Source organism: Myxocyprinus asiaticus, chromosome 34 (genome assembly GCF_019703515.2).
Source record: "Myxocyprinus asiaticus isolate MX2 ecotype Aquarium Trade chromosome 34, UBuf_Myxa_2, whole genome shotgun sequence".
Lineage (NCBI taxonomy): Eukaryota > Metazoa > Chordata > Actinopteri > Cypriniformes > Catostomidae > Myxocyprinus > Myxocyprinus asiaticus.
This window is the reverse complement of record NC_059377.1, coordinates 21108993-21181081: the sequence shown is the minus strand read 5'-3', so window position 1 is coordinate 21181081 and position 72089 is coordinate 21108993.

The window sequence follows — 72089 nt, the reverse complement described above, 5'->3', positions numbered from 1 at the left end:
CATCCCGATACTGACCGAAGGGTAAACAGGAGAGAAACATATATGTATATGGTCCAATTTCGTTCACTGAATAGTTTGCTCATCCTTCGTTATACAGCAAGCTCGTCAGGCTCGTGTGTAGACCTATTTTTATCGTACATTGAGTTATATTACGCGTGCCCCGAGACCCTTGAACATGGAGGCAGAGGCAAAATTCAAGTTGAAAATATTCAATGCTCATTCACCAGCGTAAATTACGGGGGAGACTGAGCTAAACTGGTGTACTGAAAAAACGGATAGAACAAAACTGGTCCCAACATATAATGGGAAACAGGTGAAATTGTAAACAGAGCCGATATTTCAGAGCCATTAAGTAATTCCTTAAAGCTGACTGCAACAGCTGACTGAAAAGAGCAACATCCATGCCGCCACTGAAAAATCGAGCAGAGACAGCAGTGTGCATCTCTTGTCTCGTCAGAACGCCTGCAAGGTCCACGAATGGGCAAAAGACCAAAAAAAAAAAAAAAAGAGTTAAAATACCTCGCTTCTCTTGATAGCATCCCGAAAGAAATAATGGAACAGGTTAAGCGCCCACGCATTGGTTCACCATCACTCCATTGGAGAATATTCTCTTATTCCAGCCCCCTCATTTTGCGACCGGGCTCATGCATGATCCCCTCCGCCGCGAGCAAGACTCATAAATGATCCCCTCCGCCACGAGCAGTTCACTTTGAACGGGGAGGGGAGAGAGAGAAAAGCAGCTCGTCAGGCTCATGTGTAGACCTATTTTTATCGTACATTGAGTTATATTACGCGTGCCCCGAGACCCTTGAACATGGAGGCAGAGGCAAAACTCAAGTTGAAAATATTCAATGCTCATTCACCAGCGTAACTTATGCATCCATATTTATCAATTATGAATGATTGGTTGTATAGAGTGACACAGGACACTTGCATGAAAGAAGATATGACCCAGTTATTGGTACCAAAGAGGTGGTTTGCAACATGCTGTGAATGTCAGCTGGTGAATCTGCCAGCCGTTCCAAAATTGGGCCATTATAACGGACCGCATGCAGGCATCACTTTGTGCTAGTTCTGGTGGATTACACAACACAATATCCAGAAGCAGTGCCTCTGCGCAACATCTCAGCATGTAGTGTTGTGGAGGAACACTTCAGAATTATCTCCTGAGTGTGATTTCTGAAAGAAATCCTCACTTATCAGGGCACTGCTTTTATGTGGGTATTAAATCGATTCAGACAAGCGTGTACCATTCACAAACGGATGGCTTGGTTGAACGATTTAATAATACCTTAAAGAATATGATTCCTAAGTTCGTGCACGAAGATGCTCAGAACTGGGATAAGTGGCTCGAACCCCTTCTATTTGCAGTGTGAGGGGTCTCGCAAGCCTCCATGGGGTTTTCCCCATTTGGGTGTAAGCCTCATGGTGTGTTAGTCGTCATGAAGTAAAATTGGGAGGAAAATTGGGAACTTCACAGAGCAAAAATGAAATTCAATACGTTCTTGACCTGAGAGCAAAACCCCACACACTGGGGCGACTATCACAGGAGAATTTGCTGCAGGCGCAAGAACGTCAGTCCCAGCTGTTTAACAGGGGAGCTTGGCTACAAGTGTTTGCACAGGAAGATAAAGTACTTGTATTGCTGCCCACATTGAGCTCAAAATTACTCGTGAAGTGGAAAGTGCCCTTTGAGGTCTCACGTTGAATTGGGGAAGTCGACTATGAGGTAGTGCATACGGATAGGGGTGGGGCATGTCAGATTTACCACCTCAACCTACTAAAACCATGGAGAGAGGCGGTCCCTGCATCCTTGGTGACGGTAATTCTGGAGATGGAGGAGCTTGGACTGGAGGTGAATCTAAAGCCAATCAGTTCATTGTGGAGACCACCTCTCACTGTCATAATGTACAGAGGTTGCCAGGTTGCAAAATAATTTCACTGACATGTTCTCACCTCTCCCCGGCTGCACTAATCTCAGAAAACACCACACTGAGACAAACCCAGGGGTACTGGTACGTTGTCGTCCCTGCCGCTTACACAAACACAAGAAATTAAAGGCCATGCTTGATATGGGGGTAATAGAAGAATCCCACAGTGATTGGGCCAGCCTGGTGGTTCTGGTACCTAAGAGCAATGGCTCGGTCCGGTTCTGTGTGGATTATAGGAAAGTTAACGTGGTGTCGAAATTTGATGCTTATCCAGTGCCTCGTGTTGACGAACTGTTCGATTGGTTGGGCACGGCTCGCTTTTATTCGACACTGGATTTAACAAATGGATATTGGCAGATCCCCTTAACGCAGATGTCTGGTTAACATCAATTTGTGACCCTTCCATTCGGTTTGTTTGGGGCCCCAGCTATGTTTCAGCACCTTATGGACAGGGTCCTCAGACCGCACGCTGTGTATGTCTATTTTAATGACATCATTATTTATAGTAATGATTGGCAGTGGCACATGCAGCATCTGGATGTCATTCTGAGGTCGCTGCGACGAGCGGGGCTCACAGCAAACCCGAAGAAGTGCGCAATTGGGCGGGTGGAGGTACGTTATCTGGGGTTCCACTTGCGTCATGGTCATGTGCTGCTCCAAATTGATAAAACTGCAGCAACTGCAACCTGCCCAAGACCCAAGACCAAAAAGGAGGTGAGACAGTTCCTGGGGCTGGCTGGCTATTATCGAAGGTTTGTGCCTAATTATTCAGACATTACCAGCCTGCTGACTGATCTCACTAAAAAGGGAGCTCCAGATCTGGTCCAGTGGACGGAGCCCTGCCAACAAGCAGTCATGTAGGTAAAAGCTGCACTTTGTGGTGGGCCGCTTCTGCATTCCCCTGACTTCTCTCTCCATTTTGTTTTGCAGACGGACGCATCGGACAGGGGGCTTGGTGCTGTACTGTCCCAGGTGGTGGAAGGGGAGGAGCGCCCGGTGCTGTAAATTAGTCGGAAGCTCTCTATTAGAGAGACGAAGTACAGCACCATAGAGAAGGAGTGCTTGGCCATTAAGTTGGTGGTCCTTACTCTCTGCTACTATTTGTTGGAATGAGCATTCACCCTCTGTTCGGACCATGCCCCACTCCAATGGCTCCACCGCATGAAGGATGCCAACATCCGGATCACCTGTTGGTATCTGGCACTCCAGCCGTTTAAGTTTGAGGTGGTCCACAGGCCGGGGGCGCAGATGGCTGTCGCGGACTTCCTCTCCAGAAAGGAAGGTAGTAGGAAGTCCGGACGGTTCCCCCGGCCTGAGTCGGGTGGTGGGGGTATGTGGAGGCGAAGGCATGGTCGAGCATTCGTCTGGAGAGAGAGGAAGCGGTAAGGGTTTTTACCTGACATGAATTGTTGGTAATTTCTGTTTCTATGTTCACAGTGAGAGACGGAAATAAAAAGGGGCCAGACATCAGAGTGAGAGAGAGAGCCCAGCTGACAAGCTACCTGTGTGCTGGCCACTGCCATTTCCATTAAAGAACTTTTGAGTGATTTATCAAATATGTTTGTGTTAATAATATGTGTTTTGAGTTGGATTAGCTGACTCCTGCTTCCTTATTCCTTGAACTTGTTACAAGGCACTTAAGAGGATTTGAGTAGATCTGATTCCTCATGTAGACTAATAAAAAAAAATAAAAATGCATGACATGTTCTTGGAAAATGTCTCTACGCAAATGATCATAAAGATATATGTACATTTGCACCAGCTCGCTAAAAACCGCACGCCGGTGTGTTCATGTTGACTGGCCTTAACTGACTGAATGCCATGAACAGAAATTAACTTTTGGCCTCAAGTTAGGTTGAGTTCCAAGTTACACCTACCGATGACGTGGACCAATGGCAGTAATAAGGTATTTACCAGCCGAGGTGAGCTGTTATGAACCACTGATAAAACTCTAAAACACCTACTATTTGGACAGATTTAGTTCAAAATGACGGCACACACATTCATTCTTCGATTTAGAATGAACTATATCGGGGCCTTAAACCATAGAGTGTATTGTTTAAAGGCAGAAAATGTCAAATGTTTGGCATATACAATGAGATAAATCAGTAAACCAGATTTACCCAAGTGAAGAAAGATGAGTTGTCTTGCCTTGAATACTTGTATCTGAATGAAGGCCAGAGCTTTAAAAACCGCTTGAGGTTGTAGTGTGTTTACATGAGAGGAAATGAGGATACATCCAATGCAATATCTGTGAGAAAAGCTTGTTCACAGTGGCTTACCTTGGATTTGCATTGTTTTTAGCACAAAATAATGCAAGTTCTTACGTGAACATGCAACTGTGAACAAGCTTATATGCCTTATAGTGCTCATGAATGTGCATCAGATGTCAGTATTTTCATTGGAAAATTACTTACATTTTAGGTTGTTTCACACAAAAACCTATTTCATGCCTCGAGAAGACTTGGTGTATGAACATGAGTCACATGGAGTACCTTTATGATACTTTTGTGTCCTTTTTTAAGCTTTAAAGTGAGGCACTATTCACTGCAAATGTATTGTAAAGACTGCCAATGATATACATTAAAACATCTCCTTCTGTGTTCCAGATAAAAAATAAAGTCATAAAGGGTGACTATATTATGACACAATGTCTATTTTCCGGGAACTATTCTTTTACCGCTTGCTTAGACACTATTATCAATTCCATGAGCCAAATACCCTAAACCATAATGTCATTTTTCAAAAGAAAACTAAATTCATAAAACTATTCCTGTGTTTCACACAAATTTCAAATCTGTGGATAAGTTATATCAGGGGATACTTTCCCAGCTGGCCACTGCCTGGCCAGGGCTAACATTTCATGTGATGTTGAGGTTTTTTGGCCTGACCCAGTCTCCTAGCTCTTACTGTACAAAAATAAATAAAATAAATAAAAATACTGTTACTGTACATTCTGTAATCAGGAATGTTTTGAAGTTTTCTCAAAATGTATTACAATAAATTATTTACAGCAATTTACTGAAGATGTTGTTTTTGTATTGTTTTTAAATTATCTCAGAGTGCAATGAATGTTCAGTGTATCTATGCATTTGATGGTTTTGTGAGCTATTTCTAAGGAAAGGTTTGAATTAGATCAAAGAAAATACACTTCTGAATAGAGTTTAGTTTTTTATTCATAAAATGTAAAGGTTTCAACAACTATTTTGTAGTTACAGTTTTGAGAAGTTTTTTTTACATTTCAGGAAATGGAAGCACAAGCTGTAGTTCTGTCAGGGAGAAACACACAGTACACATCATCGGTTCCTTCAAAATTTCCTTTAACCAATCACTGTTTACGTCTTCCTTTAAAGCTCCACCGGCAGCTAAACACTCTTCTGCCTTCAGATGTCTATGTGGCAATTCTTTCTACAATTTGCTATGTCCGACGTCAAGCCAGCTTCGCTGCCCGATGAGCTAATATGGTTCTGTTTCATTCCTACTGACTGCCAGAGGCAGTGTAAACACTACTGGATTATCGCAGCGCCAGCCAGATAGGTCGAGAGAATATACCAACAAAGTCACGTAGTGACGTATGCTGAGCCCTGGGGGTTATAAGCCACAGTAGCTCAGGACTCTGCCTCTTTCGCTTTCTCACCTAGTTGAGATAGGTTGTTTTTGGTTAAGTGATATCTTTGCACTGTCAAGTGCAATTTTTGTGAGTTTTCATTGCTTTATGTCGGTAACAATCTGTGACTCTCAGTGCAATCCGGTGGCTGGTGTTTTTCACGCCTATAAGTTAACGGTCTCCCGTTGACATAATCATTATCTATTCAGTTGTTCTGAGTGTTTTTCCTCGAATTTATGTTATACTCTGTGCCCCTCGGTTCAATCCATTGCCATTTTAGATATATTTTCTCTTTTTCATGAGATATTTGTTGGGATTACCTGTCGGTTCACCCAGAGGAATTATATTTTTATTATTGTTATTGCCTGTCTTGTTGCTTCATTGCCATCATTCCACTTTACTTTAAACCTTACGGTGCTATCCGAAGGTGTTATTAGTGAGAAACTATGGCTCACAGCTCGATTGCCACTGGTTTCCCACTGACTTGTAAGCTGTGCCCTAATAATCTCCTCCCAGACGACGGTCATGACATCTGCCCGTCGTGTTTGGGTGTTCAACATTTAAGGAGGCTCTCACGGACCCGTGTCTGCACTGCAGTCTTTTACCTATGTTGGAACGATGGCTCCATCTTGCAGAGTTAGACCCTAATTCAACGGTGAAACTCGGGCAGTTGGATGTAGATCCTTCGCGCACTCAGAAGCGCAGGGCGTCTGCGGCAGCCAGCGCTCCTCTCCCATCTAAGAAGAGGGCCACATCGCGAAGTGATGAACATTCGCGTGTTGAGGAAAATTCACTTTCTAAGATGGTTTCTGTGCTTTCTTCAGAGATGGCTGAGCTGAAACACCTGCTTCACTCATTTCAGTCCATCACATCTGCTACACCTGTGAAGACGACACAGGAGGATGAGAATGTTCAGAATCAGGGAGCTGGGGAAGAGTCTCTTGATTCTGCTTGTTCTTCACATCATTCTGACTTGGATGTGCTTTCTACGAGTGCTTCGGATTCTTTTTTCGTGATCATGGGATGCTGAGAATGTTGCTGCACAACCATCACCTCAGGATGTTTTCACTGGTTATCCAGCAGCGGAAGGGTCTAGTGAGGGGTCAGTTCAGTCATTTGGACAGACCCAGTCTTCTTCTGATGATACTTTGGCCATGCTTCGAATGGCAGTTTCTCATCTAGGACTTGATGAGTCACCTGTCCAATCTACCCAAACCAATGTTTTTTTTTTTGTTTTTTTTTTCAGGCAGGCCACAGCTGCGACTTATTTGCCATGCCACAATGTAAAGATTTTGTGGCTGAATTTTCAAATGCCCTCACAGGTTCTGGTCCACCTAAGCGGCGTTCAAAGATTGCTCAGACGCTAGCATCTATGGCTGAAGCAGATTCTGGAAATCTGGAATCTGGAGAGTCGTGCTCTGGAAATAGAGCAGCCCGTTTCAGCTTTGGTGGTGTCTTCTGACGAGGCTGAATGAGGGAATGTGCAATGCCCAGTGTGCAATGTGGTCACACAGATTCATTGCTAAAAAAGGCATATGAGTCTGTTGCCTACATAACTCCTGCAGAAAACACAATCTGTCAGTTATTTCTTGCTGCAACCAGTATGCTGGAACCAGCAAATGTTGATCACTCGATTTCACAGTTTCTGCAAACGGCTCTTTTGGCAATGGACCATGTGATCTGCGAGCTGGGTAGTCTTACAGCCACGCTTCTGGCAGCCCACCGCCAAGTGTGGCTTGCCCAAGCATGGCTACCTGAGGACTGTAAGAAAACCTTGAGAGATCTTCCATTTGTTCCCGGGCATCGTTTTGGTTCTAATGTTCCGGAACTGTTGGAAAAGAGGGTAAAGCTGTCTGAGGCCACTTGTCAACTGCCTACCTTTAGGATGCCAGAAGTTCAGACCTGACATCGTTATGCCACACCGGAGCAATGTTTCCGCCAGCATGCTACACCTCAGTCACAGCCCCCTCAAAGGCTTCGTGTTACTGAGAATGCTAGAGTTTTTCAGCCACCTCATCGACAGTTGCCAGGAGGACCCCGTCAGCATCCCCCCGCGACCACTAAAAGTCGCACACATAAAGCCTGAGACATGTTTTTTAATAGAACAGCTGGAGTACTGGAGGACCAACACAGCAGACCCCTGGGTTTTGACGACTCTGAGCAGGGGATATACTCTACAGTTTCAACGCCAGCCTCCCAGATTTTCAAGAATTGTTCCTACGGTTGACAGAGACGCAGTTCGTTCAATGGCTCTCTCTCGGGAAATTTGTTCACTGTTAGAGAAGGGAGCCATAGAAAAAGTTCATCCCCTCGTTCAGAGAGACGGGTTCTATTCAACATATTTTCTTGTTCCGAAGAAGGACGGTGGTTTCCGCCCAATTCTCGATTTGAGGCATCTGAATTTTGTTCCTGAAGGTCCTTCCTTTTCAGATGCTGCGCACAGCCGACGTTCTTCAGTCTGTGGCAGCAGACGATTGGTTTGTAAGTGTCGACCTGAAAGATGCATACTTTCACATCCCAACTGCTGTTCATCACAGAAAGTTTCTGCATTTCAGTTTCCTGAATCAAGCCTACCAGTTCAAAGTTCTACCTTTCGGTCTTTCCCTTGCTCCTCGCGTCTTCACAAGGTGTGTGAGCGCAGCTCTGTCTCCTCTTTGGATGAGAGGTATGTGTATTATGCCTTATCTGGAGGACTGGCTTCTTTGTGCCCCCATAAAACGGCAGGCTGTGCAAGTCTCCAGACTGCTTTTGAGACTTTGCAGAAGTTGGGTTTTTCTGTGAATGAGAAAAAGAGCTGTCTGATCCCAACACAGACCACTACGTTCATAGGAATGACCCTGAATTCCCGCCTAATGTCTGCCTCCCTGTCTCAGACATTCTGCAACTCTTGGCTCACTTTCGTCCGGTGTGTCTTTGCAGTACTGGGTGGTCCTACAACTAATAAGGATGTTAACGGCTGCTACAATGGTGATTCCCCTGGGTTTACTCCACCTCAGACCACTCCAGTTATGGAACAACAGTTTGCAGCTAGATCTCACCAGACATCGCCATCAACTGATTGTAATTTCTCACTGTTGCATATGTGCGTTGAGGCGGTGGAGACAGGTAGAGTTGCTGAAGGCAGGAGTGCCCCTGGGTGTTGTTCCCTCTCGTCGGGAGTTGGTCACGACCGACGTTTCCCTCACAGTGTGGGTGTCAACATGGAATCAGAGGGATATTTGCGGGCGCTGGACACTGACCCAGGCCATAGAACATATCAACCTGCTGGAACTACGTGCAGTGTTCATGGCTCTAAAGTATTTCCTTCCAGTCCTGGCAGGCCGCCATGTTCCCGTTCTGTCCGACAATACCTCAACAGTATTCCATCTGAAATCCTCACGAAATCCCACAGGGACAGCTTACTCACGAGATCCTGACATGGTGTCAGCTGTGAATCGCTTCACTGAGGGCAGCTCATATTTCGGGAGCATGCAACCAGACAGTGGATGCTCTTTCCAGGGATCGAGTACATCCAGGAGAATGGAGACTTCATCCAGATTTAGTGCAGGAGATTTGGCTATGATTTGGAAGTGCAGAGGTGGATCTTTTTGCTTCAGAGATGACCATTCACTGTCACTTATGGTTCGCAAAGACAGAAGTGTTCAGTCCCTTGGGCCAGGATGCACTGTCTCATGAATGGCCGAACTGCCTACTATATGCGTTCCCACCTATCCCTCTGTTATGGGAGATGTTACATGGGATCTCCCTGTGCAAGCACAGAGTGCTACTAGTGGTACCACGATGGCCAGCCAGACCATGGTTTCCTTTGTTGCGGAGACTTCTGACAGGCAATCCATGGAAGATTCCCCCCAGAAAGGACCTCCTCTCCCAGCTGGAGGCCAGTGTCTGGCACCTGGATCCAGCTCGTCTGCAGCTTTGGGTCTGGCCATTGGGTTAAATCCTTCTCTGGAGAATTGTGACCCTGAGGTTATTCATACCATCTCCAATGCTAGGGCTTCTTCCACATGACAGATTTATGCTTCCCATTGGAAGCTTTTTTCTGCATGGTGTGAGGAGCAGGGGCTTGATCCTGCAACATGTGACATTCCGAGCATCTTAAGCTTTCTTCAACATTTACTGGAGGAGGGCAAAGCGGCTTCCACTTTGAAAGTGTACGTTGCTGTGATTTCTGCATATCTTGTTCCAGTTGATGGATCTTCTCTTGGATCTCACGGTCTTGTCTGCAGTTTTCTGAAGGGTGCACGCCGTCTGAAGCCTGCTCTGAATCCTCACTTTCCTGTGTGGGATTTGACACTTGTGCTCGGATTCCTTTGCTCATCCCAGTTTGAGCCCTTGCAAAGCATTTACATTAAATGTTTATCCTTGAAGACTGCTTTTTTGTTAGCTATTGCTTCTGCGAAACGAGTCAGTGAGTTGTATGCGCTGTCTGTTAGCGAATTGTGTTTGCGTTGGTTGCCTGATGACTCTGGGGTGGTCCTATGACCCAATCCTTATTTTCTTCCAAAAATCCTTCTTTCTCAGTTCATAAACCAGCACACTGAACTGGCCTCTTTTCAGACTTCTTCAGGGTCTGATTCAAGTGCTCTTCAACTTTCAACTTTTGTGTCCTGTTCATGCCTTGGAGTGTTATGTGGACACTACTGCTCAATTTAGACAGTCAGACCAGTTATTTGTATGCTATGGTTGTGTGAAGAAGGGTGCTCCAGTGTTGAAACAGAGGTTGCCGAACTGGATAGTGGAAACTATTACACTGGCGTACAAGGCAGCTGGGAAACCATTGCCCTGGGGTCTAACTTGCCATTCCACTAGGGCTATCTCATCTTCATGGGCTGTTTTTAGAGGATTTTCCTAGGCGGACATCTGCACTGCCGCAACCTGGGCTTCTCCATGCATGTTTGCCAGGTTTTATAAGGTCAACGTTGCTGCTCATCATGCTGTGAGTTCTGCAGTTCTTCAGGAGCGGCCTTAATTTTTCATCAGGTGGGTGGCATTCCTCATATGTTGGTATGTGTCATCAAGTAGTGTTTACACTGCCTCTGGCGGTCAGTAGGAATGAAACAGAACGCTAGTTACACATGTGACTGTGGTTCTGTGAATTCCGGATGACCACCAGGGTTCTTAGTCACTCGGAATGCACGAGAAAGGCGTACCGAGGCAGAGTGCTGAGCTACTGTGGCTTATAACCCCCAGGGCTCAACATACGTCACTATGTGACTTTGTTGGTATATTCTCTCGACCTATCTGGCTGGTGCTGCGATAATCAAATAGTGTTTACACTGCCTCTGGCGGTCATCCGGAATTCACAGAACCACAGTTACATGTGTAACTAGCGATTTAATCACTGCACCTTACCTCTTATCCAGGATCAGCAGCTCCTCTCCTCGTGAAGCACAAGTACATATCGTACGGGGTCTATTACTCCATTCAGCTAAGATTATGGATTGTTTTGTTGGTTGCTCCTATCGCATGTAAATTACGAAGTGTTTCTTACTTCATACGTCTACATCTGCATTCTCCAAATAAGGAAGCACCACTGTTTGTGCACCTCTGACACCTAGCAGCAGGCTCCACTCATTACATTTCCGTTTTTCAACAGCTCATTTCATTACCAGCATAATGCATTTGGATGCCTTATATGATCAGTCAAAAAGGGGTGTAATCCTATTCCACAGCAGGGATGGGCGGATTGATACTAAAGTATCGATACTCCGATACTGATGTGGTTTCTAGAATATCGATCCTCACCCAAACAATATCGATTCTGAAGATGTTATTATTTAGACAACATGAATATGAATGCATTTCATAATCTTAATCATAATCAAAGTGGAAATAAAATAATTATATTAGTTATAGTTGCATGGCACCGGAACTATTTTTCTTCCGCTCATCTTACATGCATAATGCTAAAATACACTAGCAGTCACAGACAGCACTCACCCTTTCAGTCACAGCGCTCGTTCAAATAGAGAACAGTGCTTTCCTGAGATAATGACAGAAAAACAGCATCTGGAGTTATTTCACTAAGTAATGACAAACCTAGACGTGACATTTATTATAATGGGCTTGTGTGACAATTTTTACAGGTTATTTAAATTCATAGTTGTTAAAACTTTGATAACGATCTTTAATCCTCGTTAATAAATGATACCCTTACGAAATCATTCCTATTACTATAGTAATATTGTATTATCATAGTAACCACGACTGTAGTAAACATGTTTTTTCTCTTTTTGGCAGTAACCAAGGTTTTGAGATAATTACCATGGTTTTACTACAGGAGTCCTGTAGTATCCATATGGTAACTTGGTTTAGTAATAGTAACCATATAATAATATATGTGGTTAATTTTGAGGATTTATATGTAGCAGGTAAGTAAGGTTTGTTTACTCATTGGATAAACCTGTGCCGGATTAGTTTTTCACAGGTTCGAAATTTCAAAAACTCATTATTTCAGTTCTGCTACAGTTAATTTTCCATATCGGCTGGTAAGACAAACTTCCTCCAAATGCATTCTACATTATTTCTACAAACATGTTTGCCAAAACACATATTTTTATTTTATTTTTTAAGTTACAATGCATTTTGCTTTCCGATCCTTTCACTGTTAATTTATTTGCAGTCAGGGCAGCTTCCATTTAGCAGCAGGTGAGTAAGATTTGTTCCCTCTTGATAAACCATGCCGGATTAGCGTTCTTGCAAAGCAGATACCGAATATTCAGTCGACTGAAGCTTTACATGTCTTGGACAATGCGTTGTGCTCTGGTTTTATGGGCTTTATCAGAGCTTTGACTTCAAACATCACATCTTTCGCTTCACATACTTTAATCCCATTCAAGGCTGTTCATGGTGCCCTCCTCACCAAAACAAACATCAAGATGCTCCAAAATTATACCCACTCACCCTGCTGACAGAACCATTTTGGCATCATGTGAAAATAAAATTAAAAATAAATCAAATAAATTATTCTCTGTCCGGCGCACAACTGAGTGAAGAAGTAGTCCTCACATTTAACTCTCTGTCGGCAGGCTTATCTGGATCCTTCCAATATTTCAAGCTTCTGTCTGTACGCACCCGCTCTGATTCTCTGCTCCTCTATTCATGTCCTCTCACAGCTCCACACTGTATGTTTAAACCATTTTGCCCCTGCTGTTCCTATAAAGATCTAATAAGGCGATTCTACTTGGTCTCAATATTCTTCATTTTGCAACTCTCACAAGACCCCGTTATTCCCATTGTTATTTTCAACAGTCTGTGCTTTCATTGCTTTCTGTTTTAACATCCGATTATTGAAACCTCTCCATTAATTAAATGGTGGTGGGCATTCAGTTTCACACTAGATGTCATTCACCCGAATTTCCCAGTCTTTTCTCCTTCCATCCAGCTATTTCTAAGAGGTATCAGAAAAAAAAAAATTCTCCTACCATTCCCTATAAACAGCTTCTTATCACTTTAGACATTCTACACCTCCTAATTTCCACTCTCAGAGCAGGCTGTTTTTCTAAATTTGATGACATTCTTTTAGAAGCAGTTTTTTTTCTAATGCCATTTTATGGTTTTTTGAGGTGTGGGTAATTCAATTCATATTTTCTAGTTTTCCTGCCTCTTGACATTTAACCTTTTCTGATATTTCTGATAGTTTAGATCATGGTCGCTCCATATCAATATCTTAAATTCCCGATAATTCCTTTTGCCCATACGCCTCTATGATAAGTAATCTAAAGTCACAGCCTCACATTTCAGTTGCCTCCCCCTTATTTATTAATTCTTCGGAGGACTCATGACTCGCCACTTGTTCGCATCTCATCTTTCCAACATTCTAATATGCTGTGGTCTCTCCCCTCAAGTGTATTCCAGCCATTCCTTCAAGATAGGAGCCGCTACAGCAGCTGCTTCATAAGGACTTCCTGAGTCTTCCATTAAGATGTTGGAATGATGGTCTTTTTCATGATACAAGACATACATATGTCCCAACCTGCATTCAATCAACCAAGCTCAGCTCATAGTAAGCAACGCATCAAAGGTACCATCAAAGGTACCATTTTCTTACAACTCTGGTGGTGGTAGAATCACACAAACACACACACACAAAAAATAAAATAAAAAATAAAATAAAAAAACCTGCATTCAATCCATATCATGCAAAGTATCAAATGTACCATTTTCATACAACTCCTAAAAAGGCTATGCAACCCCTTTATCATACTCCTCCAAGCATTGTTATCTTTTTCAAGGGTATTGCACAACCAAATGCTAACCCAATCAGGGCTCATGCATTGCAAGCATTTGCTACTCTTTTCAAGGGTATTGCACAACCAATGCCCCCTTCCCTTCATGTGTCATAAGCTTTTTGAACATTTGTTACAGTGTGAAGAATTTACATGTTTCTCTTGATCATGGTATAAACACACCCCCCCCCCCACCCCACCCGGAATCTACACCCCTGCTTTCAGGAGTATTGCACAACCAATGCCCCCCCCCCTTCATGTGTCATATATATGATTACTCTTTTCAAGGGTATTGCACAACCATGCTGCCCAATTATATATATATATATATATATATAATATTATATGTTCTAATGGCTCTGTTGTCTTTTGCAAATTGTTTCCTGCCAACTTGAAGACACGGTCAGTATTCCTTAATTTATTTTCCCTCTCTTTTGGGGGTCCTAGTAACCTAGTAACCTAGCAACCACCTCCTCCCCACCACCACCAGCAAGTCTCAGTCTGAGGGGGTAGGGTTCCCCGGCAGGATTTAATGGTTAACCAAAAATTTACCTGGACTGTCAGACGGGGGCTTACGCCAAAGAGACTTTTATGTATTATTATTTTATGTTCATCAATAAATTGTTATTCCCTTCATGCTATGCTGTTCCGAGTCTTTCTGATAGAAATGTGTTTTTACAATTGAGACAATTGAGTAATTTCCTCTGTAACATTGAGGAAATTACATGTACAATAGTTGTTCACTTGAATAATCTCTGTGAATGAAAACCTGCTAAGAGATCATACAGATTGCACTCATCTCTTACCATCACAGAGTGGTTATCAGACGAGAATATTTTGAAAACACTCTGGAGACATTTAAAAGTGACTGTAGCTTTGCTAAACACTACCTGCTGTTGAAATTGTTCCCTACAGCCATACAACTTTACTCTGTGGCCATCAATAACTGTCTTGTCAGAAGGAGCTTACTACGAAAACACACACACACACACACACACACACACACACACACACACACACACACACCCCTACATCAAAAATAAAACAGGCAGATAGAAAACCCTACAGCAGTTGTGATTAGTATACACAAGAACTAATGGATCAAATGAAGTACAGCAGCATAAAACAGAATGTAATCCATCAGACGGGGGTTTACGCCAAAGAGACTTTTATTCATTATTATTTTATGTTCATCAATAAATTGTTATTCCCTTCATGCGATGCTGTTCCGAGTCTTTCTGACAGAAATGTGTTTTTACAATTGAGACAATTTAGTAATTTCCTCTGTAACATTGAGGAAATTACATGTACAATAGTTGTCCACTTGAATCATCTCTATGAATGAAAAACTGCTAAGAGATCCTGCAGACTGCACTCATCTCTTACCATCACAGAGTGGTTATCAGACAGGAATAGTTTGAAAACACTCTGGAGACATTTAAAAGTGACTGTAGCTATGCTCAACACTACCTAATGTTGAAGTTGTTCCCTACAGCCATACAACTTTGCTCTGTGGCCAACAATAACTGTCTTGTCAGAAGGAGCTTACTACGAAAACACACACACACACACACACACACACACACACACACACACACACACACACACACACACACACATCAAAAATAAAATGGGCAGATAGAAAACCCTACAGCAGTTGTGATTAGTGTACACAAGAACTAATGGATCAAATGAAGTACAGCAGCATAAAACAGAATGTAATCCTGAGGGCAACAGCTTCTGTAAGATTGCCTGATCAAAGAGACGATTAAGGCCTCTCTATTTTATTGCTGGTGTGCTTAAAAAAAAACAAGTGTATGGGGAAAGTTTTAAGGGGAAAGTGAGATATTTAGAGTGATTTTAGCGAAGCTGACATCAAGAAATTAGATGAGTGCTCATGGTCATTGCCGATTTGCTGTTCTTGGCATTTTAAAGCCTCCAACCTTCAAAATACAATTTTTATTTTTATTTGACATTTTTATGTTATTTGTTTTAATCCTCAAGGAAGTTATTTTTACAGGATACCTGTCCTTTGAATGGGAGTCTGTTCATTGATAAATATGATTTGGTAACACTTTACAATAAGGTTCCATTTGTTAACATTAGTTAATGCATTAGGCATCATGAACAAACAATTAACAATATATGTTTAACAGCATTTATTAATCTTTGTTAATGTTAGTTAATAAAAATACAGTTGTTCATTGTCAGTTCATGTTAGTTCATAGTGCATTAACTAATGTTAACAAATACAACTTTTGATTTTAAAAATGTATTACTAAAAAAGGGGGGAAAAAAATAAATTATTTTTGCTCTTTAATCTGTTTTGAATGCTATTCTGATGCTAGTAAAACTTTGTAATACGGCACTTTTCGTACCACTGTCTCCTTAAGATGATTCGCTTATTTGTTCCTCTTTTGTACGTCGCTTTGAATAAAAGCATCTGCCAAATGAATAAATGTAAATGTAAATATGCTGAAATTAACATTAACTAAGATTAATAAATGCTTACTGTGATAAGTTTTGTACATTGTTAGTTCATGCTAACTAATGTTGTTAACTAATTTTAACAATTTGAACCTTATTGTAAAGTATTACCTATGATTTTTTTTTTTTTTTTTGAAAAATGCAAGACTAGACAAATGCTTTGTGAAATAGTAACAGACAACAACATAATCTTAGAGCTTGAGATGTCTCTTTCAACTTGCTAGTGAAAAATGCTTCTCATCAGGGCCTTATTCCCTTCCAAGGTTTGTCTTTACTTAGTATGGATGGGCCACATAACCAAATAAGGCTACATAACAACTGTCCGACCTCTCTTTGATGGTTCAGGAATTATCAGGATCAGGATGTGATTGCCCTGCTGAAAAGACTTTTCTGGTTTAGGCCAGCACATATTTGGTTTGTTGCTGGTCTAGCTGGTGAACCAACACTCAGCTATTTGTGGTCATGACAAAATGATTTAGTTTACATATTTCTATTGATTTCATCAGTACTTGACATATATGTACAGCTCAACAGGTTGCCAAAAGAATGGTCACCTCTTCAAACCTGTAGTGTAGTATTACACCAGTGTGTGCATTCATGTGTGCATGTTTCTCATGTGCGCATGTTTAGAGTTAAAGGGACAGGTTAGACACCCTGATCAATAAAACTTGTACTCTCAGGTGGAACAAACCATTACTGCAGCATCACTCTAAAATGTCATGGAAGGACCAGAGGCACTGTAAAACGGGCACACTACCTCTATGAAGTCCCTTATAGTCCCTCTACACTCAGTTATCCCATGATTTTGTGCTTATTTGAAAGGCTACATAATAACAGTGGAACAAACAGAGATTTTTCTCCAATGCCACTGCTGGTGATATTTAGAAGTACTGGAGTGTTTGACAGAGGTCTCTGTAGAACCAGCAGCTTCATTAATATGTACTGAATCTGAAGCTTTTTAAATTGGTCAATAAGCTATTTGCTGGTATATATTGATACAAGAATTTCTTCCAGTGGGCTGATGCTGACCTTTAGAATGTCAATGCCACTGGCAAATACTGAACAGTGTGAAAGAGTTTGTGAAATTGTGTAGATAAATAGCTAATGTTATAACCTGGCATGCAAACCCATTTAACCTGAGTACATAGCTCAAAATGCATATCTATATTTAAACAAAATGTAATTAAAGAACATTTATCAGTAAATTATCGCTAAAATTTAACAAGTGTCGACATAATATTTTTCCTTTTAACTGCCAATGTTGAAAAACTAGTCAGCTTTTTGTCGATAAAACTGGCATTAATGCAAAAATGTAGTGTCACATGACAGAGTTTACCCCAATCCTTAACCTGTCATCATTATGAAGATAAGGTATACATCTTTGAAAGCCAATTTATTGTACATGATTACAGATTGATCTTAATGGTTTAAACTTAAAAGTTTGTGATTAATTTAATTGCAGTAGCCATCCCTTTATTTATTAATGTTGCTTTTCCACACCATTCAAAATAATAGACGGCAGTCACGGAATTAGCCCACAATACAAAAAAACATATCATTTCTGTGCACAAAGATGTTTTAAATTCAAAATAAATACACAATAGGCCTACTAGGAGAAAAACATCAGTGTGCTTTTTTAGAACACAAACATATAACCCAATTCTATTAAATTATTGTTTAGCTTACTTTTGAAAAAATGCCGGCAAAATTCCCTGTATTAAATTAAATAAATTACCAAAGAATGAAGCATTAAATAATAAAAAAATAATAATAAAAAAAATTACCAAACGAAAAAAAAAAAAAAAAAAATATATATATATATATATATATATATATATATATATATATATATATAGACCTTTTCTTTACACAAACTTAAGCTTTACCCTGTTCTGTAGACGAAAAAAGTCAGCTGAATTACATTATCAGATTGTTCTACACTTTTTTCAAGACTATAAACTATCATTTGTCCAGCTGAGTTCATTTTCAGAAAACGAGATTTTGAATATTTTAAAACGTTTAAATCTAACCCTGTTTACCTTGGATCGCATTTGCTGAGCTTCTTCAGAAAATGTAAATTGCATTATGACACTAAAATAAATTTTAGATGACAATCAAGTTCAGTTGGTTGTTAAAAGTTGCTGGACAAATATGCAGGACATAACGCTGTTGCGATGGCAATGCTTTAGATTAGATGATTGTTCAAAATAGCCTATTGAATATCAGGAATGCATCATATGTAAAACCTGATATTACACCGCATAATTTTTTCTTTAATAGCTGTGCACACAGCATATACACATCGATGGATGATCCTTATACTAAGTTCGAAAGCTTCCCCCACTACTTGGTGCAGGTTGCCAGCTTGAACAGGGTCATGACAATTCGCTTACAGGTCGGAACCGGTGGCAACCTGCGATAGGCACAACATCAGGACCAATATTACAGTCCTATCAGAAGGAAACTGCTCCCTTTTGATTGCAATTCCTCATCTTCTGATTGCATTTATTTGTGAAATTAAAATGACAGTAAGCTGACTAATTTCAATGAATAGTCTCAATACTCTCCCCATTTTACCAAAACTTCGGAGGAAAACAATTAGGGACATCTGGGAGGCGAATTAGCGATAAACACACATTTCTGTATGGAAACAGCCTAAGGGCAGATTTCTTTTGCGATAAACAAAAACTTATGCGACAAAGTGTTTTTTTAGGCATGACGTCATCACGCACACCATTTTTATAGATAAAAAGGAATTTCGCAAAATTTGTTTTACGCATTTTCATTTTGTCGATAACAAAATAGTGCAAAAAGTGGATGGAAAATAGGCTAGTGTCATTTAGCTATTCAGTTTTGTCGGAATTAGACAAATGAACAGAACCATCTTCAACATCTATAAGTGGGTAAAATTTGGGCCATGTAAAATGCCAACGTGACCTTATTAGTATCCGTATACATATGTGTAACTAAATAGTTGTCCATCATTTACTGATTAAGGAAAGCCTCGCTTGTAGCCGTACCCTCGCAAAAGTTAGAAAATTCCAGTTTCAACCAGTCTTCAGATGATTTGTGAATAATTGAACATCTCTTAAGATGTATGGTCAACGGTGTGACACTATTTTATTTTATTTTTTTTATAATTTCTTTTCAAAACAATTATTTGTTTATTTATTTTTTTAAAGTGGTGTAACTGTCTGGAGACAGTAAATCAATAAATAAATATACATTTCTCATTTAAAGCTGAAATTCTTGAAAAAAAAAAAGAAATGTTGGCATAAGTATTTTGGAATAATATTTTATTATTATTTCTTAAAAAATTACAGAAAGCAGCATATATATATATATATATATATATATATATATATATATATAATATGATTAATATTTGAAAAAGCTTAGATGGTGGATGTTTTATTGTCATGTGACAAGAAAACCATAAAACTTTGAGATCCCCTTTAGACCCTGAAGACTAAAATTTTCATGTTTATCAGTATTATTGATTATCATCAGTATTTGTATTGATTTTGTAATATGATTGATCATTTGCATTACATTATTCTACTTAAGCTTTTACATCATGTGTCTTATATGCATTCTTACAGCCACATGTAAGTTAAATTTATATAAGTTATTGTGTAAGTATTACATAAGTTCTTTGCATTACCTCCTGGTAAACTTGGGACTTTCCATAGACATGTGGATCAAATTAAGGGTGATCTACTTTAGGGGGTCTGCTTTAGACAAAGGAGGCCTATGTTGTTGTTTTTTTTTATCATATGGATGGACTTAAATATGCCCTGTTTGAGTATGCTCTTCAGAGGAAGACTGCTTTTCAGAGAAAGATGAGAAAAAGGAAGAGAAAGATGGGAAAGAAAACGAAGACCATTGAATAACACCATTATAATTAAAATTTCACTTTTTCTCCTATGTCTGATAACTAAAATTATTAATAAATATACTATTTCATGGCAAAGTAACTGATGTTTGGCTCCGTGATTTCACAACAGGGAAAAATACTTTTAAGTCTTCAATTTGGCATCACAATTTGGCAGTGGGTGTTGCCAAGATTTAGTAAATGTGAGACATAGCTAAATTTAAGTTCCTAAATTTAAGATTAATTTAAGTTGATTGATTAATTTAAGTTTGATTTGGCTAATTTGAGTTGATTTGGCTAAGTAAGGTTGATCTGGTTGGTTGAGTTGATCTGATCAGTAAAACTCCAAAATATTTGAACTTAACTGGGAAACTGACCTAGGAAAAGAGGCAATTTAAGCATTAAAGGATTTCTTGATTATAGCAGTTCAGTTGGTTTTAATGTATGTAGTAATCACTGTTTAGAGAAACAAGAGGAAAGGGTAAAGAAAATATAAAGGAAAGAGATCAAATATAGGGAAGAAATTGTTAAAAAGTAGTCATAAAAGGTACAAAATTGATGATAAAGTTTTAAGGAATATGTAGAATCCTTGTTTCGTTAAGTTATCCAAGCAGGAAAGAGAGTTGTAAGGGAGGGAGAAACCTCCAGAGAGTCCCCTCTCCTCACTCTATACCTAGCAGTTCTGACTCAGCTGTAATGTAAAACAGATGTTCTGTTTAAAAACCATCTCAATAGAACAGCATAGTTAGAAAGACTGAGACAACTTTCCCTGCTCCTGCCATCTGACACAGACCACTTCCTTTGTTCACACACATACCTATGCACGGGAGGGAGAGAAAAGGGGTTCCAGATCACTGCAGAAGAGAGGAAGTTAGATTGCACACACACATGCACACATTGACTGGACAAACATTCCTTTATAATAACAAACACACATAGCCCCTGCCATTCAGCTCTCATACTCAGATCAATTACACACATTTTCTTTCCTCTCTTATGGGATTTAAATTAAGATAGGTTTAGACATTTAGATTACAAATACATACATACATACATACATATACACATCCCAGTTGCACAATGACTGAAATTCAGATGATCACAAAATTGTTTCTTTAAAAAAAAAAATTTAAAAATGAGAAGACTCAAGCTGAGATGTTGAAGAATGGCCTGAATTTTGAACTATCCATTGATGAGCAGATCAGTTGGTTTTAAAGACAAAACGACTAGCATATCCAATACTAACAGCTCATTGGATTTTGAAACAACGAGGAATTTGTTGTTGTATTCATGGTTTTCAAGTTCCACTTGCTGAAGAAATGATACCTCAAATGGAAACTCATCACAAGTTGAATAAAAACATGTCAAATAAATGTCCAGAAGAAGAAAAGTCAAACAGCAATGACTCATTTGATCCAGACACTACAAACATAATAGAAGAGGCTGAACAAAAATATCTGCAAGCACCTGTCAACTCAGCAATGACTTTAATGTCACCACCTTATAAACTGATATACTCACAACTGCCTAAACTGAGAGAAAATAGTTCTACTATTCCCTTTACAGAGCCTCATGTATTGGGTCCAAATGGAGCAACAGTTGATAAATTTTATGTTGCCTCCTCACGAGCAGCTCCAATAATCACGAAATCCAAATCTGTCCAGCCAAACAGAGAAATGCAAAGATGTACACAAGCTTGTACTAATGATGAGACTGAGACTGATGAACTAGTCACAATCGATAAGGTTGGTCCTTATTTTTCTTCACCTACAACCAGAAAGGGAGAATCTCAATCTGAGATGTCAATGACTGAAGAAAGGCCATTTACACTAGGAGAATGTCAAGCCATTCTCACAGCCTTGCCACCACTGAAGAAGATACAAACACAGATTTCTGGCGAGAGCTAGATTCCTTGTTTGAAGCACATCAAATGACTTTGAGAGACATTCATACCATTTTGAAAGCTAAAACACCAAGAGACTGATTGGAACGATTACCATCTTCCATAACGACAGCCCAATGGATGGACTTGTGGACAGACAGTCAGGGATGACCACTGGGTCTCTGGCAGGCTTTGGATGCATTCCGAAAAGAAATCCAAGATACTTTGGGCAGCAGAAAGATTTCTTTCACAACAGTGACATTGATTAAGTAAAAAGATGGTGAATCGCCAGATGAATATGCCCTACGTAAATGAAACACCTATAAAAGGTGGGCTCTTTGTGCTAACAAAGTACATGACAGAGATGATATTCAGTTCACTGACATGCTCGTGGATGGATTTGGCCCAAAATACCAACAAGCCTTATCACTGGGAGTCAGTCCAGGAGACACATATGACCAATTCCTGCAATGAGCAAGTCGCCTAGAGATGGCTATGAGATCAGATAAGGAAGAAGGAAACAATCCAAACCGGAAAGGTGTGGCAGCAGTTCAATCCACTGTGAACACAGATAGAAGGCCGAAGATTTGTGGCAACTGTGGACAACATGGCCATTACAGAAGGGATTGTTGGGCTAAAGGAGAGGAGCAGAAGTTAACGGCCCATCATCTAAACGGTTTGCCAAGAATGATGACAAAAACTCTCAAGGGAGACTGTGGACAAAGGCACAAGTTTGTCAGCTCATTGAGGAGATCATACGTCTACCCAAAAGCCATGAAAGTTCAAATCAGCGAGACTTGGTGGTGGTGATGAATGATGAGAGACATTGATAATTACTGCCATGGACACATCAACAAATCGTTTTCACAGGACCAGCGGAGGGTAACAATACATTCTGCCATTATGGACAAGATTTACCATAGCTCGTCCAGGCACTGGTGAAGATTTTTATAATTTTTTTCTTTTCTTAGAATACTGAGGGTTCATTAACGTACACATTATCATAAATGACACATAGTATGCGGGGACATATCATTGGGTTGGGTTTTCTTTGTTTTCCTTTTGTTTTCTTTCTGTTGTCTTTTCTTTCTTTCCTGTATGTCTATCTCTTTATTTTGGTCTATTGATTTTCTCTCTCATATCGCTTCATGACAATCTGGGAGGTGATGGGTGGAGCTTGTCGGCTGGAAGCTCTAGTGGAGGGATTTGAAGTCTAAAATTTTCATTTTTATCAGTATTGTTGATTATCATATCGTATTTGTAATAATTTTGCAACATTATTGATAATTTGCATTACATTATTCTACTTACACTTTTACTTCATGTGTCTTATATGCATTTTTACAGCCACATGTAAGTTAAAGTTATTATGCAAGTTCCTTACATTAAATCATGGTAAACTTGTGACTTTCCATAGACATGTGGATCAAATTAAATGGGGGTCTGCTTTAGGGGGTCTGCTTTAGACAAAGGAAGCCTGTGTTGTTTTTTCCCTATGGATGGACTTCAATAAGCCCTGTTTGATTATGCTCTTCAGAGAGAGACTGCTCTTTAGAGAAAGATCAGAAAGAGGAAGAGAAAGATGGGAAATACTACGAAGACCATTGCATAACACCATTATAATTAAAATTTCACTTTCTCTCCTGATAATTAAACAAACTAATAAATGTACAATGTCTTGGCAAAGTAACTGGTGTTTGGCTCTGTGATTTCACAACGGGGAAAAATACATAAATTTAAGTCTTCAACCTTCATGTGTGTTAAGTTTATTTTGTTTTATAATTTTTTTATATCAGACTTTTATTTGTATTAACTTTTTTATGAAAAGGCTTGAATAACAAGAAGCTTTCTTAGAGTTACTTCATTTGATCTGAACATGTTTCAGGTCAAATTAAGTAACCCTAAGAAAGCTTCTTGTTATTCATGACTAAAAAAAAATCCATGATATTTGTAAAAAATAAATATATATATACCTTGAAAAATACATTCACTGAGCACTTTATTACATACACTATGGACCTAATAAAGTGCCAGATGAGGTCTTCTGCTGTTGTACCCCATCTGCCTCAAGGTTCGACGTGTTGTGCATTCTGAGATGCTTTTCTGCTCATTACAATTGTACAGAGTGGTTATCTGAGTTACCGTAGCCTTTCTGTCAGCTCGAACCAGTCTGGCCATTCTCCGCTGACCTCTCTCATCAACAAGGCGTTTCCATCCGCAGAACTGCCGCTCACTGAGTGTTTGTTTTTTGTTTTTGGCACCATTCTGAGTAAACTCTAGAGACTGTTGTGTGTGAAAATCCCAGGAGATCAGCAGTTACAGAAATACTCAAACCAGCAATAATGCCACAGTCAAAAACACTGAGATCACATTTTTCCCCATTCTGATGGCTGATGTGTACATTAACTGAAGCTCCTGACCCATATCTGGTGATTTTATACCTTGCACTGCTGCCACAAGATTGGCTGATTTGGTAATCGCATGAATAAATGGGTGTGCATTTATTCCTAATTAAGTGCTACATGAGTGTACGTTTGATAACATTTTGGATGATTAAGTTGTGTACACTCATATGTAGGAGCAAGCCCAGTATTTTACTACCTTTTACTTGATGGTTAAACCACTTGACATCTTTAAAGTCAGCATTTTTTTATGCTATAAATGTTTTACCATATATTCCATACTTGTGTTTAATCTAAAGATTTTAAAGGATTTTTCATTTTTATCATCTTGGACAACCTTGTTTGTGAATGACCAACATATATGTAAGAGTTTACATTTTAGATGTTGTCAATATATTCTTACTGTTTGTGTCAGTGAATAGCCATACAGTATGTGTACACTTTTTTTTTTTTTTTTTTTTTTGTTGCAGAAATACAGATGATTACGACTGAGACCATCTTGAAAATACACCTTAACTTACTAACCTAGTAGCCTACAGGGTAAAGTACATAAGCCCAAATGTAAATTATTAATAATCATTCCTAAAAAAACAAATATTTTGATTATAAGTTACAAAATTATTATTATTAATAATAATAATTATCATTATTACCATAATGTACAATTAAGGAGGGGAAATCTCACCATGGTTGCCTGAGAGGTGTAACCTTCACGCATACATTACAAGGGAAATAAGCAACCGCAGTAATGGCTGGGATTAATAATGGCTGCCCTCCAGTCCTCAGATTGTGCTCATTCATTTTCCACATTTTACCCTTTCCTGCACATCTTCCCTCCACTCCACCTCCCCCATTCTTCTACCTTATTAGAATATTCCAAGCATCCACACTACAGATCAAGGTAGAATCATCACTTCAGAGCACATTAGCCCTGCTCTTAGGGCATTAGGATCATGGCATGGAAGCATTACTGCACTACACTGACCTACTCATCCATCGTGAAAGCAATGAGTCCTGATCTATTATTTTCCACTATTAACTCTACATTTGTGTTGTACTTGGTGTGACGGTTGTTCTTCTAACATTATGACCTAAGTCTTTGAATCTAGGAGATCTGAACATCTTGAGTACTCCAACACTGATGGCAAGGGCTAACACTTTTACAGTTTTTCTGAATTGCTAAAACATTATACCCCATTCTCTGAACCAAATGATCAGTGGCCTAAACCCATTTGCTGAATCAGTCACTCTTTTGGCAAAACACATTCCCACTCACTAAAGCACATTCCGCACTGTGATGCACTTGTGTTTCAAAACGGTAAACATGAGCGGCAAAAGTTAAACACAACTACAACACAGTTGTCATCGTTTACACACAGCGACTCGAAATTGTTCACACTTTCTAATGATGTGAAAACATGATGCTGAGGCAGAATTAATTTCTCATTGACTGTGATTTTTTGCAGTTGCACAACATTTTTGAGTGTACTGTTATGTGTTTTTCAAAATGTGCTTATTATATACACACACACACACACACACACAAAAATAATAATAATAATAATAATCTGTAACTACATGCTCCGGATGCTGTGTTTTCCATTTGTTTTGTAGTGTTTAATGAATGCTCTGTAGTGTTTATATATTGACTGGCTGTGTGTATGATCTGAAAGCATTGCTTGATTTTGAGCACAGATGAAATGGTTTTGAGGCAATTGTTTGATTTTGCCAGAAGAGTCAGGGGTTTTGTGAATGTAGTTTGAAGATTTTGTTTTGTGTTTAAAGTTGTGAGACAATGGGAGAAGGTTTCAAGAAATATGTCTTAGCAATTGTGAAAAACTGTAAATCATTATCTTTCCCTGACTTCCAACCATGCAAGGAGTAGAGCTGAACTTTATAAATCTCTGGACTGGATCAACAGGCTGAATTTCACTTCACAAGAACCGCAAAGTGAGGGTAAATTTATTCTAAGACTGTAAGACTTTTAAGACCTCTTCCCTGATATTTACACAAGTCTCAGTCTAGGCAAGTCAAGAGAAAAAAGAGGGATGTGACAGAGAGAGAGAGAGAGAGAGAGAGAGAGCGAGAGAGAGAGAGAGAGAGAGAGAGAGAGAGAGAGAGAGAGAGAGAGAAATAGACCAAATGAAGCCTTGGCAGTTGTCAAGGTTTTGAGTCCCAGGAGATGCTCATCCATATTGTTATTCTGAAATCGAACTGAAAACAACCTGTGCATGGTTCAGTCTAAGTAAACTTCAGAGTCTGATATATTGATGACTGTCAGGCAATATGGATAAGCTATGAATGACATGATACTGTAGCACTCATTATGTTTATTGTTAAGGGGAAAGTGGTTATTTTTTAAATTCTGGTTTCAAAACGAAAGTTGAAGCAATGTCACAAAATTAGGTATATGGGTAAACTTAGAGTTATGATTGGCAGGACAGGACATATGTACGTCACTCGATTTTGAGCATTTCTCCACATTTTTCATGAGAAGAAACACTTCCATTCAATCACAGCGCTCACTCATGTATAAGCTGGCATTACAGCCACAGCGGAGAATTTAAACTCATTGACGTAACAGCTATTCCGCAAGCACGAGACTTCAACAGCATTCAGGGAACAGACATGAGAGCAGACTTTTTCACTAAACACCATGATCAGATTGAAATCACTCCACAAATCAGACCACAGTCCATAACCGAACCAGTGCAAGCATTTCTTGGCTTAAGTTCTGATACTCGCTTTAAACACACACAAACAGCGTTGTTTACGAGGGAGGGCTGTTAGAGTAAGTGCTTATTCCATCGGTTATTCTCAGTGTGTTGGATCATGGACATGATAAGATTTAAATCACATGTCAGAATGGACCACAGTCCATAACTGCAACAAAGCGAGCATGTTTCTTGGCAAACTGCTGTTGCGCTTCAAATATGAAGCAGCGGTGTATTCCAAGTTTATTTGTTGAGGCTGTTCTCTTTAGATGGCACCAATACGATGGTTTGTTCAAAAACAGAAGACAATGATGAAAACCGAAAACTCAAAGTCATATCAACTTTACATCAAGTTTCGGTATTTACCCCTACATGTTTTACCGGTGTTATGTCATCATGACAATTGTGTTGAAATACTGGATAACTTTAAACAGACAAGGTTAGTGAGCATTTTACCACACTAGAGACATGTTAAAATGTATTATGATTAAGTATCATGGCTATTCTATTAAAAATAGCATTTTTTGTATCGGACTCATTTACTTTCATTGTATGTGCCTTACTGAACGCATTTTTTTTTTCATTAGAAAAAGAGAGATGAGTCAAAATAATTTTTGTGTCAACTTTATAACACAAACAGGGTTTAAATTGTATTAAACCCGAAACACTCCTTGCAAGAATAAATATCTATGAACTCTTTTGTTTTCATCTCCACTCATTATTTGAGGTTCAGCCATGTTTGTTTGTTTTTGGAAGTAGCTCTTGACCCCTTTCCGTTTTCTCTCTTCCCACCTACATTACCCGCTCATATATTTACATATTGTCCCACCCATTTCATATCAGCTCCGTTTGGAATTTCCCTAGTTTTTCGCACACGGCTTGCAGTTAGGAACAGTTGGTCAAGGCGATGCTTTTGTTCGCGAGGGTGTTTCGCGCTATCTGGATACTACGCGTAGTTCCCCCATTATATTTTGGGACCGGTTTAGTTCTAACCTGTTTTTTCAGTACACCAATTTAGCTCAGTCTCCCCCGTAATTTACACTGGCGAACAAGCATTGAATATTTTCAGCTTGAGTTTTGCCACTGCCTCCATGTCCAAGGGTCTAGGAGCATGCGTAATATAACTCAGTGTACGATAAAAATAGGTCTACACATGATCCTGATGGGCTTGCTGTGTAATGAAGGATGAGCAAACTATTCAGTGATGAAACTGGACTGTATACGTATCCATTTCTTTCCTGTTTACCCTTTGGTCAGTATCGGGATGAGTTCGCCGTTGTGTGTGCCTCGAAAGTCCAACAACCAGAATATGGTTCAGTTTTCCACCGCAGCTTGCTGGGGAGCGAAAATTATAAAAAATGTAAAAAACGCTTCCCGAATTCAGCCTCTGTCTACATGACCAAAGGTCTTGGGACATGCATAATAGAATTTGATGTTCATCAAGCAAGTGTACACAAAACATAAAGTGAACATAAGCATCACACATTGTCCCCCCATAAAGAATGCCGGGGCCATTGTGGTGAACCAGTTTTCTGAAATAAAAATTCCCCCCAATGTTCATACACTTTTCCCCATTCAAATACCAGGGAAAAGTTTTATTCTGTTAGCGTCCCTGCTGTAGATACATTCAGGACACTCATCATTTATGCCTAAATACAATAAAGGCAAAAACATTATCAAACTCCCTTCAACCAGCCACAGTATTAGAGGAGTGAAGGCTTCCTTCCGCTGTGCCACTGATTTGGGGGCAGTCGCCAAAAGTAAGTCAAGCGCACCATCTAGTGGTTATAAGTCACGCTGCAGGCAAGAACCATGCATTAATCCCTCTGTCTGCTCCTCCGTTGGCTTGGCAGCAGCTAAAGGGCATTTCGAACTGGGTACTTTGACTGATAAAACATGGTTATGTAATTAAATTCAGGCAAACTCCGCCAGAGTTCAGTGGGGTTGTTCTGACAGACATTTCTGTTCAGGAAGCCCCGTTTTTGATTCTGTAAAATCATTCTCTCTTAGAAAAAGAGTCAATACAGGAGATTCTCCCTTCTCAGAGAGAGTGTGGCTTTTACAGCCGTTATTTTCTGGTCCCAAAAAAAGACTGCGGTTTGTGTCCCATTCTGGATTGGAGACATTTGAATTCCAAACTAATGAAATGTCAATTCAGAACGATTACAGAAGCAAAAAATGTCACAAGTGCAGCCGGGGGATTGTTTTGTGACAATAGATTTAAAGGGGGCTTATTTCCATATTTAGATTGCGCCAAAGCACAGGTGCTTTCTTAAATTTGCTTTCAGGGGCAAAGCATATCAATTTTTTGTCCTTTCATTTGGACTTGCACTGGCACCACGCACTTTCACAAAATGCATGGATGCGGCTTTGATGCCCTTGAGGCTTCAAGGCATCCACATTTTGAAACTTTGGCTTCCCAACATCAAGATGTCATTCTCAGTCATTTTAGCAATCTAGGGCTGTGTGTAGACCTAGACAAGAGTGCCCTGTTGCTGGTTGCCAGTTGAATTTGGGGGCAGATCTCCTGTCCACACAGGGCTTGATGCCCGGAGAGTGGACATTACATCCTCAGATTATGGAACAAATCTGAAGAACATTCAGCAGAGTGGAAGTGGATCTGTTCGCTTTGAGCGAGACATCACACTGTCCCCTCTGGTTTTCCCTCTCGCCTCTGGCACCACTGGGTGTCTTTATGTCCGCTTCTGTTAGTGGCTACGTTTTGGCCATCTCAAGTATGATTTTCGACTTTGATCTCTCTCCTGGAGAAAGTGCCTTGGGAGATTCCAGTCAGAACAGACATGTTGTCTCAGGCTCGGGGCAGCATTTGGCACTCCCGGCCAGAGTTGTGGAAGTTATGGGTATGGCCCCTCAACGGGGCACACTTTTGAATGATGGGTTATCCCCCACTGTGGTTGATTCCATTCTGAATGCTAGAGCTCAATCAATTAGGAAGCTTTATATGTTCAAGTGGTGTTTTGCTTCTTGGTTACAGTGTGAGGTGAAGATCCAGTTCACTGTCCTGTCTGTAGAGTGCTGGATTTTTTGTTAGAGCGTTTTGATGCCGGGATTGCTCCGGCAATGCTTAAAGTCTATGTTGCCACTAGAGCAGCTGAGCATGTGTTTATCAACAGAGTCTCTGTCGGTAGACATTCTCTTCTCTCTCGTTTTATGTATGGGGTATTAGACCTTTTCATCCTGTCTGCATTTCATTATGGGATTTATCTGTAGTTTTAGAGGCGCTCTCGGGTTTTAGAGGTGCTCCATTTGAGCACTGGACAACAGTCGTTGATAAGTTTCTGACTCTTAAAATGGCCCTGATGGTAGCATTGGCATCGTTTAAAAGGATTGGTGATTTGCATGCCCTGTCAATTAATCCCTTATGTATGGATTTTGCGCCAGGGTGTTCAAGGGTGGTGTTAAGACCTTGCTTGGGCTATTTGCCCAATGTCATTTCTACATCATTTCGCTCTCAGACTATTAATTTTCAGGCTTTCTATCCTCCCCCATTTGAGTGGGAGGAGCATGACGGATTGCATATACTTTTCCCAGTTCGGGCGCTGTGAGTTTATGTTGACCGTACTATCCAGTGGCGTAAATCAGAGCAGTTGTTTGTGTGCTTTCGTGGCCGCAACAGGGGCGTTTTGGTGTCCAAGCAAAGACTGTCTAGTTGATGCAATTACAAGTGCTTACGAAACATGTGGATTACCTTCGCCTTCGGGTATTCAAGCTCATTCTATGAGGAGCATGGCATCCTCATTAGCTTTGGCTAGATGTGTGTCCTTGAAAGACATTTGTATGGCGGCACATACATTTGTTAGATTTTATTATCTGGATGAGGGTTTGATGCCTGCTTCCCAGATTCACTCTGTTTGAGCAGGAATAAACTCATAATTCCCTCTGTTTTATTTAGATGCTTTAGCTTACTTGTGCACAGCTATATGCTTGCCACACAGGCGGAGACAGTTGGCAGCTACTGTTCGCATGGCGTGAATGTATATCGTTCCCAATGCGATTATGCAGCTTGAGTTCCTATGAAAGGGAACGTCTTGGTTATGTGAAGCGTGACCCTGGTTCCCTGAATGGGAACGGGATGCTGCATAAGCTGGCCATACTCTCTAGCAGCTGCATAGGCTCGTACCTTCGTGCAGAAAATCTGACTCGATGGTGCAGAGCCAACGCCTTTATGGAGCCCATGACGTAGCTCCCTAGGGGCGTCGCGTAAGTGGCATCAGCCAATAAATTGGTGTGATTGTATAAGGGCTTCAGACCACATTACACTCAGGGTGTGTCCCAATGCAATTACATAGTGTCTCGTTCCCACTCAGGGAACCAGGGTTACGCTTCATGTAACCAAGACATTACTCACTTTATTGTAACATGGAGTTCTCAGTTTTTCCTTAGATATTCATAAATCCATCATGTCAGTTTGTGTATATTAGGGGTGTTCAGCTAAGCTGTTATATGTATCTGTATCAATGGCAAAATGATGGCTGAGTTTGAAAACTGAAAAATGCTCGGAGGCTGTATACGGAGGTAGGATGAAAATAAGGGGCTTTTCAAACTGTTCTGAGACCAGTTTCCTTAAGAGTTCTATTCATTAAAAAATGCTGTCAGTTAACCAATTAACTGATAAGGCAACAAGGCAGCAAGTCAACTACCTATGTTCCCTGTCTGTCACTCACTCGACGTTGTGTCGATATGTAGTGACACTAGGGGTTCACTCTTGACAGCCCCAATCACCTTTATTTTATTCAGAAAAGACCAATGAAAATTGGAATTTGCATGCCACTCTCCGCCCTGGACATACAGGTATAAAAGGAGATGGCGTGCACCACTCATTCAGACTTGTTCTTCGGAGCCGAGTGCATGTGTGTGTGTGTTCATCCCGTCACCTTATTCCTTGCTGCTGGAATTTACGCCGCATATCAGCGGTCGCTCTCGCACGGTTGAGTGTTGTGCTTCCCCTGGGAAGTCCACAGGTGTTAAAAGAGTATATTCCAATAGAGTATATTTTCTCTAAAAAAAGCTTGCACAAACGATTGGCGTCTTTTTAAAGATGTCCTTTCGCCTTTGTGCTACTGGGTGTGGCCGCTATCTCTCCCACCGGATGGCCATGAGATCTGTCTCGAGTGCTTGGGTTGCCAGCACGCCGAGGCAGCTTTCGTGGAGGGGTCATGTTCTCACTGCGAGAACATGCCCATGGGAACGTTGCGGTCGTGGCTCTCTTCCTTCTTTGTGAAGCAGAGAGCCACTGTGGCTGCTTCCCAACCTGGTCCATCCTGCGTTGAAACTCAGGCGGCTGGCTCAATCCCAGCGGACCTCCCAGCCCCCAGCACACTCGTTCTGCCCAGTAGAGTTCACAAGCGAGGTAGGCGGTCCGCCTCAGTGCGGATTTAGGGTTGCAGCATCGGAAGATGGGCTTCTGCTTTCGGAAGCAGACGAATCTTCTGAGCTCCCGCTCTCGGGCAGTAGAGCTCAGGATGAGGCAGATGCTGAGTTGGCAGCCGTGCTTGCCCGGGCGGCCGCAAACATCGGGCTGGAGTGGAACCCTCCGCCCTGCCCTGAGTGTTCGCGGCTAGATGATTGGTTTCTGAGCTCGGAGCGTGACATTCTTCCAGGAAGTGCATGAGGAGCTTGCAAAGTCGTGGAAGGCACCTTTCTCTGACTGTACACACTTCGCCGGCTCATCCACCCTAACTACCCTTGACAGCGGAGCAGCTAAGGGATATGTCAAGCTTCCCCAGGTAGAGCGCGCTGTTGTGGTGCATTTATGCCCGCAGGGCGCAGCCACCTGGAGGAACTGACCAAGGCTCCCTTCCAAGGCGTGTATGTTTTCTTCGTCACTCGTGGCAAAGACTTACAACGCCGTGGGTCAGGCCGCTTCCACCCTGCACGCCATGGCCATCCTGTAGCTCCACCAGGCCAAGGTGCTCAAAGATCTGCACGAAGGTAGGACCGACCCAGGGCTTATGCAGGAACTGCGCACCGTGACCGACGTCACTCTATGGGAGCCTGTACACTGGTCTTTGAGAAGAAGATCCTCCCGCAGGAAGGCGGCACTGCCTGCCCACCAGCCGGACACCAAGAACCCCACACGGGCTTCGAGGCGGTCCTAGACGGGCAACCCAGGGATGAAGCAGTGCTCATTGATGACTCATTGATGACGTGCCCTTAGCCGAGTCACACAAGGGCTTTTACAGCCCTTATTTAACATTCCCGGGCAGGGATCTGCGTGCCTTGAACGGAGCCTTACACAGGCTTCTGTTCAAGATGTTGACGCAGAAGCGCATCCTGATGTCTGTACGACATCAGGATTGGTTTGCAGCCATCGACCTGAAGGACGTGTACTTTCACGTATCGATTCTTCCTCGACACAAACCCTTTCTTCGGTTTGCCTTCGAGGGATGAGCATACCTGTACAAGGTCCTCCCTTTCGGTCTGTCCTTGTCTCCTCGCATCTTTACCAAGGTCACAGAGGCTGCCCTGGTGCCGCTGAGGGAGAAGGGAATTCGCATTCTCAATTATCTCGATGAATGGCTGATCCTAGCCACTCGCAAGATCTATTGTGTGTGCACAGGGACCTTGTGCTTCGGCACCTCGACTGACTGGGGCTTCAGGTCAACTGGGAAAAGAGTAAGCTCTCCCCGGCACAGAGCATCTCTTTTTTTGGTATGGAGTTGGACTCTGTCACTCTGATGGCACGCCTTATGAACGAGTATGTACAGTCGGTGCTGGCCTGCCTTAAAACCTTCACGTAGAAGGTAGCAGTCCTGGTGAAACAATTTCAGAGGCTCCTGGGTCATATGGTATCCTCGACAGTGGTACTCCCCCTCGGGTTGATGCATATGAGACCACTCCACCACTGGCTACAGACTTGAGTCCTGAGGTGGGCATTTCACTACGGCACCCAGCGCATGACTATCACACCTCGGTGCCATCAAACTTTCAGTCCTTGGACAGACCTGCCATTTCTACAGGCAGGGGTTCCCTTAGAGCAGGTCTTGAGGCTTGTTGTGGTCATGACAGATGCCTTGAATTCGTGTGCAATGGGCAGGCAGTATCGGGGCTCTGGACAGGGCCCTGCCTGCAAAGGTACATCAACTGCCTAGAGTTGCTGGCAGTATCGCTGGCCCTGCAGAGGCTTCGGCCGTTAATTCAGGGCAAGCATGCATTGATCCGGATGGACAACACAGCGACTGTGGCATACATAAACCACCAGGGTAGGGTATGCTCACGTCGCATGTCGCAACTCGCCCACTGACTCCTCCTTTGAAGTCTCTGCAAGCCACTCACCTTCCGGGCATCTTCAACCATGCAGCGGATGCGTTCTCACAGCAGGTAATGCTCTGTGGAGAGTGGAAACTCCACCCTTGCACAGTCCAGCTGATTTGGGAGAGATTGGGAGAGATTTGGAGAGGTGCAGGTGGACCTGTTCGCCTCCCGAGAGTCCTCTCACTGCCCCCTTTGGTACTCCCTGTTCGAGGCTCCCATCGGCAGGCCTCAGCATCTGCACAAGTATGCATGTCCCCCAGTGAGCCTCATTGCACAGATGTTGTGCAAAATCAGAGAGGACTGGCCATACTGGCCCAACCAGACTTGGTTTTCAGACCTGATGCTCCTGGCAGTAGCCCCTCCCTGGTGCATTTCCCTGAGATAGGACCTTCTCACTCAGGGGCAGGGCACGCTCCGGCACCCATGGCCAGACCTCTGGAATCTCCACGTCTGGCTCCTGGATGGGACACAGAGGACCTAGCAGGCCTTCCACCAGCAGTGGTAGACACAATCACTTATGCCAGAGCAGGCGGCTATATGCTCTGAAGTGGCGTCTCTTCGCGAATTGGTGTTCTTCCCACTGGGAAAATCCACAGAGATGTGCAGTCGGGTCTGTGTTGTCCTTTCTACAAGAGGGACTGGAGAGACAGCTATCTCCCTCTACCCTGAAGGTGTACATGGCTGCTATTGCTATTGATTGAATCCCTCTAGACCGCACCTGATTCCCTCTTGGGATCTCTCTATGGTCCTACCTGCCTTACAGAGAGCCCCCTTTGAGCCCCTGGAGCAGGTCAAGCTCAGCACTTTGTCCCTGAAGATGGCCCTCCTGGTGGCGCTCACTTCTATCAAGAGGGTGGGGGACCTGCAGGCACTCTCTGTCACCAGCAAATGCCTGGAGTTCAGGCCGGCACACTCTCATGTGATCTTGAGACCCCAGCTCGGTTACATTCCCAAAGTTCCCACCACTCCCTTCTGGGATCAGGTGGTGATCCTGCAAATGCTCCCTTCAGAGGAGGAAGACCCTGCCTTGTCATTGCTGTGTCCAGTTCACGCCCTGCACATCTATCTGGACCGTATGCAGAGCTTTAGAAGCTCGGAGCAGCTCTTTGTCTGCTTTGGAGGGCAGCTGTCTCCAAACAGAGGTTATCCCATTGGATTGTGGATGCTATTTCTCTGGCTTACCAATCACAAGACCTGCCATGCTTTTGGGAGTCCGGGCGCACTCCACCAGAAGTGTTGCATCCTCCTGGGCACTGGCGAGGGGCAACTCTCTAGCAGATATATGCAAGGGCAGTGGGTTGGGCTCCCAATACCTTTGCGAGGTTCTACAACCTGTGCATAGAACCGGTTTCAACCCGAGTGTTAAATGGTAACAACAGGTAGGCTGGGCAGCCGGTCAGGTGTATCACTTGCATTGCACCATTCCCCTCTTGAGGTGATAATGTGCACTATCTTGTCCACAACAGTTCCCCGTAACTGGTGAACACTGGACGCCTCTTTAATTCCTTAAGCACTTTTCGATGGCGAACTCGGCGGAGGAGTGACGCCACCAGGCCCAGTACTCGTGGTATGCCCCTTTTCAGGTGAGCCTGTGTACTTGGGCTCAGTGCTCCATACGTGGTGATTCCCCCCTCGGTAATCCTGTATGATGCTTTCCCACTATTCGGTTTCCTCTCAGGTGAACCCTGTGTCTCCCCTCATCAGAGCTCTACTCTGCCTCGGCCACTGTTGCTGTGTATCCTCTCCATAGATAGGGTCCTCCCCAGTGGCATCATTCCCTGTTGGTAAGTCCATGTGAGGTATTCTCCACATGTTAACCTCCCTCCAATAGGATGTGGTCTCCGAGGTGCTCTCCCTCCTGGAGAGGGAAGAGCACTTCCCCAGCGCTATTCTAGCAGGTACTCTGCGGGAATTACTTAATACAAAAATCAGGAAAGGCCACTGCCTGTAGCTTCCTCAGGTAAGTGCCTCATCCCACCCTTGTTGGGACCCAGGAGATGCCTTACCTAACTCGCTGGAAGGTAACAACGTGGTCAAGCGCTCACTGCGAGGCACTCAGCAGCCTGCCCGTGTCCGCTCCTCCATACCTCATGACACGGTTCAGCGCCTGCGGCGTTTTGTATAGGAACCCCTAGTGTCACTACATCGACACAGCGTCGAGTGAGTGACAGACAGGGAACATCTTGGTTACTGGTGTAACCTCTGTTCCCTGATGGAGGGAACGAGACGTTGTGTCCCTCCTGCTTTGGCGCTGAACCAGGACTCTCTTTCGGCTCCTCAGCACAACTCTGAATGAATGGTGCATGCCATCTCCTTTTATACCCGTATGTCCGGGGCGGAGAGTGGCATGCAAATTCCACTTGTCAATTTTCACTGGCCTTTTCTGAATAAAGCAAAGGTGATTGGGGCTTTCAAGAGCAAACCCTTAGTGTCACTACATCGACACAACGTCTCGTTCCCTCCTTCAGGGAACAGAGGTTACACCAGTAACCAAGACATTTTCAGATGCAGCTGTACTGTATTTGTTTTCGAATATAACTGAATGTGGGCATGGCTTAAACTGTAAGTGCACCTATACTAAATGAAAAGCACATTTTAAATGTGACTCTATTACATTTATAGTTCACATATAACAAATATGTCATGTATAATTCATATTTTGTCATTCTTCTTCTTCATAGGCATATATTTAATTATATACCTTTTATTATTTATTTTTTTCTGACAAGAAAGTTGGTTATGTGTTGTTGATTGCGCTCCATCCATATTGTCAAACAAAAAAAGCTAAAAAATGTATACACAAAGATTCTGTTTGTGTAATGATTGCAGAGATTAGAGGGAACAGATATAAGTACAGGTTTTTTAAAGGTTCATAACACCCCCCTAGTTGAGTCCAAATTTTCCACACCTTGAAATGGACAGGAAATATGTAAATATGTAGGCGGGAAGAGGGAAAACAGGAGGGGCTCAAGAGCTATTTCCAAAAACACAAACAAAGATGGCTGAACCTTACATTATGAATGAAGATGAAAACAAAAGAGTTTGGGCATGTATATTAATCATGGGACAAAACTGTGAAGAGTTAAGGTGATAGAACAGTTTGCAAAACTGCAAAAAGATTTGGATATTTTGTACAAACTTTTGAGAATGAAGTGAGAACAGCACTCATAGCAGACATTACCATCAAAACCAGCACTGCATATAATGCATATAATATAATGTTGAAAATAAATGTATCCTATTTATAATGCAAATACATGTTTAATTTATTTCTATTTGTGATAAGTTATTTGAGGAAACACTGTAATACTGTAAGTGTCTGATTTATGAATCTTCTCCCCGTTTTCAGTGGTGCAATGCTGCAATTTCATGGGTATGTCAATAGACACTTGCTATACCTGGTAAAAAATCTGATCAAACTGCATTAATCCTTTGTATTTCCCATTTTAAAAGTTTTAATTGTTAGACTCCACAAATCAATAACAGCCAAGTGGATGATATGGTGCATTCAGTGTTTAATTTAATTGTAAATCATTGAATCATTGATGTCTACACAAAACTGAATTCTAGTGTTGGGTTCAAGTCCACCTTAGTCGAGTCCGAGTCAAGTCAGAGTCTTTAAACAATCGATTCCGAGTTGAGTCTGAGTCCAAAAGGGGCAGAGGTGGACTCAAGACCGAGTCCATAATAGGCCGAGTCCGAGTCGAATGAATCTGAATTCAAATTGTAATCGTAAACTCAACACCAATATTTTAAGCTTATTTTAAACTTCACAACTAAGAAAAACAGTTTGTCAAATGTAACAAAAACACATCTGTTGCCTTATATATATATACACTATATTGCCAAAAGTATTCGCTCACCCATCCAAATAATTGAATTCAGGTGTTCCAATCACTTCCATGGCCACAGGTGTATAAAATGAAGCACCTAGGCATGCAGACTGCTTCTACAAACATTTGTGAAAGAATGGGCCGCTCTCAGGAGCTCAATGAATTCCAGTGTGGTACTGTGATAGGATGCCACCTGTGCAACAAGTCCAGTCGTGAAATTTCCTCGCTACTAAATATTCCACAGTCAACTGTCAGTGGTATTATGACAAAGTGGAAGCGATTGGGAATGACAGCAACTCAGCCACGAAGTGGTAGGCCACGTAAAATGACAGAGCGGGGTCAGCGGATGCTGAGGCGCATAGTGCGCAGAGGTCGCCAACTTTCTGCAGAGTCAATCACTACAGACCTCCAAAGTTCATGTGGCCTTCAGATTAGCTCAAGAACAGTGCGTAGAGAGCTTCATGGAATGGGTTTCCATGGCCGAGCAGCTGCATCCAAGCCATACATCACCAAATGCAATACAAAGCGTCGGATGCAGTGGCGTAAAGCACGCCACCACTGGACTCTAGGGCAGTGGAGACGCGTTCTCTGGAGTGACGAATCACGCTTCTCCATCTGGCATTCTGATTGACGAGTCTGGGTTTGGCGGTTGCCAGGAGAACGGTACTTGTCTGACTGTATTGTGCCAACTGTGAAGTTTGGTGGAGGGGGGATTATGGTGTGGGGTTGTTTTTCAGGAGCTGGGCTTGGCCCCTTAGTTCCAGTGAAAGGAACTCTGAATGCTTCAGCATACCAAGAGATTTTGGACAATTCCATGCTCCCAACTTTGTGGGAACAGTTTGGGGATGGCCCCTTCCTGTTCCAACATGACTGCGCACCAGTGCACAAAGCAAGGTCCATAAAGACATGGATGAGTGAGTTTGGTGTGGAAGAACTTGACTGGCCTGCACAGAGTCCTGACCTCAACCCGATAGAGCACCTTTGGGATAAATTTGAGCGAAGACTGTGAGCCAGGCCTTCTCGTCCAACATCAGTGTCTGACCTCACAAATGCGCTTCTGGAAGAATGGTCAAAAATTCCCATAAACACACTCCTAAACCTTGTGGAAAGCCTTCCCAGAAGAGTTGAAGCTGTTATAGCTGCAAAGGGTGGGCCGACGTCATATTAAACCCTATGGATTAAGAATGGGATGTCACTTAAGTTCATATGCGACTAAAGGCAGATGAGCGAATACTTTTGGCAATATAGTGTATATTATATATATATATATGTATATATTATGATAAGTATCCTGCTGAACAAACTTCAAAGTGGTTTCAGAATGAAAGCATATGCTTTAGGTGTATTGTGTCCTTCAACACAATTCTTACTGTGTTCTGTTGACATTTCAATTATTTGTTGTTTTTTCCCTTTCACTCAAACATTGACTAAAGAAAGTGAAAGCAGTGTTAGCCATTACAACCAAGGTTATTATGCTTCAAATTTTAATTTAATTTTTATTTCTACTTCATTTTCAATTTGTCAATTCAATTTAATTTAGTTTTATTTAAAATTATCCCTATATAAAGAAATAATTGTCTATGCTGAGATTTCTTTCTGAATCTTTTTTCTCTATCTGCCGACTGATTTGGTAAAATACAGTACATACAACTGAGTCAATAGAGTAGTAATTAGCACTCGCTGAGAAGTTACGTCTGCACGAAGTTAAGTGACTGCAAATGATACATCCAAAAACACTGGAAAAGCCCACTGATTATATTAGGGCCATGTCATCACGGATATGATTTTCTAGTTAATTTTTCAGTTCTGCGTGCTGCCCGTGTACCTAAATCCCTGATGCGTCCGTGTGTGTCTCACAGCAGCTGCCACAGAAGATAAAAAAATTAAATAATAACTGTTATTTGCTTGAGCGGCAGCTGCGTTGGTCTGCAATCAGTCTGAAATCTTTAAATTCCAATCAAAGAAAATTTCATTGAGCTATTCTTTAACCACAAAAACATGGAGAATAATAATTTTGAGTCATAAATTTAACAAATTTGTCTTTCAGAAGTGTCAGAAATGTAGGCTAAAAAAAGACATGCATAAGTTACCCGGTGGTTTACAATAAAAATAAAATAAAATATTTTTTTTTTAAATGAAAACATCATAACCAACTAAATTAATCTTGTAACATGAAATTTAGCTTCATACACAAACTCTGTTAACGAATAATACATTTATTTTATAGTCTATAATTAAATTATAAACAAAACATTTCATTGCCCAAAATATCCTAATATTTTATTGTGCATGGTTGAATGTTGTGAATGGTGGACAAATGCTGTAAAAGAATGTATTTTAAGCAGCTCGTCAATGCTTTGAAAATAGTCAATCAATAATAAATAGGTGTTGTTTATCTGTTTAGAGTTGCTGTCTGCTTTAGCAATAAAACTTTTTTCCCCCCGACTATTTAAAAAGTTAAATCTTCATCAAGCTATTATGGACCAGTTCAAGCTGACAACACTGCGTGGACCACAAGATACTACAGAAGCCTACATGTGTAGATACATTATGCCTTAAAAGACTTAATATCCAATATTAATACTATGTTTATGTAGTTTTATTTCTATATGCTGTTTTTAGTAAACTGTGAGAGACATGATGTGGGTGACTTAATGAAGTTCTTGATTTTAAGTTTTTAGCCACAGTGAAACTGCAATGTGAGCACCATCTTGGCTGCACAAATGCCACATGCAATTTTACCAGTTGTCAGGTCCTGTGTCGTGTGAAACTGCCTTGTTTAGTTTCTATTACATTGGATACATAGCCGTCTTTATGTTTCCGTCATGCCAGCCACCTCGGTAGTCAATGTTATACAGTAGTCTCTATAGTAAAATTCAGCTGTATTGGTTGACTGTTGAGTGTGCCTGTGCACGTGCGTATATGTGTGTGCGTGTGTTTGCTTAAACACAGTGAAACAACTCTGGCTATGTCTACATCTTCAGAGGCTAATACAGCTGCATGCAGACAGAGGTGTGTTCATTAATTTCTGTTTTGTTACATTGTTTTCATTGCATCACAAATGTCATGGACTCACAAATAAATCTCGAGTTCCAGAGGCTCGAGACAGAGTCAAGTCCAAGTAAAAAGTCAAGTCCATTAAAATTGGACTTGTGACTCAGACTCGAGTCCGAGTCCAACCTCAAGTACCCCAACTCTATCGAATTCCAAATGGACACTTTTATTCATACAAAATCAGTTCTCATCAAGCTGTAAAATATTCAGAGAACTAGCAGAACTTGCTTGGAAATAAATCTGAATGTTAGGGAATAACTGGAGGAAAAAAGGCTGACAAAGAATAGGTTAACATAAGATGGGCCTACTCTTTTTAAAGGGGAGATTGACAACTAATAACTACAGTGTCTATATTTTCTTTGAAGTATAAAAGTAAATGATAGTCAAGGAATTGTTCACAAATATATATAAATATAAATTCTAGAATTGCACTTTGGGACTTTCCTTATCTTTTTGGGGGGTATTAAAATCTAGATCAATGCAATAACCCAGTGGCTGTGGTGTAATATCATGCATTAATCTTGTGAGCTTATTTTATATCTTACAAATGGCTTTCTACAGGATGCTTTATAAAAGAAGAAAAAATATCCAGTTGAGGCTTGCTGTAGAAAGACTGAATAAAAAGAGAGATCTGGAAAACACATAACTTGAGCAATGTTGAAATGAAGACAAGAGGCACCACACTGCCTGAAGTAGTTTGAAATAATACAGAAAGATTGAAATTGATAAATAAATGAATTTAATTTGATAGTTTAATAGACCTTTGAGAGAGAAATATATTTGCATCCAATGCAGCAATCCATACCACACCTGGCTCCTGAGAAGAAGAAAAAAAAAAAAGATAGGATTCAATGGGAACATTGTTATCTCCAGACAGGATGGACTCAAGTGGAGCTGATACAATATCTTTACAGACAGCTTTCAATATGTTTTCTCAGACATGTTTGGTATATTTTATAATCTATTAACTTTAACCATAGGGCACCAGATCAGGATACTTGTGGAGAGTGTGTGACAGTGTGTTATAGTGAAGCAAGGTGTGTGTACTGAAAATTTTGTGGACCCAATTAGTGTATAATAGAGCTTGCATGACTCCTAATTTTTGCTAGTCAACTGCTCGTCCAGGAAAGTAGTCTACTAGTTGACTAGTTGCTGGTTCATTGCTTACTTTGTCTAAATGACTTGCCATAAGCTGTGCAGCATCAGCGGCCTTTGCTGTGTAATGCTCATTTACAAAGCGTGCATACCAAACTATCAATATTTGTTTCCTAGAACATTCTAGGAATGTTAGTTTTTGGTTCCCAGAACAGAGCTTTTAAGTTATTTTTTGTTTTTTTAATGTAAATTAAACATTTGTTTTAGGTTGTGCATGATGATTTCCCTAACATTCTTAAAATATTCCATTAACCTCAAAATTCCAAGACTCTTTCTAAAACCATACTGCAACCTTACATAATGTCCATATCTAGATTCATGAAGCTTAAACTGTCATGAATGTTGCAAAATAGTGCAACCCTTAGTGGATAACATTCAGCCAGCATATGGCCACTCAACTTAATTTGTTGTGATCTAAAGATAACATATCATTTTAAGGAGTACTGATCATAATTCCATTGAGTTCAATAATGATGCAGGGCAAATTACAAGCTTCAGATTATATCCATGATGCATCTTTCCATTTGGAGAGTCACTGTTTATTCTTTTCTTTCCAAGCCTGAACAAGAAATGGCATTCGGTAATGAGCTTTCTGAGAAAAACAGATTTCCCATTGGCCATTGTTCTGATTTTCCATTAGTCTTAATCAAGGACTGCTATCTACCCCCTTGGTTTCAGGGATGGTAAGTGTAGGCTCAGGTCATAGAGTGGAACATTTAATTGCATTTCAATGAGATCTCTGTCAGGTGTTTTGAAAGATGCCTTGAACACCCTATAATTTTTTCATGGCAAGCTTCTTACTTAAATCTTGGCCTCATGCATTATCAGTAATCAGTGAATATGGCAAATGTTTTCAATACCTGTGTATTGTAATTGAATGCAAAAAAAGAAAAAAAAAAGTGGATGAAAATGACCAAAAATGGCACAAGTAGCACCATGTTAGTGTGTAGACTGTATATACCTGTATATATATATATATATATATATATATATATATATATATTAGGATTATATGACACCAGCACAACATTCTGTTACCTCATAACAGAAAATGTTGAGGAAAAGGCACTGGCTGACTGTACTGCTCTGAGCATTTAAGACTAAATACACAGGCTGACAGACTTTTTATGCATTTATGGGGAGGAAATACTGTCATTTTTGAAAACAAACAATGTCATTATTTTCAGGTTGGCCTCATTTCATAAAAAAATGCATTGGAATGTTGCTTCCGAAAGTTCATGTACCCAATTCATCCAAATTACCCTCATATTATTGCATAATATGTGATCAACTTTTTTCTTCTAGAGCTACTTTTAGCACGTTGCGCGATTAACCTCAGAAACATGGGTTTTGGTTTCGTTGGACCAGGAAGTAATTGTGTTCACAATGGTGAGTGTGATTCAGAGGTTGCATTTTAGTTCTGCTAGCTTTAGTACACCACTAATGGTTATGTTTAGGTTTGACGTTGGGGTTTGGGTTAGGGCGCTTTAATGTTTTCTGTACAGCTGTTTGCAGACGATTTGCTGCAGAATTATTTGAATGAGTTTATTTTTTTATTGTGTTCTATTGTTTTGGTATGATCATTTTCAGATTGTACCCACCCATACACAATATGTAGAATCAAAACAAACAAGAAACAACAAGAAGCTCCAAAGTGGACCAAACTCAAAAGGCTAACCATTGCTAAGCTCATGATGTAGAGGCAAAACCTGCTAGCAGTGTTCATACTCATTCCACTCTGCTAAAGGTCAATATATTATGTATTGCACCTTAATCTGCACTATTATTCAGTTTCTTTCTTATGCCTGAAGAAAATGTCTGAAAAAGTTCATTTGACATTTGTCAACCTATTCCTGTAGTAGAGATGTCTTACTATGACCGTTTCAGTCTCATTAAGTGCCGTGATGAGAAATGACTTTCATTGGCCGTATAAGTGACTCCAGTCATAACATTATGAGTATGATTAAGAACTGCCGGTTGAACATCGCACAGTAATGGAAATCAAGGGAAAATCGCTGGAAACAAATCGGCCAATACATCATGCAGGCTGGGTTAATTAGATGCTATTATCTAAACCTGCCATGTGCAAAATAAATCATTAAAGATCGTCAGACGGCACCCTTTATCTAAATTTTGTGGGCACTGTTCTTACTTTTTCAGGAGAACCATTAGTAGTAGTACTGTATCTAATGGAAGTTTCCTTCAGAGATCACAAACGTTGTCTCAAAGAAAGCATAAGCTATCTAAAGGTACAGTATGTTGTGGAGTATTTAGTGAACAATTAAAGACACAAACTTGTTTGAATTCATTGCATTTCCCTTAAACGCATTAGAAAATTTCATGACTCTGCAGGGTTTCACAAGCCCATTTTGCTGCTGTGCTTGTCCTTGATTGAACCAAGACATCAAACAGAGACATTAGTTTCTTAATGTGGCACTGAAACAGTTTGAAACTTCAAACAACTACTTTATTATGTATGCATATTATAGTCTAGTAGCACTATTAGCTTGCTCAGGGTCTTCTAACTGGAGTAATGGTCCTACATTCATAATACAAAGGGTGTTAAAGGATCTTAAAACATTAGCCAAACTTGCACACACAGGAGTTAGATGTACCATAAGCAATATCTAGACAAACTATAAAACTATTAAAAATGCTAAATATTTGTATATTTCCAAACTCGCAAAGCACATAATTTTACTGCTATTACAGGCTGTATTAAATTAACAATTCATTACTGTTGCATCAGTCTGTTGAATTATACTGCTAGACCTGTTACAGGACACACAAATCCATGATGACTCAATTCACTGACTGTGTGAAAAGCTCTTGGAGGATAAACAAGCTTCCTGGCTCTGTTGTCTCTTTGCCAATACAAAGAGCACACTATATGATGAAACCTGTGGATGGCATAAAATATACATAAAAACTAAGGGTACATATAACCTAAAGCACTTGCTAGAATCCATCCAAAATTAATCCCTGTGTGACATTGGCCATGTCCAAATTAATTAATTCCAATCGTAGACAGTTAATTTTCTCTGTGCTTTTGTATCCACCATTACTTGAGAATAATCTATTCTGGTGTTTTCTCCATTATTTACATTCAATTATGTCCTTCTCAAATCCACGTTAAAACAAAAACGTGCAGTTGCTCTTTTTAATTTGCATTACATGGAAGTCAGGAAACAAGTACTTTCTCATACATAGACTGTATTTTTTTCTTTTCTTTCTCAGTTATTTTCTTTTATTATTATTTTTAATTTATTGACTCATTATGAGTTGTTCCAAACCTGTATGTCATTCTTAAGCGGAGCAGAAAAACAACATTTTTAATGAATATTCTGGTCCATATTTTCCATATATGTCATCTTTTCAATACAATGGCAGTTAATAAGGACTCTATTTAAAGATTAAAAGGTTAGTTCACCCAAAAATGAAAATTCTCTAATTTTTTCACACACTCTCATGCCATGCCAGATGTGTATGACTTTATTTCTTCACTGAAGACAAATTAAGATTTTTAGAAGAATATCTCCGCTCTGTAGATCCATACAATCCAAGTGAATGGTGGTCAGAACTTTGAAGGTCCAAAAATGCATATAAAGGCAGCATAAAAGTAATCCACATGACTTCAATGGTTAAATCTATATCTTCAGAAGTGATATTATAGATGTGGATAAGAAACAGATCAATATTTAAGTCTCTTTTTTTTTTTTACTATAACTCTCCACTTTCACTATCACATTCTTCTTGTTTTGTTTTTACCAATTTACATTTATATTTTTTTGTGCATATCACCACCTACTGGGCAGAGAAGAGAATTTATAGTAAAAAAACGACTTAAATATTGATCTGTTTCTCACCCACATCTATCATATCGCTTCAGAAGGCATGGATTAAGCCATTGGAGTCTTATGGATTACTTTTATGCTGCTTTTATATGCTTTTTGGACATTCAAAGTTTTGGCCACCATTCACTTGCATTGCATGGACCTAGAGAGCTGAGATATTCTTTTAAAAAGTTTTGTTTGTGTTCAGCAGATGAAAGAAAGTCATACACATCTGGGATGGCATGAAGGTGAGTAAACGATGAGAGAATTTTCATTTTTGGGTGAACTATCACTTTATAAAAGGACCCAAAGTATCATACAAGTAGTCCATGAGATGTGTGCATCATATTCCAAGTCTTCTGAAGTTATACAATAGGTTTGATGAAAAACAATTCCAAATTGAAGTAATTTTTCTGTGAAAATCTTGATGTCTGTTATGCGTTCATGAGTGCTAAAAAAGCTCCTTCACATTGGCATGTTTCACGAGAATGTGTGTTGTTTAGCGCTTAAAACAAAGACGGTGTTTGTGTGCATGACCAATTCCTTTAAATGTGTGAGCTATATAAATTATAATGGTTCTTCTTCACTTAACTGGCTATTTGTGCATAAAACCTGTGTGTTAACTTTTTTAATCAGAAATAATGTTTCATCAATATATTTGCACTTAAATGTATTAAAAATGTATGAAAAAATAACTGATTCATCTGTCAGTTGTAATTTAGGGAAAGACTGTCTCTCACCTTTCAGGTGCAGAAGCAATGGATGTTTAAATCATTAATCTGCTAGTAATTTTGGCATAATGGCATACCTACAGAGAAATGGGAGGTGGTTACTTTCTAAGAGCAAGCGCACTAATGAGGTAGACTCCAGCAAGGTTTCAAAACCTCTGACTGACTCTGACACTAACCTTCAAGGTATGGTCATGTGAGACAGAATCTCTCATTCTGTGATGTCTTATTTAAAGTAATGTATGTATGCTTCATTTGTGAAGTTGGAGGTCCAAAGCATAGCTTCTAAATTACTCTTCACACACATACAAGTTGTTAGAAATGATGATCTTCGTTTAAGGTCAGTCCTAGAAAATTTCAAGCAGAAGCTAAATTTATCAAATTAATGAATGTGAAAAGTGGATTAAGAGACTTCTTAAAATTTCACATCAATTTCAGTGACATGCATTATTCTCTAGTTAAAAAATAAATAAATAAATAAATAAATACCATTGTCCAATGGCACTCAGACACATTGTATTTAAGTGCTTTAATCAAGTTGCAAACTAAATTCACTGTCAAAAAGGAAATGGCTTTTACAAGCATTCATGTAAATGGTCAGGTTTCATAAACAGCCTGCTGGTGACACACACACACGTTGGTGCTGCTATCCTTATGAGGACTCTCCATAGACATAATGATTTTTATACTATACAAACTACAGATTCTATCCCCTAAACCTAACCCTACCCCTAAACCTGACCCTCAGAAAAAACGTTCTGCATTTTTACATTTTTTAAAAAACATTGTTTAGTATGTTTTTTAAGTGATTTGAATTATGGGGACACTAGAAATGTCCCGATAAACCACATTTATAGCATAATACCCTTGTAAATACCAGTTTGGAACCTAAAAAAAATGTCCTCGTAAATCTACCTTTGACTAGCAATGGCAAGCAGCAAATAAGTTATTATTTTTTTTATTTTTTTTTCCCAGGGACAAATACATGCAATTAGTTCTGCAATCTCAATTTACAGTACATCAAAACACCCGGGTAGTTCCTCAGCTAAAACAGGAATCAGCTGTTTTTATTATTATTATTATTATTATTATTATTATTAATTTATCTTAATTGTGGATATATTTCAGTATACTATTATTACAGAAATATAGCAAATTCTGTCAAATTTAGTTTTGTGTGAGGTTTTGAAAGCAGTGTGCGAACAAGTGCAAAAAAAGTTCCTTTTTCAAAAAGTTTTGCTGGTTGTTGAGAATGAGTGAAAAAGATTTCATGATTTTTGATAGGTGTGGTCACTGAATGGATTTAGCATTAAAGCAATGCAAACTGATCCACAGTTTAGTCCACATAGACTGATGTTGTACTGATTGTATGAAGAATTTTAAAAATGCGTTCTCAGTATTGAGAAATGTGCGTAAATGATTGTAAAAAACAATTATTACACAGCCGCTTAGTGATGTTCATTAGTTTCACTTTGCATGGAGTCTTATTACTTAATTAGAAAAATAAGATAATTAATAGCAACACTGGTAAGGTCACCACCTCTTGTTGTGTGACGGCCATTGAATAAGTGGGAAGACAACATAAAAGGACTACAAGCAATCATTTGCATGTAATTTCTGACCCACCCCACCCTCACTATCGCCGGCACCCCTCATCCCACCGGAATGACAGAGTGTCCTTGCTGGGTAATTAGGTACAGTGGCGTGGGGGTCATAAAACTTCAAGTAGTCTAATACCTAGAAATTGGCTTTCAGGTGTGCAGTGCGTCTTGCTGTCATGTCTGACAGTGTGCTCGCTGAGGGTCTCTCGGTCACGGGCTCATAAATACCACTATCATGCAAAACAAATAGAAGCTGAAAACAAATAGCACTAAATCATCAGCCTTACTAATATGATGGCACGTTATTTACCGGCTTTACAATGGGCTGTGTGGTCAGGCTGATAATGCCACTATATTGTTGACTGTTCCTCGACAGTTAAAAGCCATTCCTCTCGCCCATGCATTAGATGTTTTTGTGTCACCCTCATCTGAAAAAACAGAAACAAGACCAGTGATGATGCTCACAGAGTTTCAGGTTAAAATCAAAAACCATCCAAATTATCTCTCAACTCTAAGCTGACAATCACTGCTGAAGCCCTCCCTCCATTCTCCATCAATCCACTCACTCATTTTTAATCAATGACCTGTCATGCACTTTTCAGTCTAGGGGTGATGCTTGAAATATGAGTGTATGTATTAATTCATTTCTTTACATAAGCATGGTGCATTCACGGTGGATGGAACTGATATTAGCATGGTGTACAGATGAAGGGATTGGAGGGGGAAGCCAAGGCATTGCACTTTGTTATGGCTGTTAAATGAAGTGCACTTCTTGTAAACTTCTTGTAAAGTTTTGCATTATGTGCCAAAACCAGGGGAGATTAAAGGCTATTAAAATGTTATCTCTTGACACCATAATCCCTCTGGCACTATTTTCTCTTATTCAGTTTTGTTATATTTCATGGCATATGCCTGTTTTTAGGCCATTAAAGGGTAGCTTCTTCTTATCCATTGATACACAGATCAATACTGTTTAGTGAGACATTTCATGCAAATAATAGTGTATCTGTTTGCATGACATTAGGCACATCTGAGATTAGCAGATGATGATGATGATGATAAACTCTAGAGGTGTGTGGAAAAAGACAGAAAGTATGTTCCTGTAGCTCAATTGGTAGAACCTGGTGCCGTCAACGTCCATGTCATAATTATTGCCATGTGTCTGTACAAAATACAATACTGTGATTGTGGTTGTCACTCCCGTAAATAACAGAACTCTGTGTGTAGAGAACAGCATTAAAGGGATAGTTCACCCAAAAATGAAAATTCTCACATCACAACTTTCTTTTTACTGCTGAACACAAACAAAGATTTTTAGAAGAATATCTCAGCTCTGTAGATCCTCACAATGCAAGTGTATGGCGGCCTGAACTTTGAAGGTCCAAAAAGCATATAAAGGCAGTATAAAGGTAATCCATAAGACTCCATTGGTTAAATCCATGTCTTCAGAAGTGATATGATAGGTGTGGATGAGAAACAGATCAAAATTTAAGTCTTTTTTTTTTTTACTATAAATTCTCCTCCCTGCACAGGAGGTGGCTATATGCAGATAGAATGTAAATCGCCAAAAACAAAAGAAGAAGAATGTGAAAGTGCAGATTTATAGTAAAAAGGACTTAAATATTGATCTGTTTCTCACCCACACCTTTGAAGACATGGATTAAACCGTAGGAGTTAAATGGATTACTTATATGCTGCCTTTATATTCTTTTTGGACTTTCCAATTTCTGGTCACCATTTACTTGCATTGTATGGACCTACAGAGCTGAGATATTCTTCTAAAAATATTTGTGTTGAGCAGAAGAAAGTAAGTCATACACATCTAGGATGGCATGAGGGCGAGTAAATTATGAGAGAATTTTCATTTTTGGGTGAACTATCCCTTTAAGCACCCAGAAGAGGTGTGACAACCATATTTAGCAGCAGTTTGTAAATGGCCAATGACCATTTAGATTTTCCCCTTCGAATTGATGGACTGTCTCACTTACAGAGAGGTGTGTTAATCTTATGGAGCTCCAGTCTAACTCATCTTTCCGGCCATTCAGTACAACCCAAAGCAAACTGAGTTAACATAATCGATGGATCACTTCGGTAAAAGGGACAACTGATGCTGTCATGGTGTCTGGTTCAAATGCAAATAGATTTTTAGATTCATTGGGCGCCACCAGAGAAAAGTGTATGTATTTCCCTCAGTCATCCAGACTGACTTAAATTATTGGGTAACAAACTCAAAGTGAGAGTGCAGAGAGAATGACTCCTTGCTTTTCTTTTTGTTCCTGTTCTCACTGTCTCTCAATGCCCCTAGGCTCTGTCTCTCAGGGCGAGTGAGGTTGGAACAGTAGGGCATTCTACCTTTTCATTATTCCTTCACATCTCCTATTCACCAGTTCGTGGGAACAACCTGCAATTACAGTAAGACACCATCTGCCACCAGCAAACTCAAAGCTTTTCTAGTATTAGTTTTAAGCCTGAGTTATCGATAGTGTTATATGTGTCTTTCTCTCCAACACACACATATACACAGGTGGCACTCAATGTCAAGGCTGGTGCTTTCAAGTTCTCTCCACTTCACAGGCTGTTGAGCTGATGATGCACAGGGCATTTTGGGATTTGCTACACAGCATTGTTAGAGCAGGATTTTTAAAGTGGGGTCCAGAGACCCTTTAGGGAACAGCGGTTGCTATGGGGTTTATTAAATAAATCATTAAATAAAAAGATAACATTTATTAAATTGGACCATATAACTGTTTTATTCTGCTTTTTAAAGACCAAAATCATTAGAGTAACCATGATTATTCTATTGACAGCCCTACTTTTTAACAGTAAGAAATAACAACAAATATTAACAAATAAAGTGTTAATCTCTCCTCTCCTCCTTGTGTTGTATGTTTCTAGGGAGTCTCTCTTTGTCCCTGTCACATTTAGCTTGCTCACTAGAGGTTGTTAAACAATATTATCTCTAAAGCTGATTTAAAACAATAGTTATTGTGAAAAGCACTATGCAAATTGATATGTTTCTTTTCAGGTTTATACATCTAAAATTACTCTATAGCAGGTAGAGAAAATATACGCTGTTAACTAAATACAAAGTTAAATATATTTTCCAGATAATATTTGAATCATTTCTTTTGGCTATAGTACATTGACAGTATAAAAGATAGTTATTTAATTTAGCTATTTTTTATTTTTATTTTATTATTATTATTATTTACCAAATGTTGTCTTTATAATTTCAAATGTATTATTTTCTCACATAAATAGGTCTTTATATATAAAATATAGAGCTGTCTTTATATTTTAGGAAGGGGGTCACTCGCAAGGAGATCATCATGAGGGTCCTTGGCATCAAAAAGTTTGGAAACCCCTGGCTTTGGAGTGAGTGAAAAAAAAAAAAAAACATAATAATATATATATATATATATATATATATATATATGTGTGTGTGTGTGTGTGTGTGTGTAAAAAAAAAAAAAAAAAATTCTAGGCTGAATAATTTTCAACCAGCCCACTATGAGGAGTATGATGTCCACTGGGACAAATGACTTCCAGTTGTTTTCAAACTTCCAGAGTGTCAGACATTCTTTAGGAGTCTCAGTATATACAAATTATGTGGAAATGTGTTATCCTTAATGTTCTTTCATGTAACAATTTACATATATATTACACATATTACATGTAAACATAATTAAATAAAATATAATAATACAAATGTGCATTTGTAAGCAGTTGCAGATTTAAGTATTGCAGTTTTGCTGACTAAAGGCTTTTTGTTAATATTACCATTAACTTTCCCAAATGAACTTTGAGTCTTGACACAAAAACATTTGTCTTTGGAAAAATTAAGTAGTCTTGCATAGCAGTTCTGTTGTCCAAAGTCTAACTGTACAACCTTTCTTCCATTAGTTAAATTGCTTTTTATCATTTTCCCGTCAGTGTCTAGTGTTCCATATACTGTAGCAATATTCATTTAGGGCATTGCAAATGAGTGTTTGGGTGATTCTGATCTTGTACGTGGCTAAATCCAGTAGCATTAATTTCCACTACAGGACTAACAGAATCTTTTGGGATGTTTCACACTGATGTTGCTTATGAGGACAGATACAGTAAACCCCATATCATCCATCAGTGATTTGATCAGTTGTTTCCCATTACATTGAGTAATTGCTTACCACTCAGCCCCCAGGGACATTTGTCTCCTCCAATATGGGTTCATTATCTTCAGCCATCATCTACAGTACATGGTTAAATTGACTTCTTATCCATTCGACAGCGACCTCACCCCAAGGTCAAGTGTTGCACTGTCAGGCTGATTAAAGACTGTTACACAGGGATTATCAGCCTCATCTTAAATGCTGCATCCAGCTCCTGAGAATCAAACAGAGTGAATTTGCATCAAGAGATTATATTATGGGCCAATTGCCATTGCAGATGTGCATTACAAAAAAATATTGTCTTACTATTTATTTTATTTTTTCTTGTTTTTCAGTAAAAATATCTAGCTAAATATCTAGTGTCTAGCAAAAATGGCAAAAAAAAAAAAAAAAAAAAATTAGGATCAAATGACTTGTTTTCAGATAATCTTGAATATTGTGTTGTGAATGTTATATACTGTATATATAAAACCCTTTTGGCAAATTGATATTTTTAATCTAAACCTTGCAAACTTTAGCTCAATTTATGCTTTAAACAGGAAAAAGTACATTTGTTCTATCGGAGTATCTTAGTATTGTTCTGTGAGGAGGGAGTGAAATGGAAGTCTGAATACACAGAGCAGGTCTCATTGAAGTTCCACACAAATAGTGCTGGTAAAATCAGTCTGTACTGTTGTTATTTTTGAAGGTATGTGGTGGAGTGCTTGTTTTGCTTTTAAAACTCCCTTTAATAGCTCTTGAAATTTTACCAAATTTTACAATTTGATGGGTACAGTGCAGCACCAGATAACCACCATCTTGACTAATGATCTCTCTCACTTTTTATCCCTTCAAAAGACTGTTTCACCTTCACAATATTCAAAATGCAATCACAATACAACACTAGACGCTCGGATGAGAAACAACTGTTTTCAGAAAGTAGTGTGTATCACCAAGTTTGCTGAAATGGCTTTTTGTTGTGCTGAATGATAAGTGTTGAAGAGTTCACTTCAAGGAAAATCAAGGAAACAACCACCAGCTAGGCTATTAATATGCATGCAGAGTATTGCATTGTCACTAAGGCATTGGTATCTCACTATAGTGCATTTAGATCTTCGTTATGTTTCAGTATAGCCAGTGCTTATGCAATAACATCTCTTAACAAATCTGAAAACACCATTTGACTTTTCGCCCCCTTATTTTTTCCAGACAGGGAAAAGGCGAATTTAGCAATTACAACAGTAATAATAACTAACAAGATTTTTACATTTTCAGAAGCTTGGGTATTGTCAATTTCAAGCCAGGACATTACATTTGTTCATAGATCTTTCTTAAAGTTCTCTCATTATTTAATCACCCTCATGTCATTCCAGAAGTGTATGACTTTCTTCTTCAGCAGAACACAAACAAATATTTTCAGAAGAAAATCTCAGCTCTGTAGGTCCTTATAATGCAAGTGAATAGTGATCAGACCTTTTAGCTCCAAAAATCATATAAAGGAAACATAAAATCATCCATATCTTCAGTGGTTAAATCCATATCTTCAGAAACGGTATGATGGGTTTGGGTGAGAAACAGTTTAAAATGGAAGTCCTTTTTTTACTCTAAATCTCCACTTTGACTTTCACTTTCAGATGTGAAAAAAAGGACTATTTTTTATCAGTTTCTCACCCATATCTATCATATAGTTTCTGAAGATATGGATTTAACCACTGGAGTAAAATTGGATTACTTTTATGTTTCCTTTATGTGGTTTTTGGAGCTACAAAGTCTGATCACCATTCACTTGCATTACAAGTACCTACAGAGCTGAGATATTTTTCTAAAAATCTTAATTTGTGTTCTGCTGAAGACAGAAAGTCATACACATCTGGGATGTCATGAGGGTGACTAAATGATGAGAGCATTTACATTTTTGGGTGAGCTATCCCTTTAATATAAAATGTTGGGTAGGAGGTTAGCTGATTTTTTATGCCTGTATTGTGTCGGTTTGAAATTTTGTTTGTTGTTTGGTTGGTCTAAATGCCATACCTTTTCATACAAGCCAAGTCAAACAATATCTTTTGATGTTGCCATTTTGTACGAATTCTTACAAGTTGTCATGAACCTGTTAATTTAACCTTATTAGTTAAGTGGCAAAACTGCGTGATGACTGATAAAGCCCATTTCCCATTTCACTATTATATTGTGTCAACATTTCTGTGTGTGTGTGTGTGTGTGTGTGTGTGTGTGTCTCAACACAAATAGACACACAGCGATCAATTAGCAATGCTTGTAGTCGCCATCCCCCTTGCTAGATACCTTTATCTTAAAAAAAATAAAAAAATAAAAAAATAATAATAATAATAATAATAATAATAAATATATTAGGACTTTCTCTCAAGTGTGGTGCTAGCGAATATTTTAATTTAGTGGTTGGATAGACAAAGACTAGGTAGGCAGCGTTTCAAGCCCGTCCGCACTGTTTTTCGAATGCTGTTCCATGTAAACATGCACTAGACCAAAACAAAAAACAAAACAAAAACATGCAAATGTATGCGAAGGATGAGTCCACATGTGAAAATGTTTCTATTTAGCATTTTTCTAATTTAATCATTTATTTTTCATTACAAATGATATTACCAGCATAACAGTTTGTGAAAATTTTGTGCAAAATCCAATGAGAATCTTAAGTGCTTTAATGAAAGAAAACCTGTCCTTTTGTACAAAATGAGTTACAGTTAATGACACAAATTTGCTTATTTGATTACTCATTACGAAATTGTGTGGAATCATAAATATTTCTTATATTATGTCATTGTAATCACGTAATCATGTAGTTTTTCATACCTGCATTCCAATCTACATCTTGATGTAATCCTTCCTCATGATCACACAGCATGTTTTCATCAACTGAATGGGAGGCTAAACACTATTAAAGTGTGACGAGACTCGTGCTGACAATCAGCCAATCAACTATTTAGCCCTTTCTGGTGAATCGTACCTGCCAAATCCTAAAACTTTATTTCCAGGTTTAATTTATATTTTGAATAGACTTGAAAAGACTTGCCCCACAATGTGGGTTTATGTTTTCGATTTTTAATCATTTAATGTCATTTTGCGTGTGTCCATGGTTAAAGTAGGGTGTACCTATATGCTGGGTTGGAAATCTCAAGGATTAATAGTGGTGTTTTCCTTATTACATGACATGTCGTTCTGAAAGCAAAAAGAAACAAATGAAATACGGAATTTAGGCTGTCGTCTGTACAGCCTGACCGAAGCAAAGCGGGCATGTTTACTCATGCGATTAACCGAAAGTGAAGCGCTGCCGGTTTGTGATGCACGAATGGCTTGCACGCGCTGCACGAGTCTGTTGGGTATACTGCAGTCTCATCACATTTTAACTTTTTGTTTAGCCTCCCATTCAGCTCATGAAAACACACTGCGTAGATGTAGACTGGAATGCAGGTGCGGGATTTATATAAATAAGAGTCTATATCTCTCTCGCCGTTGCTGGCATGCCAGTGAATATCCCTCCGCGTGCCAATGCTGGCATGCGCACCATAGGTTGCCGACCCCTGCACTAGTTTTTGACCATTGCACTGTGTCTCAATATTTTGCATCTCACACTGCTGTGTGAGACGCTGAAGAAGAAAAAAAAAAACAAAACACTGAGACAGTGCAATGGTCAAAAACTAGTGCAGGGGTCAGCAACCTATGGCATGCATGCCAGCATTGGCACGCGGAGGGGAGTGCATGCGGCCGTCTAACCCTGCTCATTCCTGGGCCATTCCTTGGACACTTCCCCGCCCTTCACGGAGCTCCGTCTCACCGTGAGGATGCCAGATTACCCCTTTATTTTTAACACCACTCTCCCTTGACACTTTATTTTCTCTGTTTATGGACAATTTATGTTTGTTATTATTTCTAATAAATGTCTCTCAGAGGCTTGACGCCACACCCACTGTGTCTGTCTCTTGCTCACCCCACCACAGGATGCAGTTTCAAACAGACTAGCAAACACTTTCCATGCTGAATGTAATTGGTCTGAAGTGGGCACACTCAGATTGTGCAACAAAGGTACATGTTAATATTTCATTTTAACTGCTAAATGGGAATTTGTTTTAAGCTTTTGATGATTCCATTTGACAAGGACATGCATTATTAACAGCATAAATATGCATATTTTTTTCTTTTAATTCAATGCCTGATTACAGTAATGGTACATAACCGACAACCAAAGTGATTAAGTCCACAGTTCAAACTCATTTCCTTTGCACTATGGAAATAAAACCATTTTGTCTAGTTATTGCTTTCTGAGCTATTGGAAAATGGAATAGTTTGCCTTCAATATGCAGCTTTACACCTCAATACATTTTAAACAGATACAAACATAAGATTCCTTCAGCCAAGCTATCCATTTTTTAAACATGAGTAGATGTCATTTGTGATCAAGGGGGGACAAAATGCGTTGTGAGGCATTGATGAAAAGAGCAGATCTGGGCCTCTAACGCAAGAAAAACAGGTTGAGAAAGAGAGACATAACGGAGGATTACTTTTGTCTTCCCAATCATCCTCACCGCATACAGTATTGATTCAGATTCTATGGCCCTCTCTGTCTTTCTAACCCTCCATCTTTTAGCTCCCTCTGCCCACCTGTCCCCAAGAGAAATTACTTCTCAGTGTGCTCTCTTAGTATTAAAGAACCGTTGACTGGAAATCATTCTTCCTGATATCCGAGTTTCACCTTTAATTTTTACAAAACCCATCAATCTTGGGAGAGGGGCAAAACGTCTGTGTAATATTTTCAAGCTGCGATTAAAGGATATCACTTTACAATGTACATAAATCTGCAGAATGTCATTCATTGTCCTTGTCACTGTAGATTTTGGAGAGCTGGACTATTAAAGCAATAAGCCACGAGAGGCTGTACATTCAACATGATCTCATTCATCAGTATTTGTAGGTTTAAGTATGGAAAGTATTGGTCTCACACGTACACTTTTGTACATTTGCACAGACATTGAAACGTACAATACTAATGTATTGTCAGCATCTGAAACATAAATCCTTTAACGCTTTAACACCTTTAGAGATATACAAATGTTTACATATCCTTTGGTGTCAGAGGTTTCAGAACAATTGTAACTGCAAACACACACACACACACACACACACACACACACATACTGTATCATGAAATCATTGACTGAGTTTGACTTATATTTCATACTTGTTGAGGTTTGATGATAATTACAAGGAATGCAAATGATTACACTTTTTTTTTAGTCCCACCTGGATTTCATTTATGCATTCAAATGCAATTAAAAAGGTCTTTCTCTGACAAAGTTTTCATTTTAATAAACAATTGTTCTGCCAAGTAAAATTCATAAGCCTAACTATTAGCTGTTTATGGTTGCCAAGCAATATTTCAACTTGATAAATAAAATGAGGCTCCGTCACACGAGCAATATTGCTGTTGTAAAGAAAATCAGCAAGGCTGTTATTTAGCCTCAGTAGTTTTATGATTAACACATGAAACTATTATTTGATTATTGGTATATTTTATTATATTGCTGTTGCAATATTTTACCATATTATCCATGGTAAAATCACTGTCATATGGCTTAATTGTAGAGCAGTTCTACTGTATAAACAAGAAGTTTTACATTTTAGACATGATATGGCTATTTTTAAATTTGAGCACAGCTCCAACCAGAATTTAGTGTTGGAACTATGCTTTTTATAATTCCTATTTGGCTGAAATAATGCTTGCATTGGTTTTCAGTAAATGCTTTCTGTAAAACCCATATTTAATCATTGATGCCTCCTTAAAGTTTTATTAAGGTGAGCTTAACCTTGTTGCACTGTGTGAAACTCAAGCCGTCGCACTTGTCTAGAGTGTTAAGCGAATCTCAGCTCATAATGACAACAAACCACAAGACTCTGCCTGTTTACTGCTCTCTTGTGGTGTAAAGCCATTAAGCTCAGTAAAACACATGCATGGTATATAACATAACATGCTTGAAGGTCACACGTGCTCTGACAAGCTCACGGGGAAACTATGAGTTCGCCGTACTGTGCTGGGATGAGCCCAAGCCTGATTTATTATGGATTCCCATCTATTACCCCAGCTGCATGTTAACTCACCGTCCACATACTGCCACTGTGTAGTGGGCACAGTGCCATAAAATCTTGATGAATGATTAGAGCAGCAAAAAATAGCCACTAATGAGTTAAAAAATAATAATAAATCTTAGCCAGTGTCACTCTGCATGTGTTCTGCTGCAAACCTTTGTTTATACTTTTCTTATAAACTCTGGATTCCTGCACACACACACATTCACCAGAATATTAACCTTATTAGATGTATTTGTATTCTAGTTAAGAGGAAATTAATTACACAGCAGGGCAGGATTAAGGACTCACCAGCAGGTGAAGGGGAACACGAGAATACCAATGACTGTGTCCACTGCTTCCTCCCCTATTGAATCATTGCAGCTAAATTCACACACAATGAATTACATAAAATCAGAGACTGTTTAGCCTGAGATGGACCACTTGTATTAAAATGAATGGAAGAAATTTGAAAGCCCAGTATTGGGAGTGTAGGAAAGGAAGTCCCGCCTTACAAAAGGAAATCACCTTTCAGACACAGATATCGCCTGTCAATTAAAGTAATAGTTCACCCAAAAATTACAATTCTCCCATCATTTATTCACTCTCATGCCATCTCAAACTTGCATGACTTTCTTTATTTTCTGGAACACAAACAAATATATTTTGATGGAGATATGGTGTGACTATATCCATACAATTTAAGTCAATTAGGTCCAACACTTTCAAACTCCAAAAAGGACATAAAGGCAGTATTAAGGTAATCCATATGATTCGAGTGGTTTAATCCTTGTCTTCTCAACCTATATTATCGATATGACTGCAATCACGGTTTCAAGCTCAATTACACTTCCTCAAGCTTGTCGCAAGCTACAGCGCCCTCTATGCATGAGTCAAGCGTCAGGAAGAGTAATTGAGCTTTAAATCATAAACGTACCAATGAGACTGCAGATGGCAATAGTTTTAGTGAAGGAGTTACATTTTGGCCAAAACCGATTGTATCGATTTTTTGTATGGATTACCTTGATGCAGCTTTTTTGAATGTTGGACTCCATTTACTTGCATTGTATGTACTGTATATATGGACCTCATATCTCAAAATATCTTTGGTTGTGTAAATGATGACAATTTGTAATTCAGTAAATTATGAGAGAATTATAATTTTTGGATGAACTATCCCTTTAACTCAAGAATGTGCTTGCACATTAGCTGAACCAACCCAAATGTTTGTGTGTGTGTGTGTGTGTGTGTGTGTGTGTGTGTGTGTGTGTGTGATCTGAGCTAAAGAAGCTACATTTATGACACCATTGTTATCCGATTTCATTACTGATTTGAAAAAAAAAAAAAAAAAAATGTAGATTGTAATATTGACTGTTTTGGAGATTTCAGTCTTTCCCCATTCAAGCAGATATGAGCTGTACTTTTATTCCATTTGTAGCCTTAGAAAATAGCTGCCTGGTTTCCAGGATGGCCACTGAGTGGACTTATTTGCATTGAAAAGACTTTGTCCATGCATTGATTCATCCAAGGGAAAATCCACACATTGAATGAAGTCAAGCAAACTTCTAAAATAGTTTTCATGTCAAGAGTCGAGTTCACAACATCCATCAAAATTTTTTGTCCAAACAAGAGATTACTTAGAGACGTTGTTGCACATATGTTGCTTCTTTTTTTCTAGAGGGAATTAGCATTCATGTTCATTCTCCACTAAATTTTGATCTGAGGAGTGATTCACCAATCAAACACTCTCTACTGATTTGTGTAAGAACTCAAAATGCCCCCCCTTTTCCCCCCTCATTACATTGATAGTAGAAATTCTCCCTAATTCTTATTCCTAGTTTAAGCTGAAAGAAAGGATGCACAGGAGACTAAGACAACATCACCACTGTAAAGTTTTAAAGTGCAACAGATCTGTCTGAGACAAATCATGCTTTCTACTGTGACTCAGAAAGAAAACTCTAACTCAGGAGAAATGCAACTGTACAGAAGCTCTTTACAGTTTATCTGTAGAGAAGTGATTTCTTGGGGGAGTGGAGTTGTTTATCTGAGACATCACTGTGGCTGCTGCATTGTTTTATAAAACCGCCATGAATCACATTATTGAGGTTTGACATTGTTGACATAGTATTTTATAAAGCTTTGATTCTTTGGCTGATAGCTCTGGGATTGTACCCATTGGGTTTGATGGGTTTGAGTGGGATTAAGTTTCTTTTTCAAAGACCATAAGGATTACAGCAGACTTTTATTTTAGGGTGCATCACTTTGAGTTACATGTACAGGTAACATTAAAAAATAATTATGCATGGTAAAAAGTGACGCATCAATACTCGTTTCACATTTCAGATTAATTTTCGATGTACCACGAAACTGTCAACATTTTATAAAATCTATTAAACTGATTAATGTTTTAATAATGGTGTTCCATTGGGGGCATTTATAGATCATACAAAGAACAAATTAAGTAAGTGTTGGCGATAAAAATTCCAAGTAGCATTAAGATGTTTAAGCACAGCCAAGGTTACTCTGACACTAAACACAAAAGCCAAAGTCATCTTCTCTAAAAAGAAGTCTATAGCTACCCTACAAACCCATTAAGATTTTCATGGCCTTTCATATATTTAATGAAGGCTTTCAGAAATGCGACACAATCCTGCAGCTTTTTGGCTCTCTCCAGCCAAGCCATTATTCCTGCACCCATAAGGAAAACCCTCTTTCATCCATTTAGAAAACTCTTGCAACCTTTTCATGATGCTTTTCTTTCTTTTTTGGAGGACAGAGTGGATAAAAAACACAAGCATAAGTTTACACTCTCTTACTTCTTTCATTATTTGGGAACCACATAGATGTGTGTTACTGGAAGAGAGACACCCAGGGTTGCCAGCTCTCTTTTATTATTTCAGATTTGTGAAGCAAGTGATGGAGAAAGCAGAAGAGCAGAGAAGTACAATAAGGAAATTGTCCTGAGCCAAATAGATTCAGATTAATAACATGTCTGAAACTGCTCCTTTTATGCTGTTGTCAGTCCTATGCTTGGATTGAGAAACCAGGTTAGATAGAGTGAGGTACAGGTAGAGCTTTTAGAAGCATGTAAGACTTTGTAAGAGTCTGAACAGTGTCTTTTGCTCACTTCAAACATACTTGCACTTGCTGTTTTTTTTTTTTTTTTTTCATCTAGTTTGTTGTTTTGTTGGTCTTCTGTTTTGTTTTGTGTTATGTTTTGTTTTGATACCGAAAGATGAGGTAGCAGAACCAATGGTACATAAATTTTTTTTACTTTCATGCCTAGGTTTCTGCAAAGTTTTGTCATGCAGAACGGCTTAGTGTGAATCACAAAAATAGCTGTCACTTTAGAACATTAGTTTAATACACAGGCTGCTCCGATGCAGTACTGAGTCAGTGGCCCTCCATAATCAGCATTATATAAAAAGGGAATACGCTAATGGAGGACTGGAAAAAGTAACTTGCCATTCAATAGTCGGGCATTGTTATTTTTCTTAACAGCTCGTGTCACCCTGGGGCAAAATCCCAATCAAGATGCATAGTAATTGACACATAATCTCATCTTGAACTTTTAATGCCTTGTCTTAAAAATGTCTGGACAGCTTGCTTTGTTTAAAAAGCCCCTGGAATTGTTTTAAGGCTGAGTACCAATAGACATGCTTAATTGCCATCTGAGGGACCTTGAGATAATTGTTTGTTAATCCTGGCCTTCATTCGAATAGTGCTGGTCTCCAAGGATTTGCCTTTAAAAAAGTTCAGCAGTGCCTGTGCTTACTAGACTGTTAATGATGCAAATCTGCCCCAGCCTTGATAAAGTGGAACTGATTCACAATTTCTGGGGTGACGTGTGAGAGAGAAAGGGTTTGTACATAAAATTGTTAAGAAACAAGAAAGAAGAAAGGTGCATAGAGAAACATCCCAAACATGTGTCTCATTAAAGGAGTGAAATTGCTGAAAACACACTACTTAACTCAATTAACATCAAAGCATTAGAAAAGCCTCGCTCAGGCCACCAGGAATCCATTAAAGTGAAGCCGACATATTTTCATTTTTTCTTTTCCTTTTAGCTTCAGTGCAGGATCAACATGCAACTGCACATGTTGTTTCAGAGCATATGTGTGAAGGTGCACACATTTGTGTACATGAGTTGAACAAATACCCTGCAGTACATCAGGGTATATAGTATACAGTCCATCCTCATACATATTGTAAATAAAGATTCACAAACGTTTGTTTAACTATCTAAATAGGGAAAAACTATTTTAACTATGCCAACACTGACACTTTTCTGAATGTTTACAATACATTGTTTTATTTTTTTTTCAAAATCTTTCCAAATGAAGACATCCCCAAAAGTCCCCACAAGGAGATTTTGTCAGATTTAGGTAACATCTTAGGACACAGTTGTCCCGAAAGAATAGCTAATACAAGCAGAGTCAATAGTATAAAAGAGACATTGTGGTTAAAGCAAACAGAAAGGGAAATGATGGATATTTACCAGACTCTCATTATGTGCTGATATTTTAAAGGCAGTCCAATGATAGTTGGACAGCATTTGGAGTGACTTTGCATCTGCATGTCCTGAACTACAACATGCACACCTGAAGAACAGACTAGTGTGTGACTGTGCCCTTGCCTGTTTCACACATTAAATAAAACAGCTTTCGTTTCCATTTTTTTTTTTCTAACACCAGATATATGCACCTATTCTTCCAGCCCAGTGCTGTGTGGAATACACCAAGCCATCATCTCATATTCTGAAATAGCTTGCTCTTGTTCCCTAACTGGTATTTATTGATATCTATTTTCTTTTGTTCCCAACAGTTATGTCTGAAAAAGACACGAGAACTTGACAGCGCAATCTCCTCTTCTGAGCCAAGAAAAAAAAAAAAAAAAAAAAAAAACTTGCTCTGCCAAGTATTCAAAGACAACAGCACAATAAGGAAGACAACTCTATCGGTGCCCTCACAGTATTGTTGAAGCTCCTGTTTTATTCACCAGGAATTAAATGGGCATTCCTCTCTGTATGCCTCTCTCCCACTTTCTCTCTCTTTCACTTTTCAAGCTCTTGCACTGTGACTCATCAGCAAGGCATCTTGGGAGTGTTGAATAATGTATGTCCCACAGTACATGCAGAGACACAATGCAATCTCAGAAACTTGGGCCTATGTGCTTGTTGGACAATCAGACCACTGCTGTGCTGGCTGTTCTGTTTAAAAACCAAGCATGAGCTTTCATTCACCTCAACTGTAGCCCCACGCTCATCCCTCTGCCTTTTCTGGAGATTCTGTCAGGGCTTTTTACTTCAAGTCGCCTGTTATCTCTTCTGTGAGGAACAGTTTTCAGACTGAGAGCACATTTGTTTACCTGTGCATTTACTGACTAAGCACTGGGGTGCAATTTACTGATTGCACTGCATTGTTTTATTTCATTTTCATCTTTTTTATGTGTTCTTTTTCCTTCATTTTTATCCATTTTAAACTTGAATTAATTTCTTTTTTATTAATTGTGATTTTAAAAATTGACTTTACTGCATTTTTATTTTATTTTATCTTTAATGTACTGTATGTAAAGCACTACAAATTACCATTTTATATGAAAAATGCTATATATAAATGAATTTGCCTTGCCTTTCCCACTCTGCTATCGTGCCTTTAGGAACTAATTTGTGTTTTTGTTTTTTTGTTTTTTATATCAGGGCCTAAATGTGTTTGATATCTGAAGCAGTGTCTTACAAAGTGAACAAGACTTTTGGAGAAATGTTGTTCCAAGTCTGTCCAGCAGACACCTAGGTGTTTTTATCTTGGTGTCGCCCTTCTCTTATCTCACAAAGACAGGAGGATGGGTTTAAAGCATGGAGCAATTAGGAGACACAACCACAGTTTCCAGAGGTTAAGTGCCTTTTTCAAGGACACAATGGTAGTGTAAGAAGGAAGTGCTCAGAAAGTTGAACCTGGTTTTTACCATTAAGCTGACCAAAACTCCCCTTTACTACCTAAAAAAGTCAACTTGTGAAAATGTTGCTTTTTTCTAATTTAATACAGCTCTTTTCCCCCTTTACAAAATAAATGATCAGCATTGCAATTGGAGTAAATTGTTAAATAAAATAATAATAATAATAATTTATTGATATAATAATAAAATATATTGCAGAATTTCGTAGTATTTGGTGTGTCCCTTTTATCTATAATGATGGAATTTAGTTGAGCTGGCATGGGCTTTTGCACAGATTTGAACTGATCAGTGTCACAAATTTGCTCATTTGATTACTGACCATAAATATTTTGTATTAATTTTTGCCATAGCATTTCTTTGGTTTAAATGTTTAAAACTGCTTTTGATTAGATTTAGATTTAAATTAGATTTTGAATTCTCAATCCCACTGTATTTTTTGCCACTGACTCATGTGAAATATATGCATACATTTGATGACATATACACATAATCTCCTGTAGACACTTTTAGAGATTTTAAAAGAGTGTGTGCAATGGACGATGAAAGGGAAAGTGAAATGGGTAGAGAGAAAGAGAGCTCTGCTGTGTAGTAGTCATGCACTGAAACATTTGTGCTCATATTCTGAGCCTCATGTATGCATGACTGCAATCCCCGCAGCCTCTGTGAACTGTCTCTCCTCCTGTGGCCACTGGCTATGTAATTCACCCCTGAGCCTGTGCACCTTTGCGGCAGGGGTCAGTACAATACTGCAACATGCAGCTCCCGTGAATCCACCTAATTCTTACACTGCAGAGCCCTGCCTCCACTTCCCCGCCTGCAATCAGCCATGGCTCCTGCGCACAGAAGCGGATCAGTTCTTTTCATTTAACCCCACCACTGCCCCAAACCAGCACACACACATACCACACACATCCCCACTGCTGAAATCCCAGATACTGCAATATTCCCATCTTTCCAACCATGATAAAAAGAGAGAAATATATTCTCTATATAGTGCACTCTCGGGATAAATGATTTGAGAAAGATTTGTTTCGTAAAAGTTTCACAGGAGTCTTGTGTAAGCCTCTTCAATCAGCCAACATAGACCTTTTCATTGGACTTAACCCTCAGCACTCTCTAGATCAGGTGTTGGCAACCTTTTTGACATGAAGTGCCATTTTTTTTTTCTGGTCAATGGCTGAGCCAAGACCAGCCCCCCACCCCCAAATGTACGTGATTTTCTGAAGTTTGAGTCCACTTGTGAAAATGTTTCTATTTTGCATTTTTCAAATGTAATAGTTTCTTTTTAATTACAAATTATATTATCAGCATAACAGTTTGAGTGAAAAATGTTGGCAAAACCCGATGATTATGATATAATCATGATCCTGCATGTAAATTTTCACAGAGCATCTTGTGAAAGTGCTTTAATGAAAGAAACCCTGTCCTCTTGTACAAAATTAGTTAACACAGTTAATGTCTCAAATTTGCTTATTTGATTACTGATCACAAAATTGTGTGGAATCTTAAATATTTCTAATATTATGTCATACTACATTTTTCAAAATCACACAGAGGGGTAATCACTAGCATGCAAGCAGGAGCGAGAGAGGAGCCAACCCAGTCTCATGAAAATTCGTACATATTTTATGAGTTGGCTATTTCGTATGATTTCGTACGAGTTTGTTCGTATACATTTTTAATATTTCATCACGTGCAAATGCCCGTATGTCTAATGCGGAAGCACGTGTTTCATGCATGAGGCATTAAGGACATGCTTATTAATATTATGCACTTACCCAAACCCCTTATCTAAGCCTGACCGATCAGTAGTGTAAACATGATAGGAAGCTGTTGTGTGACAGAAGCAAGTAATTGTTATGTATTAGATGAAAATGATGTCCAATGAATTCATTGGCTATAGTGAAAGTCGTACGAATTCATATGAGTGCAGTCATAAGATATCATCTATCTCAAGATGGCACCGAGTATGGCTGCTGCGTTGCGAGTTCCGACACAACATAGTAGTGTTTTGTTTGTTTTGTTCACAATTCTTATGTTTTTTGTCTTGGATGTTGTCTGCTTTATTGTCTATGACAGACAAACACTTTTGGACATTGGTTTAGCAATTTCACACAGTAAACCGGACTTCAAATTTCTCAATGCCGACCCGCTGTTTACAAACACGCAAGCGGAGCCCTTTGTCTGGGCAGCACGGCCGCGGAAATACAAAAGGAAAAGGGGAAACAGAGCCGGCATTCTCATCAGAGTAAGATGCCGCGCAAATCGACCCCCGCTACCCACTATTCTACTGGCAAATGTTCAGTCTCTGGAAAACAAGCTCTGCGAGCTGAAAGTGTGGATCTCTTTCCAACGAGATACAAGGGACGGCTGTATTATCTGCCTTACGGAAACCTGGATGTCTGCGGAGATTCCAGACCCGCGGGGTTCTCTGTGCACCGAGCGGACAGAGCCAAAGACCTCTCAGGTAAAAGCAGAGGAGGTGGAGGATGTTTTATGATCAACAAATCCTGGTGTGATCAGAGGAATGTACATTCTGTCAAGTCTTTCTGCTCTCCTGATCTGGAATTTCTTACGCTTCTGTGTCGACCATTCTGGCTACCGAGGGAATTCACAGCGGTCATTATCACAGTTGTGTACATTCCCCCACAAGCCGACACAGACCGGGTACTCAAGGAACTGTATGGGAGTATAAGTGAGTAGGAAACCGCGCACCCTGAGGCCGTGTTCATTGTGACCGGGGACTTTAATAAAGCCAGTTTAAAATCAGTCGCACCAAAATACCACCAGCACATTAGTTTCAACACACGAGGGGACCGGGTTTTGGACCATTGCTACTATCCCTTCCGGGATGGCTACAAATCCCTCCCCCGCCCACCATTTGGCAAATCGGACCACTCTTCCATTCTGCTTCTGCCCGCTTACAGGCAGAAACTGAAACAGGAAGCACCCACCTTCAGAACGATCCAGTGCTGGTCGGACCAATCAGATTCCATGCTACAAGACTGTTTTGATCACACGGACTGGGAGATGTTCTGCCTCTGATGACGACATTGAGCTTAATGATGATAGCGTAATGTGTTTCATCAAAAAGTGTGTGGAGGACGTGGTTCCGACCAGAACAATACGGATCTATCCGAATCAGAAACCATGGATAAATAAGGATGTTTGCGCGGCACTTAATGTGCGGACCTCCGCTTTTAATTCCGGGAACGCGGAGGAGCATAAATAAGCCAGTTACGCCCTCTGAAAAACTATCAGAACCGCAAAACGCCAGTACAGGAGCAAGATTGAAGGACAGTTTAACACCACCAACTCTAGAAGCATGTGGCAGGGAATTAACATCATCATGGACTTTAAAGGGAATAAAAACTCCGCCATGAACACCGCTGCCTCTCTCCCGGTTGAGCTAAATACTTTTTATGCTCGTTTTGAGGGAAATAACACCGCCCTCGCGGAGAGAGCTCTCGCGGCTGAAGCTACAGAGGTCAGTTCACTCTCCGTCTCTGTAACGGATGTAACCCGATCCTTCCGACGGGTGAATATCCGCAAAGCCGCGGGCCCAGACGGCATTCCGGGCCATGTCATCAGAGCGTGTGCGAACCAGCTGGCTGGTGTTTTTACGAACATTTTCAACCTTTCCCTCTCTTTGTCTGTAGTCCCCACATGCTTTAAAACATCCACCATTGTGCCTGTTCCAAAACAATCAAAAATAACTTGCTTAAATGACTGGTGTCCTGTTGCTCTGACCCCCATCATCAGCAAATGCTTTGAGAGACTAATCAGAGATTACATCTGCTCTGTGCTGCCTCTCTCTCTTGACCCGTTGCAGTTTGCTTACCGCAACAACCGCTCCACTGATGATGCCATTGCATCTACAATACACACTGCTCTCTCCCACCTGGAAAAAAAGAACACTTATGTGAGAATGCTGTTTGTAGACTACAGCTCAGCATTCAACACCATAGTGCCCTCCAAGCTAGATGAGAAACTCCGGGCTCTGGGCTTAAACAGCTCACTGTGCAGCTGGATCCTGGACTTCCTGTCAAGCAGATGCCAGGTGGTTAGAATAGGCAGCAACATCTCCTCATCACTGACCCTCAACACTGGAGCACCGCAGGGCTGTGTTCTCAGCCCACTACTGTATTCCTTGTACACACATGACTGTGTGACAACACATAGCTCCACCGCCATCATTAAGTTTGCTGATGACACGACGGTGGTAGGTCTGATCACTGACAATGATGAAACAGCCTACAGAGAGGAGGTGCACACTCTGACACACTGGTGTCAGGAGCACAACCTCTCCCTCAATGTCAGTAAGATGAAGGAGCTTGTGGTGGACTTCAGAAGAAAAGACAGAGAACACAGTCCCATCACCATCAATGGAGCACCAGTGGAGAGAGTCAGCAGCTTCAAGTTCCTGGGTGTCCACATCACTGAGGAACTCACATGGTCCATCCACACTGAAGTCCTTGTGAAGAAGGCTCATCAGGGCCTCTTCTTCCTGAGACGGCTGAGGAAGTTTGGAATGAACCGCCACATCCTCACACGGTTCTACACCTGCACTGTAGAGAGCATCCTGACTGGCTGCATCTCCGCCTGGTACGGCAATAGCACCACCCACATCCGCAAAGCACTGCAAAGGGTGGTGCGAACTGCCAGACACATCATCAGAGTGAGCTTCCCTCCCTCCAGGAAATATATACAAGGCGGTGTGTGAAAAAAGCTCGGAGGATCATCAGAGACTCCAGCCACCCGAGCCATGGGCTGTTCTCACTGCTACCATCAGGTAGGCGGTATCGCAGCATCAGGACCCGCACCAGCTGACTCCATGACAGCTTCTTCCCCCAAGCAATCAGACTTCTGAACTCTTGATCTCCCACGATCAAAATACATCAGCACTGCACTTTATTACCCTTACTCTTATATCTCACGCCGGACTGTCATAAATTATATTATTATTATATTATATACTCTCTTAACAACTGACTATCAACCGACAGCCTGAATGTCAATACAGTACAATACTGTACATTCTATATATACTATATATACTTTTTATATATTTTTATTTTTATTGAATAATGTGTATCTATATAGTGCGTATTGTATACTGTACAGTGTATGTTATTATTTGTATATTGTTGAGTGTAATTATGTGTATATCAGATGTTTAAATTGTGCTGTGTTAATTTGATGTTATTGTAAATTGGTACTGCCTCATCACTGTCACGACTGCTATGTTGATCGGAACTGCACCCAAGAATTTCACACACCATTGCACTTGTGTATATGGCTGTGTGACAATAAAGTGATTTGATTTTGATACGAATTAGCCAAATTTAGAAAATAATATGAATCCTTACAATTTCTCTGTGAGAGTGTGTAGGAGGAGCAGGCTATTTTATTAATAAGAAGTTTTTCACACCTGCATTCCAGTCTACATCTTGATTTAATCTTTCCTTATGATCATGCAGCATGTTTTCATCAACTGAATTGTAACATCCAAGGTTGTTACCCCTTCTACCAACCACCAGAGGGAGCTCTCTCCCGAATACTAACTCTGTACTGTTTCTTCTTTGATGACTTCCTGTTTGGACTATATAAATACCATGTTGTTCCATTTTGACTTTGCGAAGTATTGCCAGTTTACCCTGCCTTACCAAGCGGTTTTTCATTGCTGTTGCTGATTGTTCTCTTGTTATGACCATTGCCTGTTTTCCTGGATTTATTGCCTTCGGATACCCCTTTGTTTTGTTTGCCTTGTTGGACTGTCTTTTTGGTTTATTGGATTATACCGCTTGCTTTACTACTACCTCTATTTGCCTGCCGATTTGGATTTTTTGCTTGCGTTCATAATAAACTTCCAGCACATGGATCCTAACACCGTCTCCATGGCCATTCGCGCATCACAAGCCGATCAACTATTTAGCCTTTTTCAGTGAATCGCACCTGCAAAATCCTAAAACTTTATTTCCATGTTTAATTTATATTTTGGATAGACTCAGATTTTTGAACCCCAGGATGTGGGTTTATGTTTTCTCTTTTAATGTAATTTTGAAAGTGACCATGGTTTAAGGTGGGTGTACCTGTATGTAGGGTTGGAAATCTCAAAGATTAATAGTGGTGTTTTCCTTATTACATCACGTGTTGTTGTGATAGCAAAAAGAAACAAATAAAACACAGAATGTAGGCTGTCATCCGCACAGCCTGACTGAAGCAAAGTGGGCACGTTTACTCGCACGATTAACCGAAAGTGAAGCGCTGCTGGCTCCTGATGCGCAAAAGGCTTGCATGCACTGCACAAGTCTGTTGGGCATACTGCAGTCTCATCACATTTTAACTTTTTGTTTAGCCTCCCATTCAGCTGTTGAAAACATGCTGTGTGATCATGAAGAAGGATTACATCAAGTTGTAGATTGGAATGCAGGTGCAGAATTTATATAAATACTTATATAAATACTTCTCTGTTGCTGGCATACCAGTGATTACCCCTCCACGTGCCAATGCAGAGTTGCTGTGTAGCTACAGTTTGAAAAATCTCAGCATTTAATTACACACTGTAAAAAATGGCTGTAGAATTTACAGCATTGTTCTGGCAGTACAGTTGCCAGCCAATTAATGTAAAATGCGAAGCAGTCTTACTGCAAAGAGAAACTATGTTGTTTTAAAATATATCCTACTATTGTTACATTTACATTTTTACATTTATTAATTTAGGTAGATGCTTTTATCCCAAGCGACTTACAAATGAGGAGAACAATAGAAGCGATTTGTCCTAAGGGAGACAGTAGGAAGCAATGTGGTGTGATAACATTTTCAAAATTGCTTAGAGAAGTACACATAGCAAGGGAGGTGAGAGACAGAGGTAGAAGAATGTATAGATTTTTATTTATTTATTTTTATATCAGAGAGTGCATTAGTAGGGTAGAGTCAAGTGCTCATGAAAGAGCTGTGTCTTTCTGTGTTTTTTTTAAAGAGGCTAGAGAGACAGGGTGGAATTTGGCAGGTCATTCCACCAGCTGGGCACAGTCGAAGTGAAAGTCCAGGAGAGCGATTTTGTGTTTCTATGAGAAGGCACCATGAGGCGACATTCACCCGCAGAACATGTAGAAAGGGGGGTGTGGAGCCAGTGGTTGTTCTATAAGCAAGCATCAATGATTTGAACTTAATGCAGTCAACCACTGGTAGTCAGTGCATTCTGATGAAGAGAAGCATGAATGGTGCTTTCTTGGGCTCGTTGAAGACCAATCACACCGCCATATTTTAGACCAATTGCAGAGGTTTGATTGTACATGCAG